This window comes from Quercus robur, chromosome 10 (genome assembly GCF_932294415.1).
Source record: "Quercus robur chromosome 10, dhQueRobu3.1, whole genome shotgun sequence".
In the NCBI taxonomy this organism is placed as follows: domain Eukaryota; kingdom Viridiplantae; phylum Streptophyta; class Magnoliopsida; order Fagales; family Fagaceae; genus Quercus; species Quercus robur.
The window spans coordinates 28,187,760-28,259,848 of record NC_065543.1 but is presented as its reverse complement, the minus strand read 5'-3'; the positions used below and the strand labels follow the sequence as shown (position 1 = coordinate 28,259,848).

The 72,089-nt window shown below is 37.1% G+C and overlaps 2 protein-coding genes across 3 annotated transcripts; both read right to left on the bottom strand.

The window, feature by feature from the left end:
* Positions 1-11,598: 11,598 nt before the first annotated feature.
* On the bottom strand, positions 11,599-24,276 carry LOC126701899 (mitogen-activated protein kinase kinase 9-like). Of its 2 annotated transcripts, XM_050400334.1 has the most exons (2): positions 24,144-24,276; positions 11,599-12,669 (listed from the first exon to the last, which is right to left on the bottom strand). In XM_050400334.1, the coding sequence occupies exons 1-2, from the start codon at positions 24,257-24,259 to the stop codon at positions 11,826-11,828; spliced, it is 960 nt and encodes a 319-aa protein (XP_050256291.1). In that variant the 5' UTR covers positions 24,260-24,276; the 3' UTR covers positions 11,599-11,825. The 2 variants fall into 2 exon arrangements, with proteins under 2 accessions (XP_050256291.1, XP_050256290.1); XM_050400333.1 differs by lacking the exon at positions 24,144-24,276 and having other exon boundaries at positions 11,599-12,877.
* Positions 24,277-60,061: 35,785 nt separating this feature from the next.
* LOC126704003 (uncharacterized) lies at positions 60,062-61,066 on the bottom strand. The gene has a single exon (XM_050403047.1). It carries the CDS (start codon positions 61,064-61,066, stop codon positions 60,062-60,064), a length of 1,005 nt encoding a protein of 334 aa, XP_050259004.1.
* Between the last annotated feature and the right edge of the window lie 11,023 nt (positions 61,067-72,089).

The window sequence follows — 72,089 nt, the reverse complement described above, 5'->3', positions numbered from 1 at the left end:
TTTTCAAATTTGATTCTATTTCACATTAGCCCTACCATTCATTAAGGACCAAATTCATGTATTTCGTTTATATATATTCAAGTATCAAGTAAACAGTACTTTTACTTAAAATAAATTTTTCTTACTTTTTTTATATGTAAAATTACTAATTAAAATTTTGTATTCAACTTTCTTATGATGTTATATTATTAACTGGTAAGTACTTCTTTGAAGTTGAATTTTTCACAAATTTTAAATTTATTAACCACTAGTATAGGGAGATGGCTTATAAAGCCCAAATAATAGATTTGAATAGTCCAAATAACATTGGGTCATGGGCTAAAATAGGCCCAATACGTACTCCTCTACAATAAAAGCCTCCCCAAAGGATCCATACCTCAGACCACGAACCAAAGGGTGCATCATCTTGGGTCTGGTGAAAGCCTCTTCAAAGGGTCTATACCTCGGACCACGGACCAAAGGGTGTGTCATCATGGGTCCAATGATAAGTTACTACGAACTCCATCCAAAGTAAAATATTTCTACCGAGCTAGCAATGTTAGCGTAAATCCCGAGCTTCTAAGGAAGACTTCCGAAACATACAAGGCTATTCGAGGATGCCTTCTAAAGCTTCTTGATAGATTTACAATAATTTGCCTAACACATTTGCATTTAATGTTGGATAATTGATCAAAATAAGACAAGAAATCCCAAAAGTCTTCATTTATCATAACATTGAGAAAATAAGAGTCCGATGGGGTAGAAAACTACCCAATTGAATAAAGATAGCTCATATTGGAGTTTATGCTAAAGAAGAAAATAGAGCAAATGTAAGAAGGGATAAGGATGAAGAAAGAAGAGGAGGGGAAATATAAAAGAAATGAAACTAATAGAAAAATGAGATTTTTTGAGAAATAAGAGAGATACTCGGTAAGAAACTGTTCCAACAGCTCTTATGAACAAATCTTTTACATTATTTTATTAAAAAAAATGCATGGTTCTTATTCAAATCTCCCATTGTAGATTATTGTAAACCCATAATACAAATTAATTGTGATCCCAAGCTCAAATTAACCAAATTTGTGTAGCCACAAAAAATATATATATATATATATATATATCTCGAAAAAATCAACAACAATATTACTGTCTATTAAAAATAGGTGAATTTAAAAGACAAATAAATAAATCAAAGAAAGAAGTGTGTGTATAGTACTTTTATGTGTGTGTGTGTGTGTGTGTGTGTGTGTGTGTGTGTGGGGGGGGGGGGGGGGGGGGGGGGGGGGTGGGTGGGGGCCGCCCATAATTCCTAAAGAGTACGGTTTGTTGCTAACTTGCTATGCATTTTAGGCGGTGTCTTTTGCCCATTGGTTTCGGCTATGACCTTAGGCAGCACATGCATTATCTTTTCATTTAATTGTGATTAGATGAGCTTTGATAAACACCTATACAATTATTTACGCTCTGTAATGTTTTTTGAAAAATTGGTCATTTTTAAGAGAATATTTTTAGAAAAATTATTTCATTTTTTAGTGTTTGGTAACGACATTAAAAATGAGCTTGAAAATGTATTTTAGCGTTTGGTACTGAATAATAATTATCCCACAATAAAGTTGTTTCTCCCAAAAAAAAAGAAAAGTAAAAACATAATAAAGTTTTTATACTCTTTTCTTAAAAAAAAAAAAAAATCGTTTGTCAATCTATTTGCCACCCTTCCGAATATAAACTTTGAATTTTTTTTTCATTTTTTTTTTTTATAGATTTGCTTTGTGTATTTGTTTCATTTATATGACAATCATTTGGGAAAGAAAATGAATTTTTTTTTCATTTTTTGTCCATGTCTTTTTTAAAAGTTCAAAACCCATAAAAAGAAGATAAAGGTTGAAAAAAATGAGTAAGAGTTTTAATTGAAACGAGAAAAAAATAAATAATAGAAAAACATTATTCTTACCTTTAAAATGATTTAAAAAAAATTATAGGGTAGTATTTATATATGTTACATTAGGTTCCTTAGTTAAATTCAAGTACATAGCTAAATTAGTTTTAATTATCATTGGAAAAGAAAATATTGTTTGTGCTTCATTGGTTAATGCAAGTATGCAACCATGTGTTCAAATTTAATTTAGAAATTTAATGTCCTGTACTTGAACTATACCTAAGTTTTGTCCAAAATTATAAAAGAAGCTCAGATTCTAAAATAGTTTTACAACCATGGTTGTACCCTCTAACTACATACCCCATGTGTTTCCCTAGTATGATGAACGAACGGGGAATACAAAGTACCACCTACGGCAATTTGTGGCTGCTCTAATCACTTATTTACACAGTTATAATGTGTCTAAAGGGGTTGTCAAAATCCTTAGAAGACGGGTCTTTAATTTATTAGTATGTCATCTTGCCAATATGATTGTTGATTAGCTAAATGACTTAGCTACACAATTTCTGAAGGTATTTTTTTTATTGTTAATGAAAATATCAATTTACCTGACCTAGGTAAAGAAAGACAAAAGTTGTATTGGATTAGAAAGATAGGACCACAACTTGTTTCGTGCTCATTTTCACAATTATTTGATATGATTGACTATAAATGATGAAAAAAAAAAAAAAAAAAAAAAAAAAAACCGGTAGGTTTATGTGAAAATAATAAGCGGACAGTCACAATCTACCATATAATATTGTTGTAGAAAATAAAGTGATAAGAGATTATGGTCTGAAAATAATTCACTAGATTTTATGTGAAAGTTTCAAGAGCTTTCACTCTTTGTGTGAAGTACCCAAATTGGTAGACATTTGCATAGGAGAGATGCTTGATGAGTACCGCCCTTACCTTGAAATCTTGTAAATTACAAGGTTTGCTCGACCAATAAAAGGTTGCTAGGAAAACAAGCAGCTTGGTAAAGAAACTGGCCAAGGGCGTATAAAGAGTATCACCAAGAATAGGTGTATTATGTGCTTAGGAATATGATTTGACACGTTTAAAGCTGGGACTAAATTTGGATAGGCTGCTTCAAATAAAATAAAAAATCGAATTAACAATATGAAAGATAGGTGGAACTGAATAAGTAATGATTGAATTCTAAGAATCGAGATTCTATAGGCAAGATACTTACACATTTTGAGAATTAAATTGTTGTGGGGGGGGGGGGGGGGTGTATAACACACTGAATAAGAATGAAATTAGAAAATGGTTACTATAATATAGTTGGGTTCAAAATTATAGGCTTAAATCTTTTGGATCAGGTGGTATCTCTATATGTTATATTAACTACTCGGTTAAAGGCTCTCTAAAGTGTTATCTCTCAAACAAGCGGTATCAGAGCCGGGAACACCCTGACCTGAAAAAAAAAAAAAAAAAAAAAAGTATATATAATAATTAATTTTTTTTTATTTGTTTACCCTTTAAAAAAAAATTAGGAACACCCTCAAATAAAAATAAAAATAAATTATTTGTTCCACTTTCAAGCAAAAAAAAAAAAAAAAAAAAAAAAAAAAGCCCAAAAAAAATTTTGAACTAAAATCTGAAGAAAAAAAAAATTGTAATAGAGCAAGCCCACCAAGGAAAAAAAGCCCAACATCAATCCTAAACAATAGATGGTAAAACAAACCCAATCTAAAGAAAAAAAAAAAAAAAACAAGGTAAAGCAAACCCAAACCCAACAGATTACAGATGGTAGCAAACCCACGGATTCTCAAAAAAAAAAAAAAACAAACAAACAAACAAACAAATAAACAAACCAAAACCCAATATACTAAAATCAGAAACCAATGGACGACGCAACCAAACACTAATAGATGTTGAAAGAAAGAAAGAAACCTAACCTAAACAAAAAAACCTAACCCAATATACTGCAATCAAAAACCAACGGATGACAACAACCAATAGACAGAGATCTGGCCTTAAACTTGAGCTCCAAAATGGTAGAACACATCGGATCGGAGATCGGTCTTCCTCGCCTCAACGTGCTGCCCGACGACGCCACCCCTCAGCCTCAAGCCTCCCTGCTCCCTCAACTTCAAAGTATTTCATCTTTACACTTAACTTCTCTATCTTTTTCTCTCTTACAAATACGAGTTATTGGATTTGGGTTAATGGATTTCTCTCTGTCTTAGTCTCTCTCTCTTTATCTGAAGAATGAAAGTGAAATGAAATGAGACTCTCTCTCTCTCTCTTTAAGACTTTATCTGATTCTCTATTTCTCTTTGAATTGTGATTGGCTGATTGCTTTTGCTTAGCTTTACTTTATAACTTTATTAATATTTGCCCATGTTTTTGGCTTTATCCATTTGTGTTGGTGTTGGTGTTAGTGAGATACAATTAATTGTCTTTTAGAGTATTGTGATTTGTGATTGTGAATTTATCTGATTGGCTCTTGTAATTGGGGGCCATGGGGCTTGTCTGTTGAGTGGGGGGTGGATGGGGGTATGGGGTCGGGGTGGGATATTTGAATTGGGGGAAGTAAATGCACATGGGGTGTGTGCTAGTGCAACTAATAAATAATAATTTAAATAACCAATAATTAATTGGGGGAAGCAACTAATAAAAAATAATTAATAATTTAATTCACCAATACATTATAAAAGACAAACAAATTAAATTATGTTAGGCTAAACAACAATTAATAATTTTATAATTAATGAAACAATAATAAAACAAATTATAGTTTATAAAAGACAAACAAATTAATGAAATAATTAAACAACAATAATTAATAATTTTATTAATATTTCAAATGAACTTATAGTTTATTATTTATTCTTTTGCTAGAATTATGGATAAATACTTGATAAGAAAACTACTAGATGAATTTCTCTTTTTATTAGATATAGTAATTTATACTTCTTAAGAATCACCCTGAGAAAAATTCCTAGAGCCGCCACTGCAGGTGATGGGTGGTGAAAGTGGTGAGGGTGTTCAGGGTCCCTTTGCTAGCGAGTACATAGCAATTATAAAGGGCCCACACAAACGATCCTAGAAATCGGCCCAACAAAGGATGGTGTGTGGCAAATGTGACAAGGTGTTTAGAACAAGGGCAACTTTTTGCATTTTAAGCCTAAGGTAAAGATTAAAAAAAAACAAAACAAAACAAAACAAAATTTTCCCTCAATATTTATTAACCAAAAAAAAAAAGTGATTTGAGATTTTTTTTTTAATTTTTTATAGATTTGTTGATTTGTTATGTATTGTTGAGATAGAAAGAGAGAGGGAGAGATTTTAGCTTCCAGGTCACAAAAAATTGTCTTTTCTACTTTTTATATTTTAGTATAATTCATTGGCCTCCTTTCCCCATTTGTTTTTCTCTAAGAAGTTTTTTCCCCTTATTTTTTGGCTATATTTTTGGCATCCTTTCCCTTTTTTTTCTTTTTTATTTGTTCTTTCTGTTAAACATTTGTTTTCCTTATTTTTTGGCTGTAATTTTGGCCTCCTTTCCCCTTTTTTTTGGCTCTTAGAAATTTGTTCTCCTTATTTGTTTGGCTATAATTTGTGGTTTAATTTATTCATTTTACAAAATTAACATTTTTTTTTTCTTCACAAATCAAAGAACTAACCTAATTGGATAAAATTTAGGGGCCATCCACAATTTGGGGGACAAAGCAAGCCTAAAGGGCCCACACAAACGATCTAGGAGAAAAAACAACAAAAGAGTGTTGCCAATGGTGCTAAATCATGGTAAAGTGTGTGATTCTAATGGACATAATTCTGCAAGCCGGTTCCCATGGATGAGCATGACAGGTTGAATGCATAGTTTAAAATGATAAAATGTTTTTTTTTTTTTTTTTTAAATAAAAATTAAGGAATTGAGAAGAGGAACAATTAGCTATTTTCACATGATACCATTCAAGATAACGGCAGAATTGATGGCAGTGTGGAAAATGTAACACGGGTTATAATTTAGGGTGTTAATCGTCAATTTTGAAAATTTTGGATACAAAATATAATTTAGAGTATTTTTTAGGGTGATAAAGTGTAATTTCTTTAATTTTTAACCATAGCTTAACAATTAGAATTAACAATATTAAGATTTTTCTATAAAAAAAAAAAATATATTATAATGCTATAAGAGATAATGATTTATTTATAAAATTGCCACAAACTTCAAGAAATAAGTGTCATTTCTAATAGTTTTGAGAGATGAAAAATTATTATAGAGTATGCCTTAAGTATACTAAGGGTCTATTTAGATACCGTTTATTTTGTTGAAAACTTAAAACGCTGTAGGAAAATAATTTTTAAATGTATGAATAGTGTCGTGAGACCTATTTTTAATGAAAGTTTTGTTGAAAAAATGTATTTATGGGTCTCGTGAACAGTGCACGGGACCCACTGGAATATCTCAAAAGTACTGGAATGTGCTTCAAAAAAAAAAAAAAAAAGATGAAACACAAACGCAATAAGTTTTCAGCTATCCAAACATATGCTAAGAGTCTGTTTGGGAACAATTTATTTAGTTTTTTTTTTTAATTTTTTCTGAAAGTGTGAAGTATACTTGTACCTTGAAAAAATTTGAAAAAGTGAGAAAATGCGGGAAAAAATAATGTTTTAAAAAGTTGTACATAAAGCTAAAAACTAAAAACTAATGTCAAACTCTCCCTAAATAGTTACCCTTAGAGAGGTGCTATTAAAAAATTGCTTTTAGAACATCTCCAACGGGAGAGCTAAACCCAAATTTCTCTCTATTATAGAAAGTAAACTCACAAAATAAGTTTCCAATGGACTCTCTATACCCGGAATTTTTTTTGGCTCATGAACAGTAGCGTATCAAGTTTGATGAGCTATTGTTCATTCTTCAAATGTTTTTTTATTATTATAATAATCAGGTATTGAATAAAAAAATATTGGAAGATGTGTAGTTGTTAAAAAAATGAATAAATAATAAATGAAGAAATAATATTTAAATGAGATAGAGAATTGGATAGAGAATCTGTTGGAAAGTGTATTTAAAAAAGTGGATAGTTAAAAGGTAAAAATCATTGCTTATTCTTCAAACAGTACAAAAATTTACCTAATCTACTGGAGATGCTCTTAGTGAGGGTATCGTTGTCTTAAATCTTAGAGGAGATTTAATGTAATTTATCTATTAAATTTTTAATAAATTACGTAACATTTTAGAAGAAAAAAAGTACTTTTGTGTTTTTATTTTTTCTTGTTTATAAAAACTAAAAAGAACGTCATAATTTTAGAATGTAGAAAAGTCACGCATGACATCATGGATGATTGATTGCACCCAACTTGGCGTTTCGCAGCAACGAGGAGCCTCTGGCCTCTCGCTCTGAGGTTCACGCATCCAGAAATGTGTGATTTAGACAGATTTGCCTTTTTCTTTTTTCTTTTTTCTTTTTTCTTTTTTCTTTTTAAAAAAAAAAAATATATATATATATATTTGCTGACTTATGTATTGTCCCGCTCCAGTATTTGTGGATCGAAGCTATCTCGAAATATCCACTCCCAAAAAAAAAAAAAAAAAAAAAGAAATATCCACTTTAACTGACTACTACAGCCAGTACCCTTTTTTTCAATGAAAATGAAACATCGACCGTTGTTGATCTTCTTGTAAACCACTTTTTTTTTTTTTTTTTTTTTTTTGAGAAAGTTCTTGTAAACCACTTGACTTGATCTATTTCCTTCAAAGAATATTATGTGCTTCAATCTTGTTAACAAATGTATTTGCCTGAAGGCCTTACAAATGGACCTTGCATTTATGTGTTGCAAGTTGGTACTTGCAACTTGCAAAAGTGGAGGCAGACATAGAGATAGAGTCAACTAATAATGAAGAGTAATTAAACCAAATGAAAACCATTTGATGGTTTTGAAGGAAACTGAATAGGGACAAGTCTCGTAGTGCAGTAGCCCCACTATAGTCTACCCATTGGGTTTTAGTCTCCTTTCTTGCACTGCTTATATTGAATTCCAGTTGGATTACCTGAAAACATGACCAGATTTCAAGCTTTTTGGCTTTATTTTGAAGCTAGTATTTTTTTTTTAATTGTCACAAAATGGAAGGGATTAGGAGTGTGTATAGTGCAGTGAGGTGTGGTTTGGTTGATTTTTATGTATATTGATTATTGAAAACATATATTAAATGTAAAATAAAATTTTTATATTAATAGGTGCAATGTGGGTGCTGTTTTTATAGTGTTTTTCGCAAAACGCAAGCAGTTGTTTGTGTGGTACCACATTTTAAGGTCGGTTTTAGTGGATTTGGGTGCAATTATATGATCAAACCAATTTTTTACACTGTAGCGATGATCATCTTAACTCTTAATAATGAGCAGGACTATATGGTTACGCTTGACAACTTGCAAGTAGGGGCTACCTAAAAGGCTAGAAACCAACCAGATAAAAAGATTTACGCAAATGGAAAACCTTCAAAAGGTTGTGCAAACAGAACTCAAAAGAAAAGGTAGCAGTGGAAACAGAACCACGAGTGTAGTACCAATACCTTTTACTTTTCTACTGAACACCACGTGTGTCGCGTTTTCGAGAATTTCGCACTTCCGTAATGTGAATCTAAATCAGAAAATTGAATAGAAGAAAGTTGGGTAATTTGAGATTATTGAGATATTTTTAGCTTTTATTTTATTAATTCCTTGAGCTGTAAATAGTTATTAAAACCGTACTAATGGTTGACCGGATTGAAGAATTGGTTATATTGGAGATTTATTAATTAATTAAATAATATACTCTATAATTACAAAAAACAACTAATAATATTACTACATTTAGGTAAATTAATAAATTATAACAATAAAAAAATTACATTATATGACCTAAAGTTAGAGGGAAAAAAAAAACACGTCATTTACATAAATCATCCAATAACCAATTTATTTAGTCCCAAAGTCTTGAAACAACATATCTCTTTGAAATTCAAAATAAATTTTTAGTTTAATCATTAAAACCTAGAGCATAGAAAAATTATTTAAATCTCTAAATACAATTGATAACTTCAAAGTTCAATGATTTAGTAGTTTAGTTCAGTCTTTTTGAGTTTTTTCACAAATACACATGATATTTTTTTTTCCCCTTTATATGTGGGTTAAAAAGATTAACACATGCAATTTGTCGATTTACACAATTTGATAATGGGTCAATTCATATTTGGTATTTTACACTAAACCACTTCAAATAATACTTTGATTCACAAGTTTCATGATTTAATTGGTGATTTGGTACGGATTTAATAACTATATATGAAGCACTTTGTGTACTCACGTATTTTCTCTTTTTGCGACATTTCTAATTTACTTCAATTACCCTTTTAGCAATTTTTTGGCGATATTTCTCATATTCATTCAATTAAAAAAAAAATTTGGCAAGTACCTTTTTTCTGTTAAATAATAGAAGGCATTGACTATTTTCTTAACTAAAGAACTAGTATATACATGATGCATTTGCTTTAACTCCATGTGTGTGGGGTCCGAGGATCGAAAAGGATTAAAACATGAAATGTTTCACACAAACTTGCTCGTAGAAATTTATCAGCCCCGAGGACTTCATTGACCTAAGCATAGGAAAGGATAAAGAGTATTACTTCATGGAAACTCGTGCAGAAGATAAAGGACCATGAGGGGGGGGGGGGGCAATGACTATGGGAGGAAGCTTCCTAGAGAAGTTTACTTTCCCCCTCCGTATTAAATGTCCTGGAACAACCTTATAAGTTGCATTTAATGAGAAAATGACCACTGAACAGTATATTCACAGCTAGCAACCCTTTCCACCACCTTTAGTAGAGTGTTGATGGGACAAGTGTCCTTAGAAACGCCTGGATGCATATAGATGGAGGGCAAGGATATGAAGAAGAGGGGTATAAAAGGAGAGGAGTCTCCCAGAAAGGAGGGATCTTTGGTGGAGAAACTAGAAAAAAGAGAAAGTGTATAATGCATTATTTGGTGTAAAACTCAAACCTTATATACAGGAGACTAATCTTTGGATCTGCCCGAGGAGAGCTATTTTTCTTATTGTATACTTGTATTAATCCTTTTTGTTATTCTAGACTCTTCGGTTTTTGACTTGAATTCAGATTAGAAATGCACTTGAATTATTTGTCAACTCTTTAAAGAAATTCTATTGTTGAGCTTGAATTTTAGGGACAAGGCAATACTGTTCTAAATGGGTTTGGACCTTTACTTTTGGAGCACTTACACCATGTACCAACTGCCTTAAAAAAAAAAAAAAAAAAAAAAAAAAAAAAAAAAAAAAAAAAAAAAAAAAAAAACTCTAAGTATCAACCTAGAATGCATATTCACACCACTTTTATGAGTCTTCCAACAGAACGTAACTACTTAATCAATGAGCTCAAATGGGGAACCCAAAAAGATGTCATAAGAATGTTCTATTCATACTCTACATATAATTGTATAAACCTCTATGACTTCAAGATTCATCCAGTTCTATTTATTAATTTAACAAAAAATGACAGCTTATATATAAATATATAATGGTATGAAATTCAAAACACTATTAAAAAAGAAAAAAGAAAATCTCTCATTAAATTCAATTGACAATTGCCTCTTTAGAGAGTTTCAATTCTTTAAGAGCATTAACATTGGTGGTACTAAGAAACTAGCACTACCGATACTAAAAAGCATGCTACAATGGTGGAGGCAAAGCTAAAAAATTTAGATTTAGAGCTACAGTAAATTGGTAATACCAGTTTACTATATCTCAAAGGCAAAAAAAAAAAAAAAAGTATTGGTGAGTTCATTTTTTTTATTATACATTTTCTCTCTCCCCCAAACTCTTTCTTCAAACTTCTCTCTTTTCTTTGGCCAACCTCTCATCTTCACCTTCACCCCAATCTCTCATCTCTTCTCTCTACGATGGTTTTTGCAGTGGGTTTTTTTTTTCCTCTTTTTTTTTTTTTGGATTTTGCTGGTTGTATCTGTGGGTTTTTATTGGTTTCTGTTCCAATCTGTGGGTTTTTTCTACTCATTTTTTTTTCTTGGTTTTTGCTTCTTCTTTTTTTGTTTTTTGTTTTTTGTTTTTTTTGTTTTTTGTTTTTTGTTTTGTTCTTCTTCACTAGTTCTTGATAGGTTTTAGTCACATTGGTGGGGTTGGATTGGATTACTGGTTGTTGCAGTAGTGGTGGGTTGTTTATCTGTATTGTTGAATGATATATTATTTTATTGTGTTGAATGTTAAAATAAAACTATTGATGTTAGGTGCTTTTTAAATGATAAAATAGGTAGAGTAACTTTTTGTATCAAATTTTTAAATTTTTAGCATAACTAATGTTGATGCTCTAAGCGATTATAAATTCACAATCTTGTTGATTGTTTCTCCCTTTTGCTAAAGGTTCTTGGCCTCACCAGTTTTCCCAACCCAAGGCCAATTCAAAATAATTTGAACCCGACAACGACAATTTTAAATGGAGTTTTTTTTTTTTTTTTTTTTTTTTTTTTTTTTTTTTTAATTTTTTAATTTTTTAATTTTTTAATTTTTTATTATATATAATTAATTAATTATTTTGTATCTCATAGCTGCAAACTTTCAATTAAGTTGATTTAAAAAAAAAAATGAGCTCAAGTGATTCCTGATCTGCTAAGATAAATCTGTGATTAATTCTAATTCTAATTTTCATAGAGGTTATCACCACTTATTGGCTTATTGCTAATCAAAAGTGTAAAATGTCCTTCATTCAATTTCAAAGCAGTCTTTTGCTGCTTGAACTTACAGGAGCTAAAATCAAAAGAGTGAAAAAGAATGTACAACTAGGTAACGGTTGAAAAAAACAAGGAAATTCTTCGGATCCGGATTATATATACAAATTACAGAACTCAAAAAAAAAATACTAGAGCCCAAAATGGTCAGATCTGAAAGCCCGACCCTGAACCATCATTGAACTCTATTATCTCGGATCTTTACACACAAACGGGTGGGCCAAAAGCTGAGCCACCGTCCACCTCTTATTAGACTCCTTCTGCAAACAACATTCAATAAAACTCCGAAACTCTTCGGAGGCTTGTTCCGGCAAGCTCGGCGGCTCTCCGAAACAAATCGCGCACATCAGGGTCGCCCAGTCGGGTCTTTGACCCGGAGGCAGAAATGGAAAATGACCCATATACAGCTCCAACAAAGTTAGCCCCAAACTCCATATATCGCCAGCGTACCCATTGTAGTTTCCGCCGTAGGTGTCCGGGTCGAACCGTTCGGGACTCATGTACGCGCACGTGCCAACGTAGGAGTTACACGCGTCCAACGTACGGCACATGATTTTGCTGACACCGAAGTCGGCGATTTTCACTTCCATTTTATCGTTGACCAGCAGGTTCGAAGGCTTAAGGTCACGGTGGATGATCTTGTGTCCGTGGAGGTAGTTAAGGCCGTTGAGAACCTGACGCGCCACGTCAGCGAGCTTGGGTTCAGAGAAGGTCCCGTGGGTTTTGAGCAGCGAGTCTAGCGTGCCTAAATCCATGTACTCCATCAAAATACATATGTCACCCGACGGCTTCTCGAAGATCCCGTGGCAGCGGACGACGTGGGGGGAGTCGGTGCGGCGGAGGATTTCCATTTCTCTGAAGACCTGGCGGCGGAGAGTGGGGTCGGAGTCGCTGTGGACGACTTTGAGAGCGTAAACAGTGCTGGTGCGTTTGTGACGGACTTTGTAGACCGTGCCACCATTGCCGTGGCCTAGAACTTGGAGTTTTTCCAAGTCGGAGGATGTGATTGAAGCGGCTGACGTGGCGGCGGAGGTGTTGGTTGTGGTAGTGGTAGTGGTGGGTGGGAGAGGTAAAGGGAAGCGAGGGCGGTGGTCGGAGCGTTCTGGGATTGGGAGGCGGAGGTTGAGTTGGCGGCGCTCTCTAACTAGTGCCATTGGAAATTCAGATGGATGGGTAGATGGATTGGGAGAGAGTGAGTGGCGTATGAGAATGGGGGATGGATGGAGTGGTTGTTGTTAGAGATATGATATATAAGAGCGAGAAAAAAGCACGTGGGATAGAGGGAGTGGACTTGTGATAGTATAGATTTTAGAAGGAAGGTGGAAGGATAGGGGGGAAATGGGGTCCACATTATTAGAAGATTCATTGTAAGATGGCATTGATTATGGTTATGGGTATGGTGTCACCTTTCTTTTTTTTTTTTTTTTTTTTTTTTTTTTGGGAGTAAACTATGTTTTTGTTTATTTGCATGTGACTAAATAGACTATGGCTTAAAGGCAGCCGCCACTCTTTTTTATATTTGTTATTACTTTTTTTTTTAATTGAAAAAGACAATTTAAAAAAAACAAAAATTAAAGGGATAAATCAGTTCAGATTTTGGAGAATAATTAATTCAGAATATAATAAAATATTTCCGCTTAGTTTTCAAGGTGAACGTAAGAGGAAATAGAGCCGACGTTGCAAGTTGGTCGTTATTTTGAAAGGTTTGGTACTTGTGGATGATGATGGACTTGTTGGAACATGTTCAACTAAATTACAACAGAGCATGTATGTGAAGTTGGTGCAGCTAATCTTACCTTTTTTTTTTTTCCCCGGAATAACACCAATTTTATAAACAAAAGCTATCACAATAATCATAGAAAGATAGGTATTCTGATCTTCGGGTTTTTTATTTTATTTTTTTTAAGTCATCTTATCTTCCTTAGATTATTCTATAAGTGCGTGTATAATAAAAAAAAGTATCATATTTTAACCTAATCAAAACCAAAATTTACTCATATAAATTTATGTAAAATTGTGTAAAAAAACATGATAATTACAATAACCGTGTGGATTTATATTGACATTATTCATTTTGTATTTTATTTATTATTTTCTAGCTTCTAAAAAAAAGAATCAAGAAAAGTAATTAAATTGATACCTTAAAAATAAAAAAAAAATAAAAAGAGAATAAAGTTTTAAAAAAACAAACAAACAAACAAACCCATCATTCATATCATGTAAGAAAAAGTTAGCTTCTCTGCATTATGAATTTATGATTTACCATCTGAAAAGTACTGTAGCTGAAAATAGTATGTTTAATCTTTTTTAGGTAATTATCCTAACTGATGGTTAATCTTTTGTTTATTGAAAAAGACAATTTAAAAAAAAAAATTAAAGGGATAAATCAGTTCAAATTTTGGAGAATAATTAATTCAGAATATAATAAAATATTTCCGCTTAGTTTTCAAGGTGAACGTAAGAGGAAATAGAGCCCACGTAGCAAGTTGGTCGTTATTTTTAAAGGTTTGGTACTTGTGGATGATGACGGACCTGTTGGAACATGTTCAACTAAATTACAACAGAGCATGTATGTGAAGTTGGTGCAGTTAATCTTATCCTTTTTTTTTTTCCGGAATAACACCAATTTTATAAACAAAAGCTATCACAATAATCATAGAAAGACAGGTTATCTAAAGATAGGTCATCTGATCTTCGGGTTTTTTTTATTTACTTTTTATAAATCATCTGATCTTTCTTAGACCACTTTATAAGTACGTGTATAATAAAAAAATATATCATATTTTAATCAAATCAAAATCAAAATTTACTCATCAATTTATGTAAAGTTGTATAAAAATACATAATAATTACAATAATAGAGTGAATTTATATTAACACTATTTATTTTATATTTAATTTTTTTATTCTTTTTTACGTAATCCAAGAAATGAAAGAAAAAAAAAAGAATTAAAAGAATCAAGAAAAGTAATAAAATTGACACTAAAAAAAAGAAAAAAAAAAGAAAAAGAAAGAAAGAGAATAAGGTTTAAAAAAAACAAACAATCAAACAGAAACCCATCATTCATATCATGTAAGAAAAAGTTATAGCTTCTCTGCATTACGAATTTATGATTTACCATCTGAAAAGTACTGTAGCTGAAAATAATATGTTTAATCTTTTTTAGGTAATTATCCTAACTGATGGTTAGATATGCCTGGCGGAGCCACTTGATGACCAAGTGGGGCTAGGGTCCCCCAAAATTTTTGATTTTTTTTTTTGAAATATCTTAAATAATTTGATAATTTTGAAATAATTTTATCATTTTGGCACTTATACCTAATAATATACATACATATTTAAGAAACTCTAAAAATAAATATAATTTTCATTTAAATAAAATACAATCTATAAATATATGTGTCAACAAATTACAATAATTAAATATTTATTATCTTTAAAATGAACAAGTAGGTATTTTAACAATTATCTCAACAAATAAAAAGGAAAAAAATTGAGTTATAAAATATTGTATATTACTATTTTACATTTCATACACAAAAATAAAAAAATTATATATGCCCTCCAAAAATAAATTCCTGACTTCGCCACTAGTTCATATAGCACCGTTATTATTTTCTTCTTTTTGTCAAAATTACTCTATAATGATGAATTAAAAAATAAGCAATCGATTTGCTGAAAGACAGTTGATTACAGAGTAGAGCCAAAATTGAATGCGAAATGCCAAGCACGCCTCTTCTTTCATGTTAAACGTTTCTATAAAGGCCAAGCACTGCTCAAAATTGATAGAAGTTGGCTATGTGCATGTGGGAGCCATATGACGAATAAAGATTAAAGATTCCAAGACGGCATGCGTGAGACAAAGTTAAAAATTAAGATTACGATCCTTGACAGTGATTTAGAGCAACAAAATAACACTAATTGGTACATTTAAAATCGCAATAATTGTGATAATTGTGACAAAAAAATTTGAAATGAGAAAGAAATGATTTTGCTAGCCGAACGATAATGAAAATTGCTAAGTTTGGAAATCCAAGTTGGGGCATCAATTTGGCTTGTTTTATTGGTGGGTACATTAAATATTGATGTGATTGTCGATTGGATACATTGAACTTACCGGAGAAGCCATTTAAATAGAATAAACATATGTATATCTATAGGGGGCCGAATATTGGTTGATGTCGTTGTCGCATAACGATTAATGAAAAGGATTTTCCATTGCTAGCCAGATGAATAAATAAATTACATTTGCTAGAATTAAATTAAGAGCATAACTGGATTAAAGTTTTTTTTTTTTTTTTTTTTTTTTTGGGTACTACTAAGAATATTTGTTGCTGAATTTAATACTTGCAGGAAACATTCTTCTTTTTCCTTTTGGTACAAACTACTCCAAAAACTTGTTCCACGTACTCATGTTTATATTCGTGGTACAAATTGGACAAAGTTTAGTTACAAAACTGGTTGTAGCCTAAGACTATAACTTTACTCAATAAAATAAATATTATTACATATTTTGAAAATTAACTACTGAATTGTATGTTCTATATGCTCTTAATACACATGCCAAATTTTGTGTCAATCGGATATTATTTACTATATAATCTATAAGTCTATATATTATGCATAATTTTAAACTACAAAAACTTGAATTTAAAACAATTTATTGATGATATAGTTATTGGTCTTTAATTTTTTTTTAGAAATTTTGCAAGTATGGAAGATATAAGAAAAAGATGTAATCCAATTGTGGATTTTTCAAAATTCACCATCAATAAAAAGATATTGAGTAAAGTTGCAATTTTAGACTATAACCAATTTTATAACTAAATTTTGTCCATCCAACTTTATGTAGCTTTTTTTTATTTTTTTTTATTATATATATAAAGTTTCAATCTATAACGTTCTCTTCTTATGAACGAGTTCTTTATTATCAAACCAAAACACCAACCAGTTTTTTGTGTAAATGAGAATTAAACCCTAGATTTCTTACTTAACCATCAAAGACTTTACCAGTTGAGCTAACTAAAACTCACAAATTAATATAGCTTAAATGAAAAGAAAGATAATATATTATTTTCCAAACAATAGCAAAACCAAAACCTCAGTCGTGATATGGAAGGGTTAATAATAAAAAAAAGGTATAAGACTTAAGAGAAAATTTTCAATAATATCACTAAAGTTCAATAAAATAAAAGAAAAATTAGCTTAAAATAGATGGCAAAAATATTATCATGTAAAACTGAATTTTTTTCAAAGCAAAAGATTATGAAACATAATATTATTTAAAATAAATAATAAAAATCTATCAAATTTCTTGAATATTCTAGTTAAATAATTTTAATTAAAGTATTATTTTAAATTTGACGAAAATTTGATCACAAATTCACCTAAAGTAAATTATGTAAATAATTTAAATATATTTTTTTATATAATAATTTTAATGTATTTATAAAGAGTTACATGGCAAAAACATGTTATATGTTTTTCCTATGCTAGTCAAAATATCAAGGTTATTAGAAATTGAGAACCCCCAAACACACACAGACGCTCCTATAAAATAAAAACCATGCATGGTTATAAAAACAACCGCAGTTACACACACATATATATTATCATCATACTCACTGTTAGGTTGGGCGGACTGTGTGTGGGGTTAGGTTAATATTGGTCCAATATTAATGTTTACTTATTTATTTGGGGCCAAAATGGCCCAATACCATGTTTTTTTGAAATTTTTAGCAACAGAGTACTGTTTCGGAAATAATTTGGGATCTACCACTTTTTGTGGTACTCGATCTTGGTGAGCTCGAGTACCACTTTTTTCCATTCCACCGTCGCCCCATATTCAAGGAGCCCTATAGTGGCGTTTTTAAGCCCTATAGTGACGTTTTCGGGCCCTATAGCGGCGTTTTCCTGCAAAAGTTTTTTACCGGGTTAAGGGGCCCTATAGCGGCGTTTTACTGCAAAATTTTTTTATAAGTCCCCATACCAGGTTCAAGGGGCCCTATAGTGGCGTTTTTAAGCCCTATAGTGACGTTTTCGGGCAACTTTTTTTTTTTTGAGAAGATGTTGACCAATGAAAAGATGGTACTCGAGCTCACCAAGCTCGAGTACCACAAAAAGTGGTAGATCCCAAATTATTTCCGAAACAGTGCTCTGTTGCGAAAAATTTCAAAAAAACATGGTATTGGGCCATTTTGGCCTTTATTTGGAATAGTGTCACTATTCATCTTGAATGGTTTGAATGGTTCCATCTAATCTGAACCTTGCGAGATTTCTTATAAAATCTTTTGTCCATCATGAATTTAGTCTCTCTCTTCTCTTTTTTTTTTTTTTTTTTTTTTTTGTGTGTTTTTTTGGGTGCATATGAGTAATTTAAAGAGAGAAAATACACAACTCTAGTTTGCTAGGCACATAGATTACAGTACTTCTTCTCTGTGTTGAAGAAGATCGTTGTTTCCTTGGAGGTAAACATCCAGGATTCCAGGGGCTTAAAGTACCACTGTAAGAGTATAGAAAAAAAATATCTTAAGGACATATTGTAAAATATTTGCCTTGATCATATGCAAAATTTTAATATGTTTTCTTCTAGTCTAACTTTGTTCTTTTTTGGATAAGTATTTCGTCCCATCCGTCATTGGATTATACATTGTTCTTGTACTTGCCATGCTCATCAAATATCAAGATAATTGGAAATTAGAATCTACATTGTCTATAAATTGTTCAAAATATAGTGGTGTAACTTTTATGTAGTTTACACCAAGGTTTTAAAAATTGGACCAGTTAAAAATGATTTGGTGAATTGTAGGTTTACCCGGTTATATAACATAACAAAAAATAGAAAATGATAAAAAGTTTATAAGAAAAAAAATTGAAGAAAATAGGTAATAGGCAATTCAACATATACTATGTGACAGGTTGTTATTTGCTATTACTGGTGGACAAAAAAATAATTTCAACTGTAAGTTTAAATTAAAACCAGTAATAACTTGCTACCTAAAATTTATTGTAAATTTGTTATAAATGTAGTAGTTGTCATTAATTAAATCAATTCCTATTAAGGGAAGAGAAAGTGCGTCATAGGGCTTTGTCATATGGATTGTTATTTTAAAACTTTAGAACATTAAAATATATTCTTGCTAAGAATACAAATTCTTATAACTTACTTTATCTTCGGAGTGCTTTGATAAACTTCTTTGGTTGATAAGAAGTTTCCAAATTTTGCATGATTGATGTAACTAGAAAGTTTTGCACTTCTTGCTCTTTTTGCAGGAACTCCTCTTTTGGTCGTCCCCTTGAGATAGTTTGCTCTTGATACTCCTCTCTTGTGTTGATCTCACTAACAAATTTGCTTGAGTGGAATCTTAACTGTGATTCCCCATTACCAAAAATTTTTACCCACTATATCTAATGATACAGACAATCATAGTTGTACTCTCGTTTATACGGATAGAAGATGACAAAGTTGTTTCATGAATCAGTCTAAAAAGAAAGACAATAAGTGGACAAAAGGAAAGAACATCGGTGTAGTGTTGGCCAAAAACTCTCCGATGATTAAGTTAGATTGTGGTGAAAGGATTCACTTACTTTAATAAATCAAAGAGTAAGAAATGGCTAATAGTTGTAAGTATATGATTGTGTACATTTTCTTTTCCTGTTATGTGGGTTTTATTGCCCATGTGTTCTTTGTATGAATGAATATTCACATTTATGAGTTGAGAGACGTTTGTCATAATTATTAGTCTTTTATCATATTCAATGGTTATTCATTCATTGGAGTCCAGGCGTTACTCCTTTGTTGTCACTTGTCACTTGCATTCAATGGCATTATGAGATCGTTCATCTGTCTGATGGACGACCATTAAAAATTAGTAACACTTATCAACATCTATCACAAAAATAAAATATAATAAAAATTGGAATATTCTACGAGCCTGTGCGTTTAAGCTATAATTAAACTAGTCACATTAGTTATTGTATAATTGTGTAAATTTACAAGTATGTCACATTAATCATATAAATTTATATTGACACTATTCATTTTACATTTAATTTTTCACCATTTCTTTATATGTCCTGATGATAAATGAAGAGAGTAAATAGTGATTGTTGTGTGTGGAAAAATAGAAATAATTAAAAAATAAAAAATAAAATTATTTTAATAAAATGTGATGTAAAATGGATTTTTTTTGAGAAGCAGTAAAATAGATAATTTAATGTGAGATATTTTAAAAAGTATATAATATAGAAAAAATAAGTTCTTATAGTAAAAGAGATTAAAAAATAATTCCACAAGTTGATACAAATGAATCTTAGTGTTTTAAGGCTATTTGATAAGATATTTCTAATAACGTTATTTGTATCTTTTAAAAATATATATAAATAAAAGAATATATAAAAATACGTATAATATTATTTAAATATTAAAAATTATAGGTTAAACAATAATAATAAACCGGCTTTAATGGACGGAAATCTACGAAAGCAACTAATAAATCATAGTCCATAGATAGCGTCGTCGGTCTGGCAATTAATCTAGGCAATGACGTCTGCACTTGGGTGAGTGAAAGCAACAATCAGACTAAAAGGACAGCTGCGTCAAGCTTCGTAGGAAAGTCTGAATATTATTATAATTAATTGTATGATATTTTATTTGTATTAAAGTTTTTTTTGTCTTGTTTTGTTTGTTTTTGTATCAAAGATTTGAAACCGTTGGTTCGCACTGCCTTCCTAATTTCATTTCAAATTGTGTTGTATAACTAGTTAACTATGAATTTCAAAATTAGTTTAGACTCATAGAGACGTAAGCTTTGGTCCACATGGTCACCTGTAGGCTGCAGTTGTCTTGTTAGTAAAGTTGAAAGTGTTTGCATATGCCAAACCCGAACTGCCACTAAAATTCGATAAAAGTATCTATCAACCTATTCTTTTTCTAAGCTATGCGTTATGTGTGTCGCTGTGAGATAACTTGTGTTGGAAAAATATACACGAAAACTTCAGTATTTGCAACTGTCATCTTTAGTTGACATAATTATCAATATCAGCATCACCAGCAAGTAGTAACAATCCATCACACAAACTCCATGCAGGTTATTTTCATAGAATGTGATGCTATTGTCTGCGTTGATGGTCTTAATAGAAAATGGGAGACTCAGTTAACTAGTTCATTAATTAGCACTATTATTTGTGATTCACTTCAACTTAGGAAAACTGAAAAACTCTCTTATTGTAATTTTAATTGGATTAGGAGATAGTTAAATTTTGCAGCTCATATTGCTGTCAAACTTGCTATTAGGGTTAAAAGCTAGTTTTGTTATTCAAGAAAAGTTAATGAATACCTTAAAGACATTAATTTAGAAATTATTTTTAAAAATTATTTATAAAAAAAATAATTAATATTTTATAATTTTTTTTTATCTTTCATAAAAGTGATGTCAAAACATTCTTAAAATAATTTATTAATAATTATCCTAACTACGCTTTATTACATGGCCTTTGTTATAATAATAAACATGAAACCCGGAAAGTTTATCTTGAATGCTAGCCAGGCTGATCGCATTATTGGAGATCCTCTGTTTGATTTAATAAATTTGCAGATTAAAAAAAAAAAAAAATCAATCATACACAATGCAGGAGCCAAGGAACTAATTATTAGAGGCTGCTCCTACTCACAGGAGATTCTAGCCTTTTGCCCTTAATTTTTAAAAAATTTAGCAATATACCCCTATTTCGAAACTATATAGGGATATGCCCCTATTTCGATACTCGATTACCTTAAAATCGAGTTTCAATGAAATACTCGATTCGTAGAAAATCGAGTTATGCCGAATAAAAAAAAAAAAAAAAAAAGCATGGAACTCGATTTTAGGGAAGTCGAGTTCCAAAACGCCGCTATAGGGCTTTAAAACGTCACTATAAGGATTAAAAACGCCACTATAGGGCCCCTTGAACTTGGTATGGGGATTTATAAAACAATTTTGCGGGAAAACGCCGCTATATTTTCAAAATTTTTGACCACTTTATGTAAATAGAAAGGTCACCAATCATATTATCTTTGTCATATCTAATGGTTGTTATTAAAAAAAAAAAAAATGGTCATATCTAATGGTAACTTAAGGGCCTATTTGGTTTCAAAAAATGGTGTATTCGCTTTTCATTTTCTTTATTCTAAATTCAAATCTTGGATTTAAATATATAAAAAAAAACATTTATTTTCATATTTGATAGTGTTTGGTAAATTATTTTGAATACATAATTTAGATATAAAATACATCATACCTAAGTTTGGTCATTATTATTATTATTATTATTTTTAAAGTAACTTTTCTCGCTCACACACATCTTATCACTAAAAAAAATTAACTTTTTGTTTTCACAATTTTTACAAATATACAAATGTATTCGTATTCATAGAAAATGAAAACCCTGAAAAGCTGTTGTGGTGGGTTGGTCCAATTGCAACTCACCTTGATCTGGCTTATGCACAAACTATGCCCCTTTTTTGCTGAAACTTTGGTCACATGCCCGTGGTAGGTGAAACTGCTACAAAAGAGTCATGGCAGACAAATACAATGGGACAATAATAAATACCACACATTTGCTATTAGATGAAATGAAACTATTGCAAAAGAGTTATGGAAAATAAATATAATAAAACAATAATAAAAGAGATGTGCTTACTACCAGGCAAAACAAATAAGGTGTCCTAAATTAAAATAAGGAAAAGAACGATATAGCAACAAGGAACACATTGTAAGTGAAATTGCAAAGAGAGGAAAGGAATTAATAACGATAAGTAACGAAATCAAAGAAGGAAAAGGTTAGTTTGCTGTGTTCAGTTGCGTTACAGAACTAATACTAAGGAGGGAACCACTTCCTCAACGTGGGTAACCTCGTAGGAGGATCCTGCTATAGAAATTATCCATTTTGAGGGAACGGGCCTGAATGGCTTATGCCCCAAGCGAATCCTTTATCCCCAATAGAGGGTAGGCTTTTAGAGGGAGAGAAGAGATTAGCCGATTGGTGCATACCTGCCATTCCACACTCTCTATTTCTCTTCCTGATTCTCTTTTTCTTTTTTCTCCGTTTTGTTACTTTAATTCTTTCCCACTATTTTCTTTCTTTCTTAGTGCTTACTTGTGTAGTGTTATGGTGATGGTAGTGCTGTAATTCTCTCTTAGTGGTTACTACTGTTGCAGTGATAAGATTGTTCATGACAAGGGCCCTTTATATATTGCCTGATGTGACTAGTTTTTACCATTTTACTCTCTAACTACTTTTGTCTAGATTTAAGTGTTCTTCTCGACCATCCACTGGTTTGTTAGCTGCTCAGCCACCACCACTTACCTATGCTAACTGTGCCACTCCCCATTACCAGACAAAGAAAACTGTTTTGTTTGCTTGTTCACCATGACATTCTTATCCACCACAGTGTGGTTAGTCTCTCTTGCTATCCTTTATGGCATGCATCTAGTGATTCCACCTCATATTTCCCTCTTTTGGGTAGTTTGTCATCCCAACATGACATTTCCCCTAAAAGAGTTTGAGTGGGAACCCCAGAATAGGCTTTCACTTCTCTTCACCGTCAGACCATACCCTTTCTTACCTTCGACCCATGACCCACGACTCTTGTTTTGGCTGGGTACAGGTTGGTGGTGCTTGGGCCTTGTGCGTGCTCCACTTCCATGTATGTCCAAAGCTTAACTGCTGCTCATGCATTTGCCATGGACTGGAGGTTCGCCTGCATGTTCTGCCGCTCATTCTTGACATCTTATGGCGTGAACTGTTTTTTGATCCTCCATTCTTTATGGCTTGCATCCTCCAAGGGCTAGACCTTTCTCAATTGTGGGCTTTTCTACCTTTTAGCCCACTATTTGCTCCTTCCGTTGGCTTGCTAGTATTCCTTCCATAGCATTCTGTTATTCCTGCTATAGCGCTATTTGATCCATGCTTGTTGGGCCTCTTTCGAGCCTACTGTATACTTTTCTCTCAATTGGTTACAATGACCCAGTATGGTCATTGGGTTTATACTTATGCTACTTTGGGCTTTCTTGTCCCATTACATTACTTGTGAGTTCCTTTGGCCCATTTCTTTCTCCTTGGGCATCCTCGGCCCATTTTAGGCAATAAACAAGCGCTGCCCATCAAGAATCAGATACTCCATAATAAAAAGATCTACCCTTTTTTTTTAGAAACAATAAAAAGATCTACCTAAGCAAGGGTATTGTTTCCTAAGTAGATTCCAACCACAAAGAGTTCAAATAATCTAGTTTTTTTTTTTTTTTTTTAGATAACAACAATCTAGTTAATATATGATATATCGTAAATGCTTTCCATGATTGTGGCCATGAAAGCTAGGTCTGAGTCACAAAAAAATAGAGTTCTAAGTCAATTCAATTGATATCTACAGTCAAGGGTTAACAACATAAGTGAAAAGATTTGAGAATCTTAGGACTTGATTTGAGCTTTTTCCAAGTCGGAGGATGTGATTGAAGTGGCAGTGGAGGTGTTGGTTGTGGTTGTGGTGGGTGGGAGAGGTAAAGGGAAGCGAGGGCGGTGGTCGGAGCGTTCTGGGATTGGGAGGCGGAGGTTGAGTTGGCGGCGCTCTCTAACTAGTGCCATGGAAATTCAAAGCAAGGTTGTCGATTCCGTACCGCACCGTCCGGTACGACCGGAATATACTGTACCGGCCAGCAATCCGGTACACTCGACCCCTCTGTTTTGTACCGGAAAAAATACCGGCCATACCGGCCAATTTCGGGCAATACCGATCGGTACAGAAAAAAGTTTTTTTTTTTTTTTTTTTTTTTTTAAAGTTTTGTAATTTTTGAATTTTTGTTAGGACAGAATGGTAACTTATTTGCATTAACTTATTAGTATTATTTGTTTTCTTAGCATGTAATGGTAACTTTTAAGCTTTCTATTTTATTTTTTTCCCTTTTAATTGATACTAAAGTCTAAAACCATGAATAATTAGTTCTGAATTGAGAAAATGTTTTATGGTAAACTTTTATGTTTATTATAATATATATATACACAGACATATACATACATACATATATATATATATACACATACATATATATATATATATATATTTATAAATATAAAAAATAGCGGTAAACCCGAAACGGTATACTGGTATTAACTGGTATTCGAAATATATCGTACCCGTGGCCAAACCGGTATGGCCTCTGGTACGGTATTGATATCCTTGATTCAAAGCAGGGAGATTGATGGATTGGGGGATATATGGATGGCTAGATGGATTGGGAGAGAGTGAGTGGCGTATAAGAATGGGGGATGGATGGAATGGTTGTTGTTAGAGATATATAGGAGCGAGAAAAAAGCACGTGGGATAGTGGGAGTGGACTAGTGAAAGTACAGATTTTAGAAGGATGGTGGAAGGATAGGGGGGAAATGGGGTCCACATTATTAGAAGATTCATTGAAAGATGGCATTGATTATGGTTATGGGTATGGTGTCACCCCTTTTTTTTTTTTTTTTTAGGGGAGTAAACTATGTTTTTGTTTATTTGCATGTGACTAAATAGACTATGGCTTAAAGGCTGCTGCCACTCTTTTTTATATTTGTTATTACTTTTTTTTTATTTAAAAAGACAATTTTTTTAAAAAACAATTAAAGGGATAAATCAGATCAGATTTTGGAGAATAAGTAATTCAGAATATAATAAAATATTTCCGCTTAGTTTTCAAGGTGAACGTAAGAGGAAATAGAGCCCACGTAGCAAGTTGATCGTTATTTTTAAAGGTTTGGTACTTGTGGATGATGATGGACTTGTTGGAACATGTTCAACTAAATTAGAACAGAGCATGTATGTGAATTCGGTGCAGCTAATCTTACCTTTTTTTTTCCCGGAATTACACCAACTTTATAAACAAAAGCTATCACAATAATCATAGAAAGATAGGTCATCTGATCTTCGGGTTTTTTATTTTTTATATTTTTTTTAAGTCATCTTATTTTCATTTGACTACTCTATAAGTGTGTGTATAATAGAAAAAGTATCATATTCTAACCTACTCAAAACCAAAATTTACTCATATCAATTTATGTAAAATTGTGTAAAAATACATGATAATTACAATAACCGTGTGGATTTATATTGACATTATTCATTTTGCATTTTATTTATTGTTTTCTAGCTTCTAAAACAAAAAGAATCAAGAAAAGTAATTAAATTTATACCTTAAAAATAAAAAATAAAAAGAGAATAAGGTTTAAAAAAAACAAACAATCAAACAAACCCATCATTCATATCATGTAGGAAAAAGTTAGCTTCTCTGCATTATGAATTTATGATTTACCATCTGAAAAGTACTGTAGCTGAAAATAATATGTTTAATCTTTTTTAGGTAATTATCCTAACTGATGGTTAATCTTTTGTTTATTGAAAAAGACAATTTAAATAAAAAAAAATTAAAGGGATAAATCAGTTCAGATTTTGGAGAATAATTAATTCAGAATATAATAAAATATTTCCGCTTAGTTTTCAAGGTGAACGTAAGAGGAAACAGAGCCCACGTAGCAAGTTGGTCGTTATTTTTAAAGGTTTGGTACTTGTGGATGATGATGGAATGGCTGGAACATGTTCAACTAAATTAGAACAGAGCATGTATGTGAAGTTGGTGCGGTTAATCTTACCCTTTTTTTTCCCGGAATAACACCAATTTTATAAACAAAAGCTATCACAATAATTATAGAAAGATAGGTTATCTGATCTTCGGGTTTTTTCATTTACTTTTTATAAATCATCTGATCTTCCTTAAACTACTTTATAAGTACGTGTATAATAAAAAAATATATCATATTTTAATCAAATCAAAATCAAAATTTACTCAATAATTTATGTAAAGTTGTGTAAAAATACATAATAATTACTGTGGGGCTAGAGAATTTGTGATCCCGGCCTACTTACCATTAGGGCCCAAGGCCCGCGCCGAGGACATGCAGCGAAAGTCCAGATGGCCTAGAGATGCATTTGAGGATGACCCTATCCTCGGCATCCCAAGGCCTAGAAGGGAAGAACGACATGTCATCAAAGGCTGCCCCCAAAGCGCTCACAGAAGAAAAGGCGAGTAGAATAGGACTCGCATGGGGGTACAGTGTTGGAGCGGTTTAAGGAAAAGATGTCACCTTCGCATTGAATGCGCCAACAAACGTCCTACCCACATTGATGGGAAAAGACCCCTGAACAGTGTGACTTCGATTATTGCAACTAACAGAAAGTGGGGGAAGACAACTGATGGGGCAGGCACTTGAGTAGTTACCTACCTGATCAACAGATGGAAGGTCAGGATCAACTGAGATGGGCTATATAATGTAAGAATTCATGCGCCAAAGGGAGGCATGAGGTATCGACTCTTGAACCATGGTAACCGAAAGTAAATGGAATAATAAGAACATTAAGCTCCTCCGACGAGGTCCAATGACTGGAGCCGCTCAGGCCGTGCCAGAGAGAAAGTCTTCTTCGACAAACTCAGTTCACTTCTGTGCGACCGCCATGAATATCATGACTAACCACTGTCCGGTGACCAAGGCCTAGCTTTTTAGCTCACTCTCTACAAATTTATTATTTGGGCCTTTAACGTTCACACCTAATACACCAATTTGAGATCGTTACAAATTGAGTCCTTACAATTGGCGCCGTCTATGAGAAGGCTTGTGCGTTGGCACAGGCGGCAGTTAGTCATGGTGGGATCAAGCCCCTGTCGACAAGGGTCCCTCGAAAGAAATAGTTTCGGCGGTGGGGCAAGCTATGCAAAAGCCTCTTCATCATTTCCAGCAGCATGCGGTTGTAGCCCTAACTCAGCTCCCACTCAGGGCTACCCTTTGAAGTGCCAGTGGCACGGGCAATTCTAGGGCCTTCCAACATCAAGTCAATGCCCCGCACCTTTGTCAAGGGGCTAACCCTCGAGTCATCAAGAAAATCTAAGTTTTGGACAGAACTAAGGTTTTGCATGGTCCTCAGACTCAAATTTATGGGGAAACCAACTACTTTAAGAAAATATAAGTTTTGGACAGAACTAAGGTCTTGCATGATCCTCAAACTCAAACCTATGGGGAAACCAACTACTTTAAGAAAATCTAAGTTTTGGACAGAACTAAGGTCTTACATGGTCCTCGAACTCAAACTTTTGGGGAAACCAACTACTTCAAGAAAATCTAAGTTTTGGACAGAACCAAGGTCTTGCATGGTCCTCAAACTTAAACCTATGGGGAAACTAGATACTCCAAGAAAATCTAAGTACCAGACACGGCCTAACAATACGCTCAGCACCTCGTATGATGCCTTTAGTTCCCAGAAGTATGTTTAGATACAAATTCAATGCCCCATGGGCGTGGGTAAGTTAGAATTCTAGGATGTGATCCCAAATATATCATATACACAACCATTCATACAGGACCAAGGTCTTGCATGGTCCTCGGACTCAAACCTATGGGGAAACTAGATACTCCAAGAAAATCTAAGTACTAGACACGGCCTAACAACACGTTCAGCACCTCGTATGATGCCTTTAGTTCCCTAGAAGTATGTTTAGATACAAATTCAATGCCCTATGGGCGCGGGTAAGTTAGAATTCTGGGATGTGATCCCAAATATATCATATACACAACCATTCATACAGGTTAAGATAACTAGTTCAAAAATCATGAGATTTGCAACAATAGTAAATATCGACAAGGGCAACGAACATGCAATTTAAAGGAAAAAGGAAGAAAAAAATTTCATTCATGTGGTCAAAGAGTTTAATTACAAGCAAACTCTAAGGTCCTCAAAACAAAAGGGAAACTAATTAACAGTTAAACTAGAAACAAATACAAAAGTTGGCCAGGGCTTCTACTTCTTCAATTTTGTTTTGGCCACTTCCTAGGAAGGCTAAGCAGGATTAGCCTCGGGACCCTGAGAGACATCCCCTTCTTGGGAAGGCCGAGTAGGATTAGCCTCGATGCCTTCAGAGACATCAGCAGGGGGAATAGCCTGAAGGGGCTGAACCAAGAGGGTCGGCTCCTCGGCATCAGAGATTCGAGCACTGACTGTGGACTTGGCAGCCTCCTGGGACACATCAAGATTCAGACCTCCAGGTGTTTCTGGCGCTCCATGAAACTCTCCTCCCTTAGTCGGCTCGTCAGAAGTGAGAACTAGCTAAGCAGCTTCCGACTGAGTAGCTTCAGTCTCTTGTGGAGCGCTCACAGTCTCTGAGCTGGCGGAGGCAGTCTTGTAGATGGCCGGAGGATAAAACACGCTCTCTGCCTTCTACAAGTCGGGTGAAGCCTTTACCCTAGCTCGTTTGAGGGTCTCATTCCAAACCTGAGAGCAGTATAGCTTGCATACACCAAGGATTTGAGCTTTAAGGATGGCTTGGGTTTCAGCCACCCCCTCATCGTAAACCTCCTCCTTGGTCTTGTCCTTGGAAGTTTCGGCCTCAGTCTTGGCAAACTCAGCCTTTGTTTTGGCCTTCACGACTTCGTCCCTGGTCCATTCCGCCACACCCTTAGCATTCTCTGCCTCGATCAGTTTCTTCTTTAAACCACTGATCTGCTCCTTGGCGATCTCCAATTGCTCCTCGGCAGCAAGTAGACGCCTCGTCTGTTCCTCGGCCTATTTTTGGGCACCGGTCAAACCTACCTCAACACTGTCCCTAGCCCTAGTCGCCTCCTTTATGTCCTTCTTGGCCTTCGCGTGGTCAGCCTCGAAATTTTTGAGAGTTCGCGCAGCCTCTATATGTTTATTACGCTCAAGTTCTGCGTACTTACTCTGCCCCTTAGCCTCTTCCTCCAGCCTATAGGTGGCCTGGACAGCCTGCCAATTGAGACAAACACATTATGAACGAGAATCTAGGAGCAAAAGTCGACGGAGTCATAGGTTTAGGAGCCTTACCATACCCAGGTACCTCTTCACGCTGAGGAAAACCTCTTGCATCCTCATATTCTTCAACTCTTTCGTATTAGTGGGAAGCAGCAGGGTCCTCTCTAACGCGTCAGTCACATAAGCGCCTTCGCTGTCTCCAAGATTCCTCATGGATGCATCTTCCATCAATGGCTCCCTATGGAGCATTGGGGCAGGTAGCCAAGCACTCGGCGCGGATTGGGCATCGATCCCTTTCCCCTAGCCTTGATGCCCGATCTTTAACTGTTTTTGAGCTAGCGGGGTTTCGTCTTCTTCTCGAGAGGATTGGGATTTCCCCCCATCCATTGGTTCCTTACCCTTGAGACTCCTCTTTCTCTTTGGGTTGGTGGGCTCAGGCCAAGGAGGCAGAGTTGATTGGGAAGGAGCAGGAAGTTTGGGACGGGGAGATTGTGGCTGCGACCGAGAAGGAGAAGACCTATTCTGGACAGATTGGGGCTGTGGTGGGGGAGTTGGAACACTGGATTGCGACTTTCCCTGTGCACTCTTCCCCGGCTGACCCTCAATGAGGTCGAACAAGCTGGTCGGGGGCTTTCTCTTAGGACCCATCTCCGCCCGAGAGGATATTCCCACTGATAACAGTTCCGTTTCGGACAAGTCAGGGTCACCCAGGTCACCAGAAGGATCCTCGGATGGGTCAACTTGGTCAAATACCCCGAACCCCTCTTCGAACAGACCCAAATCACCGTCGTTCTCCACTGCTTGGTGAGACGGGAGAGAGCCCGCCAATGGGATGCCCTCCGGGACAGGAGATCCTTCAGAGATCAAAAACCCGTACTCGACTACAATGATTTTCTGAAGTCGAGGATCGTTAGCTCTAATCATGTACTTTGAGGCGGCAAATGACTTATGGATGGTATCGTATCCTAAGATTTTGTGAGCGGCTCTGATTTGACCATCCTTGTCGTTTACAAAAACCGCCGCCTTGAGAACGGTCTCCAAATCCACCCGGTTGATCAGATGAAAGTGTCGGTAAAAGGCGTGTGGATCTGCAAAAAAAGGCATGTTCATAGTTAGTAACCGAACCACACAAAATTAAGACGGCGCAAAAGATTGGCCCCCTCCTACTCTTTATACCCCACCTGGTTCTCCCTCTACAATTGGGCAAGGAAGGCCATCGTGCCACTCCCCGGATACAATAAGGAAGTCCTTATTCAATCCTTTGTTGGACTCGGGGAGGTACTGGATTAGCCGAACCCTATTGTCTCTCGTCTTCATGTAGTAGGATTTGCCCCTCAAATGTTGGAGGTTGTAGCATTAGTTTACGTCATGATGGGTTAGTCGTAGCCCCATTTTTTTGTTTAAGGCGTCCATACAACCTAGAATCCTAAACATATTAGCAGCACACTAGGTGGGAGCTAATCGGAAATGCCTAAGGTAATCCCTCATTACTGGCCCCATGTGGATTCTTATACCCCCCCTCTATAAAGGCGAGAAGGGGAATCTCCACCTCGCCCGTCCTTCTCTTAAGATGCCACTCCCCCTCCTTGCAGTACCTCAAACTTACATTGGGGGGTATCCTATAGTCGGCGATGAACTTTTCCATCGCCTCTTTGGTCTCAACTAACTTTTTTAATTTAACCATCTCTAGGACCTACTAAGCAGACTTAGGGGATGACGGGAGAAGGAGAGGAATAAGAGAAAAATAAACCCAGAAGAGAAAAAACACGAGTTAGTGAGAGCAGAAAACTTACAGAAATGAGGAAAAGTTCCTCGGACAGGCTTTTTATGTTGGAGAGAGACTTGAATTTGGATGAAAGTTTGACTGAACCCAAGATATGTGCGCTAGAACTCTTAAGTGCGAAAGTGAAGAGACAAATCAGTTCTAAAAATTATTTATACCTCCCATCAAAAGTAACTGCGCGAATTTTCCCGCCTATAAAAGTAAGGAAACCTCTACCGTTAGATTACCATCGCACCATTGAACGTGGGAAGTACAGAGCCGCTCGCATTTAAGGAAGACACATTTCACCTACCAAGGCTCCAAGAACGTGTCTTGGGCAGACGAAGAGTCTCTGGAACTGATAGATGACAAGGATTGACAAGCTATGATAGAGGCTTGATGTCATCAAGACCCTCCTCTCCGTCCGAGGAGCCAAACAGCAGGATTTTGAGGGGCTATTGTGGGGTCAAAGAATTTGTGATCCCGACCCACTTACCATTAGGGCCCAAGGCCTGCACCGAGGATAGTCGTTGCCGAGGACATGCAGCAAAAGTCCAGATGGCCTAGAGATGCAGCCGAGGATAACCATGTCCTCGGCATCCCAAGGCCTAGAAGGGAAGAACAACACGTCATCAAAGGTAGCCCCCAAAGCGCTCCTAGAAGAAAAGACGAGTAGAATAGGACTCGCACGGGGGTACAGTGTGGGAGGGGTTCAAGGAAAAGATGTCACCTCTGCATTGAATGCGCCAACAAACGTCCTAGTCACATTGATGGGAAAAGACACCTGAACAGTGTGGCTTCGGTTATTACAACTAACAGAAAGTGGGGAAGGCGGCTGATGGGACAGACACTTGAGTAGTTACCTACCTGATCAACAGATGGAAAGTCAGGATCAACTGCGAGGGGCTATATAATGTAAGAATTCATGCACCAAAGGGAGGCATGAGGTATCAACTCTTGAACCATGGTAACTGAAAGTAAAAGGAATAATAAGAATATTAAGCTCCTCGGACGAGGTCCAATGACCGGAGCCGCTTAGGCCGTGCTAGAGAGAAAGTCTTCTTAGACAAACTCAGTTCACTTTTGTGCGACCACCATGAATATCATGACTAATCACTATCTAGTGACCAAAACCTAGCCTTTTAGCCCACTCTCTACAAATTTATTTTTTGGGCCTTTAACGTTCGAACCCAATACACCAATTTGGGATCGTTACAAATTGAGTCCTTACAATTACAATAATCGAATGAATTTATATTAATACTATTTATTTTACATTTAATTTTTTTTATTCTTTTTTATGTAATCCAAGAAATGACAGAAAAAAAACAATTAAAAGAATCAAGAAAAGTAATAAAATTGACACTAAAAAAAAGAGAGAATAAGGTTTAAAAAAAACAAACGATCAAACAGAAACCCATCATTCATATCATGTAAGAAAAAGTTAGCTTCTCTGCATTATGAATTTATGATTTAGTATCTGAAAAGTACTGTAGCTGAAAATAATATGTTAATATTTTTTAGGTAATTATCCTAACTGATGGCTAGATATAGCACCGTTATTATTTTCTTCTTTTTGTCGAAATTACTCTATGATGATGAATTAAAAAATAAGCAATCGATTTGCTGAAAGACAGTTGATTACAGAGTAGAGCCAAAATTGAATGCGAAATGCCGAGCACGCCTCTTCTTTCATGTTAAACGTTTCTATAAAGGCCAAGCACTGCTCAAAATTGATGGAAGTTGGCTATGTGCATGTGGGAGCCATCTGACGAATAAAGATTAAAGATTCCAAGACGCCAAGCGTGAGACAAAGTTAAAAATTAAGATTACGGTCCTTGACAATGATTTAGAGCAACAAAATAACACTATTTGGTTCATTTAAAATCGCAATACTTGTGATAATTGTGACAAAAAAAAATTTTGAAATGAAAAAGAAATGATTTTGCTGGCCGAACGATAATGAAAATTGCTAAGTTTGGAAATCCAAGTTGGGGCATCAATTTGGCTTGTTTTATTGGTGGGTACATTAAATATTGATGTGAGTGTAGATTGGATACATTGAACTTACCGGAGAAGCCATTTAAATAGAATAACCATATGTATATCTATAGGGGGCCGAATAGTGGTTGATGTCGTTGTCGCATAACGATTAATGAAAAGGATTTTCCATTGCTAGCCAGTAGAATAAATAAATTACATTTGCTAATTGCTAAAATTAAATTAAGAGCATAACTGGATTAAAGTTTTTTTTTTTTTTTTTGGGTACTACTAAGAATATTTGTTGCTGAATTTAATACTTGCAGGATCCATTCTTCTTTTTCCTTTATTTACAAACTACTCCAAAAACTTGTACTACTCATGTTTATATTTGTGGTACAGATTGGACAAAATTTAGTTACAAAATTGATTGTAACCTAAAACTATAAGTTTACTCAATAAAATAAATATTACTACATATTTTAAAAATATAACCGTTGAATTGCATGTTCTACATGCTCTTAATATATAGGCCAAATTTTGTGTCAATCGGATATTATTTATATATGATCTATAAGTCTATATATTATGAATAATTTTAAACTACAAAAACTTGAATTTTAAACAATTTATTGATGATATAGTTATTGATCTTTAATTTTTTTTTAAATTTTGCAAGCATAGAGGATCTAAGAATAAGATGTAATCTAATGGTGGAATTTTCAAAATTCACCATCAATAAAAAGATATTGAGTAAGGTTGTAATTTTAGATTACAACTAATTTTGTAACTAAACTTTGTCCATCAAAAAAAAAAAAAAAAAAAAAAACCCTATAAGACTTAAGAGAAAATTTTCAATAATATCACTAAAGTTCAATAAAAGGAAAGAAAAATGAGCTTAAAATAGATGACAAAAATATTATCATGTAAAACTGAATTTTTGTCAAAGCAAAAAGTTATGATACATAATATTATTGAAAATAAATAATAGACATCTATCAAATTTCTTGAATATTCTAGTTATATAATTTTAATTAAAGTATTATTTTAAATTTGATGAAAATTTGATCACAAATTCACCTAAAGTAAATTATGTTAATTGTAGGGGCACGATTTGTTTAACAGCCCAAGATTGACGTTGGGCTCATATGCAAAGGGCCCCAACAATATGATTTGTAGAGAATGGGCTTGAAAGGCATGACCTCGGGCACAGGTGGACGGTTTGATCATGGCGACTATGGAAATTCTTGTACGGGTGGGTCTGGCTTGACTAGCTAGACCCTCCATTGGTGCGGGTTCCAGGATCCCAGTCCTCGGATGCTGTCCCAACCCCCCCTATCCTTCCCTTTCTCTCCCCTTTTATACTCATGTTTGTTTTTCTCTTTAGAATCCACGTGTAAGTTTCACTTTTCTGGGGTGCAGACCTGTCCTGTCAACCCATACCCAGTATGGTTTGGGGTCGTTGGGAAAGTTAAAGGATATGATTTAAAGTATGGACTTGTCAGATACAGGGCTTGGTATTATGATGTTGGCAGCTTTTTCCCTTACCCTGGCCCTGAACTCAGTTTCCCCTTTTCTTCAGGCATTTCGTGAGGTGCCGAGTAAGGGGTCGTCCTCGGCAATGGCTCTCCTCGGCTTGGGCCCTAGGCCCTGGGCCCCCATGTAGAGTGGGACTGGGCCGCGAATTCACTAGCCCCACAATAGCCCCTCAAAATCCTGCTGCCCGACTTTTAGTTGGGGATGAGGATTTTGATAATGCTGGGCCCACATCACGACTCACTCAGATTATGTACCTTTTGATGTTTGGGCTTTTCTATTTGTATAGGAGATGCACTGGATTAAGAGGCATTCCTTTAGTCTTTAGTCACGCGGTGCCCTTTGACGTTCCAGTGTTCGAGATGCGCCTTCACGAGAATCCTTTAATCTTATGGTTGCAGGTGGCGTTGGGAATTGAGCCGAAACCATTTTGTCTGTAGCGTTCCTTGGAACTCTGCCTGAATTAAATGCCACATCCTTGTCTTTTAAATAAATAGGATAGGAGGTTGCTCCACTTACACATAAATCCTTCAGTTTCCTCCCAAACCATAATCCTTCAGCCATAATCACAGCTTCCATATCCGGTGTTATCCACTCTTAGTATAATATGTTTGAGGCGCGGGTTGGGGTGAAGGAACTCCATCCGCCACAGAGGCGCCGGGTCCTTCCGAGACTCAAGGTAACGTGGTCTGGGCAAGGGAGGCACAGATTCAAGAAAATATTCCGTCTTGAAAAGGGGGAAATGGTGTTTCTCCTTCTTTTAGTCAAAATCCGAAGCAGGTACTGGTCGCGCCAGATTCTTGGTGCATCAGAAGTAAAGTTTTCCGCCATCAGCGTCGTCTGCTTTATCGCAGACGTAGTTACGTGAAGGCCCATCAACTTCCGGCTCCCTGCACCTTTTCTTCAACGGTGCTGACCTCAAGTTGGGTTCTCTGCACCTCTTCTTCAGCTCCGCTAGCCCAAAGTCGGGCTCTCTACGCCTTTTCTTCAACGGTGCAGGCCCCACGTTGGGTTCTTTGGCTGCCTGAGTTATGGGCACGTAAAAGTGCTGAGGAATGGTTTTCCTTGAACAACGTCTTGGAACAGTAGCCAACCTCTCCTCTGTATTACTTCCTCGGCTTTCTCTTTACTCTCTTGTACCTTTCTTTTCGCGTATGTAGTTAGCTTTAATATAAGCTTATTCCAGCTTTTCATTGTACGTTGTTCTATTTCTTTGTCTTAATAAAAGTGGAATTTATTTATTTGTTTTGAATATTTTTCTCTTTTTTTTTTTGCAACAACTACTTTGTGAATGGGTGTGCTCTATGTGTGTTTTTCTTCAATGATACTTGGAGCAGGAAACCTTGAAACATAATCCAACTAATTCTAATTTACCGACATTACCAGGCATAATAACGATAATTCACAGTAAATTAAACTCAGGAAACTAACCGAGATAACAGCTGAATGTTCCGTAATACGTGCGAGGAGACCGTCCGAGAACGGTAAACTCTAAATAATTCATCCGAGAGGATGGCCGAGCAGTGAGGGACTTCGATTGTGTTTTTGGTAACATGTTGCTCTATATTGCATCAATCCCTTTGGTACTGAGGATCCGAGAGCAGACTTGGGAATCCATGCAGTTTAGGGATTAACCCAATTGTTAATGGGGAGCTATCCTCGGACAGATTTTAAGGTCCATGTACCGTAGTTTTTCTTTTAAGTAGTTGGTTTCCCTAGAGGCTTGAGTCCGAGGACCATTCAAGGCCTTGGTTTTGTCCAAAACTTGTATTTTTTCTTTCTTTTAAGTAGTTGGTTTCCCCAGAGGCTTGAGTCCGAGGACCATGCAAGGCCTTGGTTCTGTCTAAAACTTGTGGTTCTTCTTTTAAGTAGTTGGTTTCCCCAGAGGCTTGAGTCTGAGGACCATGCAAGGTCTTGGTTCTGTCTAAAACTTGTATTTTTTCTTTTAAGTAGTTGGTTTCCCCAGAGGCTTGAGTCCGAGGACCATGCAAGGCCTTGGTTCTGTCCAAAACTTGTATTTTTTCTTTTAAGTAGTTGGTTTCCCCAGAGGCTTGAGTCCGAGGACCATGCAAGGCCTTGGTTCTGTCCAAAACTTGTATTTTTTCTTTTAAGTAGTTGGTTTCCCCAGAGTCTTGAGTCCGAGGACCATGCAAGGCCTTGCTTCTGTCCAAAACTTGTATTTTTTTTTTTAAGTAGTTGGTTTCCCCAGAGGCTTGAGTCCGAGGACCATGCAAGGCCTTGGTTCTGTCCGAAACTTGTATTTTTTCTTTTAAGTAGTTGGTTTCCCCAGAGGCTTGAGTCTGAGGACCATGCAAGGCCTTGGTTCTGTTCAAAACTTGTATTTTTTCTTTTAAGTAGTTGGTTTCCCCAGAGGCTTGAGTCCGAGGACCATGCAAGACCTTGGTTCTGTCCAAAACTTGTGGTTCTTCTTTTAAGTAGTTGGTTTCCCCAGAGGCTTGAGTCCGAGGACCATGCAAGACCTTGGTTCTGTCCAAAACTTGTGGTTTTCCTTTACTTATCTATTGATTTAATTTCCAAAGGCTAGCCCCTTGACCCCGGTGGGTAGGGGTTAACTTAATGTTGGAAGCCCCTAGAATTGCCTATGCCCTTGGCACTGCCAGGCATAGCTCCTAGTGGGAACTTATGTTGAAACAACAACAACCTGTCGCTGGTAATGAAGGCACCCTCATAGACCCTTGCTCGACAAAGGCTTAACTCCGCCTTCCCACAGACGGCGTCAATTGTAGGGGCACGATTTGTTTAACGGCCCAAGATTGACGTTGGGCCCATATGCAAAGGGCCCCAACAATATGATTTGTAGAGAGTGGGCTTGAAAGGCATGACCTCGGGCATAGGTGGACGGTTTGATCATGGCGACTATGGAAATTCTTGTACGGGTGGGTCTGGCTTGACTAGCTAGACCCTCCATTGGTGCGGGTTCCAGGATCCCAGTCCTCGGACGCTGTCCCAACCCCCCTATCCTTCCCTTTCTCTCCCCTTTTATACTCATGTTTGTTTTTCTCTTTAGAGTCCACGTGTAAGTTTTACTTTTCTGGGGTGCAGACCTGTCCTGTCAACCCATACCCAGTATGGTTTGAGGTCGTTGGGAAAGTTAAAGGGTATGGTTTAAAGTATGGACTTGTTAGATACAGGGCTTGGTATTATGATGTTGGCAGCTTTTTCCCTTACCCTACCCCCGAACTCAGTTTCCCCTTTTCTTCAGGCATTTCGTGAGGTGCCGAGCAAGGGGTCGTCCTCAGCAATGGCTTTCCTCGGCTTGGGCCCTAGGCCCTGGGCCCCCATGTAGAGTGGGACTGGGCCGCGAATTCACTAGCCCCACATTAATAATTTAAATATATTTTTTATATAATAATTTTAATGTATTTATAAAGAGTTACATGGCAAAAACATGTTATATGTTTTTCTTATGCTAGTTAAATATCAAGGTTATTAGAAATTGAGAACGCCCAAACACACACAGAGACACTCCTATAAAATATAAACTATGCACGGTTATAAAAATAACCACAGTTTTTTTTTTTTTTTTTTTGGTTTAAAAAAAAAAAAAAAAACCACAGTTACACACACACGTGTGTGTGTTGTGGGGGGGGGGGGGGGGGTTTAATATTGGTCCAATGTTAATGTTTACTTATTTATTTGGAATAGTGTCACTATTCATCTTGAATGGTTTGCATGGTTCCATCTAATCTGAACCTTGCGAGATTTCTTATAAAATCTTTTGTCCGTCATGAATTTAGTCTTCTTTTTTTTTTTTTTGGGTGCATATGAGTAATTTAAAGAGAGAAAATATCTTTACCCACCACCCCCCCCCCCCCCCCCCCCCCACAAAAAAAAAAAAAAAGGAGAGAGAAAATATACAACTCTAGTTTGCTAGGCACATAGATTACAGTACTTCTTCTCTGTGTCGAAGAAGATCATTGTCTCCTTGGAGATAAACATCCAGGATTCCAGGGGCCTTGATCATATACAAAATTTTAATATGTTTTCTTCTAGTCTAACTTTGTTCTTTTTTAGATAAGTATTTCGTCCAATCCATAGTTGGATTATACATTTTTCTTGTACATGCTCGTCAAATATCAAAGATAATTGGAAATTAGAATCTATATTGTCTATAAATTGTTCAAAATTTAGTGATGTAAATTTTATGCAGTTTACACTAAGGTTTTAAAATTTTGACCAGTTAAAAAATGATTTGGTGAATGGTAGGTTTACCCAGTTATATAACATAACAAAAACTAGAAAATGATAAAAAGTTTATAAGAAAAAAAAATTGAAGAGAATAGGTAATAGGAAATTTAACATATACTAGGTAATAGGTTGTTATTCGTTATTACTGGTGGATAAAAAAATAATTTTAATAGTAAGTTCAAATTAAAATTAGTAATAACTTACTACCTAAAATTTATTGTGAATTTGTTATAAATGTAGTAATTGTCATTAATTAGGTCAATTCCTATTAAGGGAAGAGAAAGTGATTCATAGGACTTAAATGGTGTCGTACGGATTGTTGTTTTAAAACTTTAGAACATTAAAATGTATTCTTGCTAAGAATGCAAGTTCTTATAACTTACTTTACCTTTGGAGTGCTTTGATAAACTTCTTTGGTTGATAAGAAGTTTCCAAATCTTGCATGATTGATGTAACTAGAAAGTTTTGCACTTCTTGCTCTTTTTGCAGGAACTCCTCTTTTGGTCGTCTCCTTGAGATAGTTTGCTCTCGATACTCCTCTCTTATGTTGATCTCACTAACAAATTTGCTTGAGTAGAATCTTTACTGTGATTCCTCGTTCCCAAAAATTTTTATCCACCATATCTAATGATGCAAACAATCGTTAGTTGTACTTTTGTTTATATGGATAGACGATGACAAAGTTGTTCCATGAATTAATCCAAAAAGAAAGACAATAAGTGGATAAAAGGAAAGAACATCGATGTAGTGTTGGCCAAAAACCCTCCAATGATCAAGTTAGATTGTGGTGAAAGGATTCACTTGCTTTAATCAATCAAAGAGTAAGATATGGCTAATAGTTGTGAGTATATTCTGTACATTTTCTTTTCCTTTTTTTTTTTTTTTTTTGCTAAACATGTACATTTTCTTTTCCTGTTCTGTGAGTTTTGTTGCCCTTGTATTCTTTGTATAAATGAATATTCATATTTATGGGTTGAGAGATGTTTGTCATAATTATTAGTCTTTTTATCATATTCAATGGTTATTCATTCGTTGGAGTCCAGGCATTTCTCCTTAGTTGTCACTTGTCACTGGCATTCAATGGCATTATGAGATCGTTCACCTGTCTGATGGACGACCATTAAAAATTAACACTCATCAACATCTATCACAAAAATCAAATATAATAAAAATTGGAATATTCTACGAGCCTGTGTGTTTAAGCTATAATTTAGCTAGATTAGAGCGTTACATTAGTGTGTATAATAAAAATGACTTATATTAGTTAGTGTATAATTGTATAAATTTACAAGTGTTTTATATTGACCATATAAATTATACTGACACTATTCATTTTGGATTTAGTTTTTCATCATTTCTTTATGTGTCCTGTTGATAAAGGAAAGGAGTAGATAGTAATTGTTGTGTGTGAAAAATAAAAATAATAAAAAAATAAAAAATTTTAATAAAATGTGATGTAAAATAGATTTTTTTTTTTTGAGAAGTAATAAAATAGAGAATTTAATGTGAGATATTTTGAAAAAGATGTAATATAAAAAAAAAAAAAAAGTTTTTATGCAAAAAAAGAATTTTTTTTTTAATTTCACTAAGTTGATACAAATGAGAGTCGGAGATTCTAGCCTTTTGCTCTCAATTTTTTTAAAATTTAGCAATATGCCCCTATTTCGAAACTATATAATAATATGCCCCTGTTTCGATACTCGATTACCTTAAAATCGAGTTTCAATGAAATACTCGATTCGTAGAAAATCGAGTTATGCCGAATAAAACTAAAAAAAAAAAGAAAAAAAAAAAGCAAGGAACTCGATTTTAGGGAAGTTGAGTTCAAAAACGCCGCTATAGTGCTTTAAAACGTCACTATAGGGCTTAAAAATGCCATTATAGAGCCCCTTGAATCTGGTATGGGGACATAAAAAAAATTTGCAGGAAAACGCCGCTATAGGGCTCTAAAACGTCACTATAGGGTTTAAAAACGTCATTATAGGGCCTAAAAATGCCATATAGGCACCCAGAACAGGGCGATTACACTTATAAAATTTTTTTGCAGGAAAACGCCGCTATAAGGCTTTAAAACGTCACTATAGGGCTTAAAAACGCCACTATAGGGCTCCCTGAATATGGGGCAATTTGTTTTTTTGCATGAAACTCGATTTCCTGAAACTCGAGTTCCATGGAAATTTTTTTTTTTTTTTAAATATTTTTTTAAATTTGATCGGGCATAACTCGAATTTCTACAAATTGAGTATTTAATTGAACTCGATTTTAGGATAATCGAATATCGAAACAGGACACGCTCCTATATAATTTGCAAACAGGAACATATTGCCAATTTTTTTATTAAATTAAGGATAAAATGTCAGAATCTTCCAAATGAGTATGTGTTTTATGCTTAAATGGTCGGAAAGCTACTTCAGCTAAAAAAAAAAGGTCGGAAGCTACGAAAGCAGCTAATAAATCATTGATTGCGTCATTCAGAAAAAAAAAAAAAAAAAAAAAAATCATAGATGGCGTCGGTCTGGCAATTAATCTAGGCAATGACGTCTGCACTTGTGTGAGTGAAAGCAACAATCAGACTAGAGGACAGCTGCGTCAAGCTTCGTAGGAAAGTCTGAATATTATTATAATTAATTGTATGATATTTTATTTTTATTAAAGTTTTTTTTTTTTTTTTTTTTTTTTTTTGTTTTGTTTTGTTTGTTTTTGTATTAAAGATTTGATACCGTTGGTTCGCACCGCCTTCCTAATTTCATTTCAAATTGTGTTGTATTACTAGTTAACTATGAATTTCAAAATTTGTTTAGACTCATAGAGAAGTAAGCTCTGGTCCACATGGTCACCTTAGTAAAGTTGAAAGTGTTTGCATATGCCAAACCCAAACTGCCACTAAAATTCGATAAAAGTATCTATCAACCTATTCTTTTTCTAAGCTATGCGTTACGTGTGTCGCTGTGAGATATCATGTGTTGGAAAAATATACACGAAAATTTCAGTATTTGCAACTATCATCTTTAGTTGACATAATTATCAATATCAGTATCACCAGCAAGTAGTAACAATCCATCACACAAACTCCATGCAGGTTATTTTCATAGAATGTGATGCTATTGTCTGCGTTGATGGTCTTAATAGAAAATGGGAGAATCTGTTAACTAGTTCATTAATTAGCACTATTATTTGTAATTCACTTCAACTTAGGAAAACTGAAAAAACTTTCTCTTATAATAATTTTAATTGGATTAGGAGAGAGTTAAATTTTGCAGCTCATATTGCTGTCAAACTTGCTATTAGGCTTAAAAGCTAGTTTTGTTATTCGAAATAAGTTAACGAATATTTTAAAGGTATTAATTTAAAAAATATTTTTAAAAATTATTTATAAAAAAAATAATTATTTTATTTATTTATTTTTTTTGTAAAAATGATATCAAAATATTTTAAAAATAATTTATTAATAATTGTTATAAGTACGCTTTATTACATGGCGTTTGTTATAATAATAAGCATAAAACCCGTAAAGTTTATCTTGGATGCTTGCCAGGCTGGTTGCATTATTGGAGATCGATCCTCTGTTTGATTTAATAAATTTGCAGATTAAAAAAAAAAAAAAATCAATTATACACAATGCAGGAGCCAAGGAACTAATTATTAGAGCCCGCTCCTACTCACAACTCAAAAACTGACAATTGTGGGCTCACAAGATAGCCTTTTTTTTTTTTTTTTTTTTCACCAAACAAATCATATCCAGGTGAGCCTTGTAAAGCATACTATCGCCATGTCTGCCAATCCCTGAACTTCTTGGAGCACCAGTTGAGGAGCAACTTGGACGTGAATATGTTTAAACATCTTTTGTAATGTTGCAATATCTTCCATGATCGGGACATTCTCCAAGCTAGTCAAGCAATGTGTTCGGATTAGCTTTACTCCGTGATTTGATTGTAGAAAAAGGATTACCTCCTTGAAACCTTGTTTCCACGCCTCATACAAAGCTTCTCTAATTGTGGATAGTAAGTTGGTTTCATCATTGCCGGAATGCCAGGAATAACAACCTTTACGAACGGACTGGCCTAAACGAATTTTGATCACAAAGGCACCTCCATTCCAAATAGCTTCGCGCGAACGCTTTTTTATATCTACTATAATTATTGCTTGCCAATTCTGAGTTCTGCATGTAGACTGGTTTCCAGCAGTTTCAGTAGTTGTTGAACCAATTTGGAGGTATTCATCTAATTCTATTTTCCATTCTGTCATGAAGTAACTGGTGCTTGAAATGGCTTGTTGGATGTCAACAGCTTTATTCTCAAATAGAACCTTATTTCGATAAGTCCAAATCACCCAAATAGTGGCACTAATATCTGTAAGAACATTATCTTCCTGTCCATTACCTGCCTTATATTTTTCAAGAATGCTTATCAACCATTGCCGGATAGAGGGGATAGCATCAGAACGAATGTTCCGTGGCAAGCCAAACCATAAAGCTCTAGCGAAAGGACATTTGAGGAAAAGATGGTCCAATGTTTCTTCTTCTTGTTCACACATTACACAATTGGTGCTAACAATAATTTGTCTTCTGTTTAGCTCCAATCTAGTGGGTAGCCCATTATGTAATAATTTCCATAAGAACAGACATATTTTATATATTATTTTTAGTTTCCAAAGGTGTTTCCAGCCATGTCTATTCATACCATAATTAATTATCCCATCTTGCCCCATAGTAATCAGTTTGTATCCTTCTTTTACTTTGTAGGTCCCTTTCTGTGATTGCAACCATAAAATTTTATCCGGAGCTCCAAACTTTGAGTGTGGAGTGTTTAAAATCTCTCGTGCAACTCTCGTTTCATATATATTTGCAATGATTTCAGCCCTCCAAGTTCCTGTTTCAGTATCCATAAGATCTCTAACTGTGCCTTGGTCTAGTCCATATTCCACCAATGATGTTTCATTCCGAGGTCTATACCATAGTGGATCCCTTAATTTGATGCCATCCCCCATACCTACTTGCCATTTTGCTCCTATCAGTAGTGTTTCTTTTGTCCTCCATATTCCTTTCCATATTTGGGATGCAGTGGTTGGACATCGTTCCATATCCCAAAGGTTTTGAGCTGTTGGAAAGTACTTCCCTTTAAGAGTAGTAGCTACTAGTGATTGTGGATTCTGGGTTATTCTCCAGTATTGCTTGGCTAAGAGTGCTTGATTAAATTGTTCTGTCTTCCTAATACTGACACCTCCTAATTCCTTAGGTTGGCAGATTGTATCCCAAGCTATGGTATGTAACTTCCTCACTTCTGCATTGTTTCCCCACCAAAAATCTCTAATGATTCTGTCAATTCTATTGCAGGTATCTTTTGATAATCTATGGATCGACATAGAATAGATTGGCATGGCTTGCATAACTGATTTAATAAGAGCTAGCTTCCCTGCAGGTGATAAGAGCTTACCTTTCCAAGTTTGGAGTCTACTTTGTAGCCGATCAATAATTTGGTTGCCAACTTCTCTTTTAGTTGTTCCCGGGTCTACTGGGATCCCTAGATATTTTCCAATCTTCTCTGCAATATTTACTTTGAACTTTCTAACAAAGTCTTCTTTTATAACATCATCACAGTTAGGACTGACCACCATGACTGATTTGGTGCCATTTATCTTTTGGCCTGACATTTCACAAAAGCTTTGTATGGTTTGGCTGAGCTTGTCTGTATTTTGTATGGCAACTTTGAAAAAGATGATAATGTCATCCGCAAACATGAGATGTGAGATAGGAAGCCCTCCTTTGTTTATTGCCACTCCCTTTAGCATACCTGTATCTTCTAATTTCTGCAACATACATGACAGAATATTTGTGCAAATAATGAATAGGTATGGTGATAGTGGGTCACCTTGCCTTATATCACAGTTGGGTTTGAATTTTTCTGTGGGAGATCCATTGACTAGAACGTTGTATGTTACTATGGTGACACATTGCATTACCAATTGAATCCATTGCTGGCTAAAACCCAACTTCTGGAGTGTGGCTTCAAGAAAATTCCAATCTAGTCTATCATAGGCTTTGCTCAAATCCAACTTTAGTGCAGCAAAACGAACCCTTCCCTTTTTTTTCCTCTTAATTGTGTGGAGTAATTCATGAATCAAGATGATATTATCAGTGATCAATCTACCCTTAATAAATGCATTTTGGTGAGGAGTGATAAGCTCGTCAATAACTAGTTTCAGTCTATTTGCTAAAACTTTGGCAGCAATTTTGTAGGCCACATTACATAAGCTGATAGGTCTGTACTCACTAATTTTCTCTGGGTTGAGACTTTTAGGAACCAAAGTTATAAACGTGTTGTTTAGTTCCTTGAGTATGTAGCCTGTTTTGAGAAAACTTAATGTAGCTTGTATCACTGTTTGTCCCATTGTGTCCCAACATTTCTGGAAAAGCATTGCTGGAATACCATCAGGGCCTGGGGCTTTCCATGAACCCAAATGGAAAGCAGCCTTTTTAATCTCTTCTATGTTAAATTCTTTATCCAAGATTTGTCGATGTAGGTGCGAGAGTCCTGGTAGCGTGTACTCATTCAAAGCCTCCATAATAGTTGCAGTATTTACCCTTGATTCTGAATGGAAGGTACTTTGAAAATGTTGTTGTCTATGATCCCTTAAATTTTGATCCTCATCTATCCATTGATCTGAGTGGTTCTTAAGTCTTGTGATGCGATTAGCTGCTCTTCTTTTGCGAACAATAGCATGGAAGTATCTAGTATTTCTATCACCCTTTTTTGTCCAATCCTTCCTTGCTTTTTGTGCCCAAAACACTTCCTCCATATTTAGAAGTTGTTGGAGTTCTTTTTGTTTTTGTTGTTCTAGTTGGGCAATTTCTGGAATATCACTGTTATTTTGGATATACGTAAGCTCCTCCTTTATTTTGGAAAGTGTCTGGTGCAAATTTCCAAATTCATTTCTATTCCAACTGATGCAAGCCTGCTTGACATTGTAAAGTTTGGATTTAAGGATATAAGCAGGGGAACCCGAGATCTTTTTCTGCCATTCCTGCTGGATTACTTATTTACAGCATGGGTGTAGTAGCCACATAGCTTCAAATCTAAACGGCCTTCTTCTGTATATGGGGATGTTGTTGATGTCTAGGACTAGTGGTGCATGATCAGATACCGTGATAGGCCAGGCTTCAAGAGTGCAATGTTCAAAAGTATGCAGCCATACATTGTTAATAAATGCTCTGTCTAATTTTTCAAGGACTAGCGCATCCCCACCTCTTTTATTTTTCCATGTGTATTTGACTCCCGTAGATTGTAATGGTATCATTTCTGTGTCTCGTAGACAATTATGTAAATATGAAGCTCCTGGACAATTTTGAGAGGTTGAGGATTGTTTTTCTGCATTGGATAAAACTTGGTTAAAATCACCAATCCATATCCAAGGGCCATTTATCTGTTCTTGGAAAGATGCAAGTTGGTCCCACACTTCCTTTCTTTTGCTGGTTTTTGGATGGCCATATACAAAAGTAAAATAACACAAACCAAAAGTAGGATGTTTCATTCTAGTGTGGATGAAATTTTTTGTAGCTTCTAGTACATTCAAACTGATATTTTTCCAACACAACAAAAGCCCCCCAGATAATCCTACTCTTTCTACTTCACAAAAGTTTTCAAAATTCCACCTATGGGTCCAATACTTTCCCCTTCCTTTCTTCTGCTTTGTCTCCATTAGAAATAGGATGAAAGGGTTAGTAGTTTCAGCAATTTTTGAGATGAGCTGAACTGCAGAGGTATTGCCGAGACCCCTGCAGTTCCATACCAGTGTCTTCATGGCTGCTGCGGAGGCCTTTGTTGGGCTGCCTCCGAAAGCCTTATGTGTGCCAAAAGTTGGATTAGATTAGCAACTATATTCTGCTGATGTTCAGTTTCTGCATTCTGTCTGCTCCATATAACTTCAGTCTCTTGAAACTAATCAGATTGACCTGTGATCCTAAGTCTAAGAATGAACTCATTATTCTCAAACTCAATGTTATGCAGTGAAGTAATTATTAGATCAGCTTCTTCAGTGAAGTTATGATTCCTATTGGATAAGTTCCCCTGCTCTTGATTCAATCTTCTCCTATTAACTCTGCTTGTTTCTCCATCATCCTCATCACGCTGTCTCTTAGGTGAGGCAGGTCTGGATTCAACATCAGCTAGTGTAGCTAAAGGAACCAATCCGTCCATTAATGTAGATAGCGTCTTGTTGAGAGAGCAATTGCCTCTCACTTGTCAAAATCTCTCTATTTTATACTTTAATACCTTTTTTCTTTTTCATTGAAGATAAATAGAAAGAAATATTTTCTATTTTATTAATATTTTTCCTTAAGACTTAAATATTATAAAAGAAAAATAAGATAGAAAAAAGAAGAAGATAATTCTACACATTTCTTCTTTTTAAATCCGCCTGGATAGTAACAAAAATACACAGTAACAATAACTGCATAACTTGAACACAACTCCATTTTAATCACTTTCGATGGTAACATTGTGACATATAACAACAATTTTACATATATTGACTAATAAGCATTCTCATCAGCTCTCTAAAAAAAAAAAATGTCATTTTAACACACCAAAAACCCACTTTATCATTTTAGAACATCATTATACAACATACTATTTATCAAATGTTCTATACTTTAATTCTATACATTAAAATAATATTTTATACACATTAAAATAATATGTTTACCCAAAACACAGCAAAAATACAAATGCACAGCCTAGTCACCACCGGGTCCAACAGCCACCGCTACAACCACCGCCACAACAACAACCACCGCCACAACAACCACAATCACCGGATCCTCCAACAAATTCCAAATCCAAAAACCTCAACCAAAAAAAAAAAAAAAACTCAAAATCTTCAACAAAACCCCAACCCAACAGATTAATCAATGACCAAACTCAACCAACCATTGGCGACGAGATCGACGGCAAGAGCTGTGGAGGACGATGAGCAAAGAACGGCGACTGTGGAGGACGACGAGCAAAGATTGGCGACTGTGGAGGACGACGAGCAAAGATCGATGACCACCCCTGGGCAAGCAGAGGTTTAGATCGGTGTGCAGAGGTTCAGATTGGCGAGCTTCAATTGGCGAGCAGAGGTTCAGATCGGAATCGCCTTCTCAGGAAAAAAAAAAAAAAAAAAAAAGAGAGAGAGAGAAAGAGGCGCAGAGACGGAGAGATAAAAAAAAAATGAAACTGAGATCGGAATCGCCTTCTCAGGAAAAAAAAAAAAAAGGAGAGAGAGAAAAAGGCGCAGAGATAGAGAGATGGAGAGGAGAGATGGAGACCAGAGAGTAGAGAAAGAGAGAGAACTGTGTTGCGGAGAGAGATGTGTTGCGCGGAGAGAGAAAAGAGAATAAAATAAAGAAAAAAATTATAGCATTTGTGTCCGTACCGTCTCATATTTGAGACGGTACTATAGCGGTGTGCCAAATTTTTTGGCATTTGGCACACCTCATGATGGTCTATTTTTGTTGTTTGGTGTGCCAAATGCCAAATATTTGACATTTGGCACACCTGATGATAGTGCTCTAAAATCCCTTTGCATTGAGCAATAATAACATCGTGCTATATCTTTTTTTAAAATTTTAATTTTTTAAGATTTTGAAAGGGTCCAAATAGGACAACTATGCCTAATTCGAAGGTAGGCTGCGCCATGGTGATTGGTGAAAGTTGACCCTTTTTTTTATTTTTATTTTTTTAATTTTCTATTTTTGTTCACTTTTGACAAACAGGTATCTCACATCAGTAACATTTCATCCAATGACAACTTATGCTACAATGAGTAATGTTACTGATATGAGTTATTACCCTGCTTGTCAAAAGTGAACAAAAATAGAAAATTAAAAACTTCAAGCTTTTGATCGCAACTATAGCTTCATCTCTTTTCATGGTAGAATACTAGAATATGATAGGATCACAAAAGATTGCATACCTCAAATACAATGATCGGCTATGGTCATGCTATGTGATAACTCTTTTTTTGGTCAATTTCAAATTTCCTAGTCACTGTGGGCAAATAGCAACAGAGTCAAATGGTAATAACTTTGTCAAATCCTGGAAAAGAAAAACAATGCATTTCTCCAGAATCTTGTATGCGACTATTCTATGTTGTAATATATGCTATCATAACCCACATAGTTGGGAAAAAATGTCATGACACTCTTGAACTTTGAAGTAGTGGCCATGACACCCTCTAAACTTTTATTTTAGCCAATTTAATACCTAAACTTCACACATTTGCCAAATTGACACCTCATGTTAGTCTTCCATTAAAAACTTAACATAATACACACGTGAACATAAAATTACTCAAATTTAAGTGTTTCCAACAAATGAAAAGAGAGAACCCAAGGCAGTTTTGACTTAGAGATGGGAGAAATTATACAATTTTCATGGTGGATCACGTCACTTGTCCACTATTCCACTAAAAGACTTTTATTTGTTTAAAATTGTTGAGTCAGTAATCAGTTTTTGTTTAAAAAAATTTTGTCTCAACAATTTTAAACAGGTAAGAGTCTTTTAGTGGAATGGTGGACCACATCACTTGTCCACCATGAGGACCTTATAATTTCTCAAGAGATAGAGAGAGAAACCTAAGATAGAGAAGATCAAAGCAGACCATTGTTTGTGGTCCTGCTGCAGATCACGTAGGTCTTGAGTCTCTCGACCACTCCATTGTAGGCTCACAATACAAACTTATTCCATCGACGAACTCAGGCTAAGTGAAGCCAAGTTTGTAGCGGTTAAAACTCTCATAACTCCTCTAAAATATTACTAACAAACTAATTCTTAATCTATTGATTGTTCATTTGCAAAGCTATGCCAAACACCTTAACCTTCACCAACTGAAAGTACAGGTCAACACCTCGTTTATAAGAAAAATACCTGACAACCTCTTAAATCAAAACCTGGAGAAATTATACAGTCTTTATGGTGGACCACGTCATTTGTCCACCATTAGAGTAAAAGACTCTCACCTATTTAAAATTGCTGAGTCATTATTTAGTTTTCATTTAAAACTCCACAATTTTAAACAAGTGGGAGTCTTTTACTGGAACGGTGGATCATATCACTTGTCCACCATGAGGACCTTATAATTTCTCCAAAACTTGGGTATTTCAAAACATACAAGTTTCTTGCAATTGGAATGGGAATAAAGTTAAAAGGCAATATTTATTTTCTAACCACTTTTATGTAACAAAGACCCAAACTAGGTGGCAAACAACAACCAAGAACGCCGACCATCAAAACCATTTTGTGAAACATTTTACGAAATGTTTGCAATATAAACTTATCTACCCATGAATAGCACCATCGAGACTAGGACTAGTGCCTTTAGTTGCGAGACCACGATCTCCGACTCCGATGAGATGAATAGTGGGTTTTGTTTGATTTTCTCTCTCCTAAAAATCTCTCTCTTAGTGTCCATTTGGTAAAGATTATTTTTGCCAACTTATTTTACTATTCAGCTTATTTTTGCTACTATTTATGGATTCCACTGCACTTTTTGGTATTATTCAAGGGTCCCACTATACTATTTCAACTAACTTTTACTTTTATCTACAGTACTTTCAGCAAAATGTTTTTAGTTTTAGCAAAATAAGTGGATCCCAAAAAGATCCTTAAAATTGCCTTGGTTTCTTTCCCTTCATCGGTTTGTAATTAATTTTATGTTTGTGTGCGTGCCTTTCACATGCGTATAGGATGTTGGCTTATAAACGGCAGACTAACAGGAGGGGTCAATTTGGCACATGTGTAAAGTTCAAGTAGTAAATTGGCTAAAATAAAAGTTTAAGGGGTGTTATGGCAACTACCTCAAAGTTCAGGGGGTGTCATGGCATTTTTCCCCACATAGTTGTTGCTCATGGTGATGCTTGCTACTAAAGTAAGGCACACAAAATCCACAACCATATAAGAGAATCTAAGAGCCTGAGAATGGTGGAGAGAATAAGAGTTTCTTTATATATATATATATATATATATAGGGCAAGCTTGGTTGGTTGGGTCATACCCACTAATAGGCGACTCAATTGGCAAGCTTGGCTAAATCATACACATCCAATTAGGCATGTTCACGAGTCGAGCCAAGTTGGTTTTGGAACCAACCTAAACTTAACCTGTCAATGTCGAGTGGAGGGCGGAGGGACCCAAAACCGACTGCTAATGTCAATTGGTCGAGTCGGTTTCGGGTTCGGGTGGTGCTCTACTCAATTTCAGTTGGTGCTAAAGTTTGCCGAAAACTACAAATCATTGTTGGAAATTGCAAAACTTTGTTGAAATCTACAAATAGTTCGCCAGAATCTGCAATTTTTCGTTGAAATTTGCTGTGATTTGGCCGGATCTACCTGAATCCCACTAGATCTAGTCGAGATCCCACCAGATTTGGCATGATCTTGCCAGATTTGGCCAAATTTCGTATATAGCTCCGGTTGGGTTCAGGTGGCTCGGGTTTTGGAGAAGAAAATCCACCACTAAACCCATCGATGTCGATTTTTGAAAACGGAGACCCATCACCGACCGACTCGAGCTACGGTTCGGGCTGGAATTGGGTTAACATCGGATGGTTTGGCCGGGTTTTCAGGCTCTGGTTGGGTCTGGATAGCCCTTCATCCAATAGTAACTTTACTTAAACCAAAAGCTTTATTATTTAATTGAATTTTTTATTTTTTATTTTTACTATAACATTGTCCCAATAGAACAACAAAGTTAAAGCCGACTACAGGTTTTGCCATGTCGCATGTGTAGAGAGGGAAAATTCCTGACCTATAACCTAATTTTAATTTTCGACACTAACATGAAAATAACTGTCATATTTAATGGTAATTCATGTCGTATTATGCAATAACTTCACGACTTTATGGCTTAGTCCCAAAATTTGTTGCAGTTCTAATTGCTATGTTTTATTTTAAGGTGGTACATTTATATATATAAATAAATAAATAAATAAATAAATATATATATATATATTTTTTTTCAAAATTTTCGACCACTTTATGTAAATAGAAAGGTCACCAATCATATTATCTTTGTCATATCTAATGGTTGTTATTAAAAAAAAAATATGGCCATATCTAATGGTAACTTAAGGGCCTATTTGGTTTCAAAAAATGGTGTATTCGCTTTTCATTTTCTTTATTCTATATTCAAATCTTGAATTTAAATAAAAAAAAAAACATTTGTTTTCATATTTGATAGTGTTTGGTAAATTATTTTGAATACATAATTTAGATATAGAATACATCATACCTGATGATGCTCAGATCGTCAGCCAAGGATGATCGTCCAGATTGATGTCGTCCTCAACCAACCCAATCCTCAAGAACGAGTGAAGAGAAGAATGGATGTATTTCGCCGGCGTGGTGCCTGCCAAAAAGTCTCCGATGCCAAAGTCAAAAAGATTGACAAAAGAGAGCTGTGAAAATAATATGCTAGAGTTTTTGCCTTCCCTCCTCCCCTTTTGGGGTTATGTATTTATATGCATGCACTCACAGGTGGTTTCTTCTTGCCATTGGTGGAGCCTTGATGGAGACTTTATTCTTGCCTGGTAATGCCCCTGCGGGGTGTTAATGGTGAGCTGCCCCCTCCCAACGGTCTAGAAGCTGATTAATGGTTTTTAACGGTTCCTCGAGGAGTGGAGGCGGATTTACTCGTCCTTGAACGACGGCCATTTCTTCTAGGACGAGCTTGGTTACGCCGTCCATCACTAGTCGTGAACGAATGGACGATGATGATTTGATCGAGCCTATCAACTGCCCCCCTATTCCTTGGTCATCCATATCTTGGATGGTCGTAGGAATATGAAAGGGTTTTACAGGTTCATTTGAGTAAATATATATATATATATATATCTATATTTATTTTGTTATTAAATATTTATATATATATATTCTCCCTATATATATATTTTTTATTTTTTTATTTTTTTATTTTCGGTTATGGCATTTGGGGTTCTGCTCCGCATTGATTGCTTAATGGCGGCTGTGACTCACTTCGCGGCCACGTGGTTGATTTTCTTTGGCTGGGGGATCTCGTTTCCGGTGAAAACCTTTTCAGTTTTCCAGCACTTTCCAAGGCAAAACCTTTTGATTTCTTTGGCCTTTCCTTTTTTCATTTCCCCATCTTCTATGCGATTGGTTTCTCCGACTCCCTCACTTGCGTGTTTTGCTCTTAGTCTTCTCAGTTTTCTCCCTAATTTCCAGGTACGCCCCCCATTTATGCTTTCTTTCCTTTCTAAATTTTGCTTGTATCTGTGTCTTTTAAGTTCTTTCTTCTTTCTGCACTATCCCTTCTTCTTATCGAGTGGTATTGTTCTTCTTTAATGGTGGATAACTTCAAAGTTAGGCGTAACTCTCCCTCTGTAGCATTTGTCTTTGCCTGTTTAGGAGCCTTAGTGGAACTTTCCGGCAACCCATTGGGTGCGCTTTCACCTAGCGGTTCATACCCACAAGTTGAGAAGTTTGTCTGTAGGGGTAGTGGGTTAGGTTTGGCATTGGGTGTCTTATACCCTTTACTGTTCAAATCTCAGGTCTGGTTTCGTTCCGTTCGAGGGATCCTAAGAGGGGAAAATATGGGTTTTGAGGAAGGGTCAGGTGACTTAGAGAGGGGCTCGTCCTCTAACGTAGGTGAGGAAGGGGCCGGGGTAGATACAGCGACCACCGTGCCCTCTCGTGTTCCCTCGTCCTCCCATTCTCCCGCTCCGGCTATCGTCCGTCCTTTCCATGCCCTTAAGGAAAATTGTTCCTTGAAAATAGAGGCTTTTAACAAATTTAAAGATAGGTTCCAGTTTCTTGAGGGGACCAGAGCTCGTCTTCCCAGAAGGGGTGAAAAGGCTTACGCCTTTGCCCACGGGGAAGTCTGCTTTTATGAGGCTGCTTTTTCGTGCGGCCTCAGGTTTCCCGTCCATCCATTCATCATGGAGCTTCTTCATCATTTAAACCTTGCACCAGGGCAACTTATGCCCAATTCTTGGAGAATAGTTGTTAGCTGTATGGTGATTTGGACAACCATCGCCGACGGAGACATGATCATGATCAATGAGTTCGTCCATCTGTACCGTCTGAAAGAGTCCAAGGAATTTGGATATTATGAGTTTGCGCCCTGGAATAGTAGGTCGTGTCTGGTAGTTGATCTTCTGTTGTCCTTTCGCTACTGGAAGTCTAGATACTTCTTTGTATCGGGTGACGGTTGGGAAATGTTGTCTGATGACTTATGGGGGAATGTTCCTAGGCTGCTGCGCCGGTGGGAGACCCCTTTGATTGGTGCGTTTGCTCCTTATGAGATGCCCCCTCACCCTTTTTCTCTATTTTTTTATTTTATTTTAAATTTCCCCTTTACTATTGTCTTTGCAGTGAAAGATCGTCCAGAGCTTGAAAGCAAATTCGAAGAGCGGGTTCAGGCGGCAATCAGGTACGCAAGGACGATCAAAGATTTTGGTGACTTGATCGATCCGCGCACTTTAGCTCGTCACTGCTTGGGGCCGGAGCCTTCCATCTACGTCCTTAGTACCCTTGATTGAGAAGAGAAAAAGCGTAAGCTGTCTTTGAAAACATATTTGTCTTGTTCTTTTTTTCTTCGTCCTTAACTTCTTGCTTCCTTTTTCTTCGTCCTTAACCTCTTGCTCTCTTTTTCTTAACTTCTTGCTCTCTTTTTCTTCGTCCTTAACTTCTTGCTCTCTTTTGTGTAGAGATGTCGTCCAAGTTTAACAAAGAGATGTACAAGAAAATTAAGGACAAGAAGAATGAGCCTCTTTCCAACTTAGGTCAGGGGAGGCTGAGAATTACAGATAAGGAGAGGGAGAAGGAGAAAGAGGTGGTGGAGAGGGGTTCGTCCACACCTGCCTTTGACCTGGACGAGGGATTGGCTGCCTCTCCTGGCATTTCGATTGAGGAGGTGGCCCGTCCTTCCAAGAGGCAGAAGGTGGCAAGCAAGGGGAAGGAGAAAGTTGGTGCCAGCGTTTGGTCGGACACCGAGACGGCCATGGACCGTGCTAATGAGCTCCTTACCCCCAGGGAGATGAAAGAAATTACGAGCGTTCCTTCCCACAAGATGGTGAGCCGTCACGTTCACAAGCTCGTGTAGGTAATCCACCACATTTTTGTCCTTTTCTTCGTCCTTAACTGCTCATCCATTTTTGTTGATTTTGATGGGACTTTTTTTCATCAGGTGTTGGGGGAGACCATGCATATTACCACGCAGTATCTGGCAAATGAGGAGAAGGCCGTTGTGGCCAGCTCGAAGGTGGAAGCACTAGAGGCTGAGGTTGAGGCTTGCGGAAAGACTTGATAGCAGCCATGGACTCCCTCAACACTTCCATGGGGCAGATTCAAGTCCTGACGGAGAAGCTGGACGCCGAAAAGCAGTCAATGAAGCAGAAGGACGAACTCCTTGCAACAGTTGCCTAGAGGATGAAAGTTGCTGTGGCCAAGGCCGTCACCGCTTTCCAGATCACGGACGAATATAACACCATCTTGTTCCAGTGGTACTTTAAGGGGTTTGAGCTGCTTCGGAGATATTTGATCAAGCATGGACCTGGCACGGACCTCGAAGGCTTAGATTTTGAGGCCGTTGACAAGGAGATTGAAGAGGACGAAGCAGCTCAAACAGCAGCGTCTACTGGTGCAGAGCCTTCCCAGGAAAATAAGGACGATGATGTTGCCCCTCCAGCTTGATCCTGTCTTTCCTTATTGAAAAATTTTTTATTTTTGTTTTGTTTTGTTTATATGTATTAAGTTTCACAGACAGCTGATGTTTAGATGCCCCATTTGTTTTTTTGGGGCCCCCTTTTTGCCTTTGAACAATTTAGCTTTATATAGTATGTTTATTTAACAGTTTGGCTTTATATAGACGTCTGTGTATTTACCTTTGCCCTTCATGATTGTATGTGTTGCGTCAAGATTTTCTTTTGGATGTTCATCTCTCCCTGTTGGGGACTTAGAAAAAGTTTGCTGGCATACTGAATTTATCCTCGTCATCTTGTGCATCTGGAGGACTTTTGTCCCGTGCACTTTTTTTGGGGATTTTGCTTCTTCGTTTTAGACGATGCCAATCTCTTCGTCTCTAGACGACGTTCATTCATATTATCGTCTTTTTAACTCTGGATGATGTACATCTATTCAAGGAATCTAATCGTCTTTCTTTGTTGGACGATGTACATCCATTTAAGGAATCTTTTCGTCTTTCTTCTTTTAGGATGATGTACATCTATTTAAGGAATCTTATCGTCTTTCTCTGTTTAGGACGATGTACATCCATTTAAGGAATCTTATCATCTTTCTTTGTTTAGGACGATGTACATCCATTTAAGGAATCTTATCGTCTTTCTTTGTTTAGGACGATTGTTTGCATTTTTGGGAAAAGTTGTAGCGCATGGCTTGCTGAATAACACTTATGAAATGCTGGATAATACTTATGAATTGAATAATACGTAATGGATTCTAAATAATCGCTTACATAAGACAGGAAGTATTAAATTGGGTTTTACAATCAGGCTATGGTTCCTTTTCGTAATACCTCTTTAGGTGTTCGACATTCCATGGACGAGGTAGTCTCTTTCCTTCTGAGTCTTCCAGATGGTAACTTCCCTGACGTGAATAGTGGATGACTCTGTAGGGCCCTTCCCAGGTCGGGCCCAGTTTACCTTGTGCTGGATCTTTTGTTGCGGGAGTGACTTTTCTAAGGACAAGATCTCCAACGTTGAATCTTCTTTAGCTTCACTCTCCGATTATAATACTCGACTATCTTCTGCTGGTATTTGGTCATTCTTTAGGATGCCTAGTCTCTAACTTCATCCAGACAGTCCAAGTTCTGCTTCAATTGGTCGTCATTAGTTTGCTCGTCAAAGAATTCTCTTCTAAGGCTAGTGAGCCCTACTTCGACTGGGATGACTGCTTCTGTGTCGTATGTCAGACTGAATGGTGTTTCTCCTGTTGGTGTCCGTGCTGTCGTCCTGTATGCCTACAAGACACTTGGTAACTCTTCAAGCCACGTTCCCTTTGCCCCCACTAACCGGGACTTGATAATCTTGAGCAGGGCCCGGTTGGTTACCTCCGTCTGTCCGTTGGCCTAAGGGTGACCTAGCGATGAGTACCTGTTTTTGATGCCCAAGCCTGAGCAAAATGATCTGAATTTCTGGCTATCAAACTGACGACCATTATCTGATATGATCGTCCTAGGTATCCCGAACCTGCAAATAATATTTTTCCATACAAAATTTTGTTCCTTTGCTTCGGTGATTGTCGCCAGGGCTTCAGCTTCCACCCATTTTGTGAAGTAGTCGATTGCGACGAGCAGGAACTTTACTTGTCTCTTTCCTTGGGGTAAGGGACCCATGGTGTCGATCCCCCACTGTGTGAATGGCCAAGGCGAGGAGATTGTGGTCATCTTTTCTCCAGGGATTCTTTGAACATTCCCATACCTTTGGCAACTATCACACTTCTTCACGAAATCAGCTGCGTCTTGCTGCATTGTTGGCCAAAAGTAGCCCGTTCTTATGATCTTCCTGACAAGGGACTTTGCCCCCATGTGGTCTCCGTAGATTCCTCCGTGCACTTTCTCCAGGACGTATTTGGCTTCTTCCTCTTCTACACATCTCAAGTATGGTTGGGAGTAACCCCTTTTGTAGAGTTTGTCATTAAGTATCGTAAATTTGGCTGCGCATTTCTGGACCTTTTTAGCTTCTTCTGGATCTGACGGTAGTTGTCCTTCTCGAAGGAACGACAAAATCGGGCTCGTCCATCCAGGGTCGGTGTGCACCGAGAGAGTTTGAAGTCCCTGGATGCTAGGAGGGTTTTGTTTTTCCATCCTCCAATCAACCATTTTATTTTGGTTGTCCATTGAGGCACTTTGTGTTACCTCGTCATCTTTAGCGTTCTGATCCCTGGGGATCTGAATGAACTCTACGTGATTAAAGGCACTTATCAGCTGGTTCGTCAGTTTGAGATACTTCTGCATCCTTACTTCTTTTGCTTTGTATTCCCTCCTCACTTGCCTTATGACGAGCTGTGAGTCGCTCTTGAGCACGATATTTTCACCTCCGAATGCCCGAGCTAATCTCAATCTCGTCAGTAAGGCCTCATATTGAGCCTCGTTATTGGTTACAGGGAATTTGAGCTGGACCCCATACTTGAGAACATCTTTTTCAGGGGAAGTGATAACGATGCCTGCTCCGCCTCCTTTCTGAGTGGACGACCCATCAGTGTTTACCGTCCAGAAACTTTCTATGCTCTTGGGGGTGGTGAATTCTGCTATGAAATCGGCCAACGCTTGAGCTTTTATTGCTGTCCGTGGACGGTATTTTATGTCAAACTGGCTGAGCTTGATTGCTCACTGTACCATTCGTCCTGCCGCTTCAGGTTTGTTCATTGCTTTTTTTGATGGGTTGGTAATTCATTACAATGATGGGATTGGCCTGAAAATATGGACGAAGTTTTCTCAAAGCCACAATCAGGGCGAAGGTGATCTTCTCTATGCGAGGATACCGTGCCTCGGCACCCTGGAAAGCCTGGCTGACGTAATACACAGGAAGTTGCAACCTGTCTTCTTCTCTGATCAACGCCATGCTGACGGCCGTAATAGACACAACTAAGTACAAGAATAAGTCTTCGCCTTCTTTCGACGGGCTTAAGAGCGGAGAGTTGCTAAGATAGCGCTTCAACTCTTGGAACGCCGTTTCGCATTCCTCCGTCCAGGAAAACACTTTCTTCAAAGTCTTGAAGAATGGAAGGCATTTATCTGTAGCATTCGAGACAAACCTGTTGAGGGCTGTTATTCTTCCTGTGAGGGATTGCACTTCTTTGACCGTCCTGGGTGAGGACATTTCAAGGATGGCCTTGACCTTCTCGGGGTTTGCTTCTATCCCTCTCTGTGAAACCATAAACCCGAGGAATTTTCCTGAGGAAACTCCAAAAGCACACTTGGACGGGTTCAGCTTCATGCTGTATTGCCTGAGCGTATTGAACGTCTCCCTGAGGTTGTCTAGATGATCCTCTTCCTCTTTGCTCTTGACGAGCATATCATCAACGTATACCTCCACGTTTCTCTCGATTTGTTTCTCGAATATCTGGTTCACCAACCTTTGATAGGTGGCACCTGCGTTCTTGAGTCCAAAAGGCATGACCCGGTAACAGTATAGCCCCTGGCTGGTGATAAAAGCAGTCTTTTCTTGGTCTTCTTTAGCCATTTGTATCTGGTTGTATCCGGAGAACGCGTCCATAAACGTGAGAAGGTTGTGTCCTGCAGTGGAGTCCATTAGCTGGTTGATTCTAGGTAGTGGGAAACTATCTTTTGGGCAGGCTTGATTTAGGTCTGTAAAGTCAACACACATTCTCTACTTCCCGTTTGCTTTTTTTACCATGACTACGTTGGCCAACCACTCGGGGTAGTGGACTTCCCGAATAAATTTGGCTGCAAGTAACTTATTTACTTCGTCCATCACTGCCTTATTTCGCTCGGGGGCAAAGACTCTCCTTTTTTGCTGGACGGGCTTCTTTCCTGGGTCAACATTCAGGTGATGTTGGATGATGCTTGCTGGGATTTCTGGCATATCTTCGTGGCTCCACGTGAATATATCGAGGTTATTTTTCAAGAAGCTGACGATCCCTTCCTTCGTCCTGGGACTCAGGTTCGTCCCTATTTGGGTCGTCTTTGGTGGACTCCCTTCAGCCAGCTTTACCGTTTCAAGCTTCTCCACGATCTCTGGCGATTTCTCTTTGATCGTCCACGTATGGTTCTCTTTTGAGGCCAGGACGGCTTGATAGCACTCTCTTGCTAACACCTGGTCTCCATTGTCCATTGTCGACCAGGACTCTTCGAGTATTGAACCCCTCGATCATGATCATAATGACGAGTGGGTCATCATGAGGTTGCTTTACACATCTGGCATCTTCTTCAGAGAAATACATGTCTCCGTTGGTTCGTCTTTGCTTCAAGGGGGGTATACTGTGGACACTGTTTACCTGCCTTTGGTATGACTTCCTGAGGGATTTGAATGATCCCCCCGTTGTTGGTCCCCCGACGATGGTTTTTATCTCCCCCAGTGCGCTTTGTGGACGAGGTTGGGGGCGGTCTTCGTCTCTCCTTGCACTAACTTGCTACCTTTTCTGTCTATACCTGCCGGAATCTCCCCTTTTTACATACCGTTGTAGTTTCCCATTACGGATGAGCTCTTCAATCTTCTCTTTCAGGTCCCTGCAATCCTCCGTGTAATGCCCATGGTCTTTGTGAAAACAGCAGTACTTTCTCTTGTCGCGCAAACTAGGCGCTGAATGGAGTGGTCTTGGCCACTTGAGAGACAATTCGTCCCTTATCTCTGTTAGAATCTGGTCAACGGGCATCATCAACGGTGTGCATTTCGTTGGACGAAGGTTCTTGTCCTCCCTCCGCCTATATCCTTCGTCATTCTGTCCATCAGCCCGATCCTTTTTTTGTCCTCGTCGATCGACCTCCTTTTCCTTCTTCTTTTCCTTGTTCTTTTCTACTCCGTCAATGGCTGCTAGAGCTTCTTCCGCGTTCATATACTTATGTGCTTTCAACAATGCTTCAGCCATTGTCTTAGGGGGGTTCTTTGCCAAAGACGCCACAAAATCTCTGGACTTCAACCCTGCTTTGAAGGTCGTGAGATGTACTTTGTCATCTGCCTCGTCTACTTCCAACATTCCTCGGGTGAAACACGTCACATAAGACCTCAATGGTTCCTTCTCTCCTTGTTTCATGGTGAGCAGATGGTTGGCAGTCCTTTTTAGACGCTGCCCGCCTACGAAATGACGAACAAAGGAACTGCTTAACTGTTCGAAGTTATCAATGGACGATGTTGGCAATTTGTTGAACCACTCCCTAGCTACCCCTTTGAGAGTAGTAGGGAAGGAGCGACACAAAATCTCATCAGGTGGCTGTTGAAGGCCTAGGGTCGTCCTGAAGGTATTTAGGTGATCCAAGGGATCTTTCAGCCCATCGAAGGGTTCTAGCTGTGGGTGATGGAACTTGGAGGGTACTGGACACTCCTGGACGGCCATGGTAAAAGGTGAGTCCGTCTTCCGGACGATCCTCTCCAAGCTTTTGTCCGTCTTTCCTTTGATGGTGTTCCTCAATTCATCCATCTCTTTCCTCATCTCCCTTAAGAGATCTGAGCTTGCCTCTTCCGGAGTGCTGTTTCATCTTCTGTTGCTATCTTCGTCGTCACCTCTGTCTGCACGATTACTTTCCTGTAGCAACCGTTGCTTCATCTCTTGGTTCTACCTGGTGAGTTCTTCCACAGTGGCTGACAGTGACTGGATTTGTAGGGCCAATGCAGCAGGATTTGGGTTTGTACTGGTTTCCATCTGGACTTGCGAGTTAACTGGGACAGATCACGTGTTGAATCGTCCCCACAGACGGCGCCAAACTGATGATGCTCAGATCGTCAGCCAAGGATGATCGTCCAGATTGATGTCGTCCTCAACCAACCCAATCCTCAAGAAAGAGTGAAGAGAAGAATGGATGCATTTCGTCGGCGTGGTGCCTGCCAAAAAGTCTCCGATGCCAAAGTCAGAAAGATTGACAAAAGAGAGCTGTGAAAATAATATGCTAGAGTTTTTGCCTTTCCTCCTCCCCTTTTGGGGTTATGTATTTATATGCATGCACTCACAGGTGGTTTCTTCTAGCCGTTGGTGGAGCCTTGATGGAGACTTTATTCTTGCCTGGTAACGCCCCTGCGGGGTGTTAATGGTGAGCTGCCCCCTCCCAACGATCTAGAAGCTGATTAATGTTTTATAACGGTTCCTCAAGGAGTGGAGGTGGATTTACTCGTCCTTGAACGACGGCCATTTCTTCCAGGACGAGCTTGGTTAGGCCGTCCATCACTAGTCGTGAACAGATGGACGATGATGATTTGATCGAGCCTATCAATACCCAAGTTTGGTCATTATTTTTATTTTTATTTTTTAAAAGTAACTTTTCTCGCTCACACACATCTTATCACTAAAAAAAAATTAACTTTTTGTTTTCACAATTTTTACAAATATACCAATGTATTCGTATTCATAGAAAATGAAAACCCTGAAAAGCTATTGTGGAGGGCCTTTTTGCGCCTTTGGACTGTGCTACCTTTTGCTACACTATAGCCTAAGTGTTCTAGGTAGGAGAGTTAGGATTGGTCCAATTGCAACTCACCTTGATCTGGCTTATGCACAAACTATGCCCCTTTTTTGCTGAAACTTTGGTCACATGCCCGTGGCAGGTGAAACTGCTACAAAAGAGTTATGGTAGACAAATACCATGGGACAATAATAAATGCCACACATTTGCTGTTAGACGAAACGAAACTATTGCAAAAGAGTTATGGAAAATAAATATAATAAAACAATAATAAAAGAGATGTGCTTACTTCCAGGCAAAACAAATAAGGGATCCTAAATTAAAATAAGGAAAAGAACGATATAGCAACAAGGAACACATTATAAGTGAAATTACAAAGACAAGAAAGGAAGTAATAACGATAAGTAACGAAATCAAAGAAGGAAAAGGTTAGTCTGCTGTGTTCAGTTGTGTTACAGAACTAATACCAAGTAGCGAACCACTTCCTCAACGTGGGTAACCTTGTAGGAGGATCCTGCTATAGAAATTATCCACTTTGAGGGAACGGGCTTGAATGGCTTATGCCCCAAGTGAATCCTTTATCCCTAATAGAGGGTAGGCTTTTAGAGGGAGAGAAGAGATTAGCCTATTGGTGCATGCCTGCCATTCCACACTCTCTATTTCTCTTCCTGATTCTCTTTTTCTTTTTTCTCCGTTTTGTTACTTTAATTCTTTCCCACTATTTTCTTTCTTTCTTAGTGCTTACTTGTGTAGTGTTATGGTGATGGTAGTGCTGTAATTCTCTCCTAGTGGTTACTACTATTGCAGGGATAAGATTGTTCATGACAAGGGCCCTTTATATATTGCCTGACGTGACTGATTTTTACCATTTTACCCTCTAACTACTTTTGTCTGGATTTAAGTGTCCTTCTCGACCATCCACTGGTTTGTCAGCTGCCCAGCCACCACCACTTACCTGTGCTAGCTGTGCCACTCCCCATTACCAGACAAAGAAAACTGTTTTGTTTGCTTGCTCACCATGACATTCTTATCCACCACAGTGTGGTTATTCTCTCTTGCTATCCCTTATGGCATGCATCTAGTGGTTCCAACTCATCTTTCCCTCTTTTGGGTAGTATGTCATCCCGACATGACATTTCCCCTAAAAGAGTTTGAGTGGGAACCCCAGAATAGGCTTTCACTTTTTTTCACCGCCAGACCATACCATCTCTTACCTCTGACCCATGACCCACTACTCTTGTATTGGTTGGGTACAGGTTGGTGGTGCTTGGGCCTTGTGCGTGCTCCACTTCCGTGTATGTCTAAAGCTTAACTGCTGCTCATGCATTTGCCATGGACTGGAGGTTCGCCTGCATGTTCTGCCACTCATTCTTGACATCTTGTGGCGTGAATTGTTTTTTGATCCTCCATTCTTTATGGCTTGCATCCTCCAAGGGCTGGACCTTCTCAATTGTAGGCTTTTCTCCCTTTTAGCCCACTGTTTGCTCCTTCCGTTGGCTTGCTAGTATTCTTGCCATAGCATTCTGTGATTCCTGCTGTAGCGCTATTTGATCCATGCTTGTTGGGCCTCTCAGGCCTACTGTATACTTTTCTCTCAATTGGTTACAATGACCCAATATGGTCATTGGGTTTATACTTATGCTACTTCGGGCTTTATTGTCCCATTACATTACTTGTGAGTTCCTTTGGCCCATTTCTTTCTCCTTGGACATCCTCGGCTTATTTTAGGCAATAAACAAGCACTGCCCATCAAGAATCAGATACTCCATAATAAAAAGATCTACTTTTTTTTTTTTTTTTTTTTGAGAAACAATAAAAAGATCTACCTAAGCAAGGGTATTGTTTCCTAAGTAGATTCCAACCACAAAGAGTACAAATAATCTAGTTTTTTTTTTTTTTTTTGGATAACAACAATCTAGTTAATATATGATATATCGTAAATGTTTTCCATGATTGTGGCCATGAAAGCTGGGTCTGAGTCACAAAAAAATAAAGAGAGTTCTGAGTCAATTCAATTGATATCTACAGTTAAGGGTTAACAACATAAGCGAAAAGATTTGAGAATCTTAGGACTTGATTTGAGCTTTTTCCAAGTCGGAGGATGTGATTGAAGCGGCTGACATGGCGGTGGAGGTGTTGGCTGTGGTTGTGGTGGGTGGGAGAGGTAAAGGGAAGCGAGGGCGGTGGTCGGAGCGTTCTGGGATTGGGAGGCGGAGGTTGAGTTGGCGGCGCTAGAGCATTAGCATTGAAGAATGCTAATGTCATATCTAAGGCATTTTTGGCATTTCATAACTAAAAAAATACTTGCATCAAAAAATGGTATGCCTCACTATTGCAAAATTTTTTGCAATAGTGCTACAGTACAATTCTAAGTTTAGAATTGTATTGTAGCACTATACTAAAAATATATATATATATATATTTCATTCCACCTCTTAGCTAAAAAAAAGTGATGATGTGAAAGAAATAATAAAGAAAGATTAAAAAATAATATTTTAATGAAAAAGTAAAATAATAGAGTTTTTGGATGTAGAGTGTATTGTAAAATGATATGGTATAATTGATAAAGTAACTTTTTGGGATGGTAAAATAGGATAGAGTAGCATTCTTCAATGCTGATGCTCTAACTAGTGCCATGGAAATTCAAAGTTGGGAGATTGATCGGGGGATAGATGGATGGGTAGATGGATTGGGAGAGAGTGAGTGGCGTATGATATTGGGGGATGGATGGAGTGGTTGTTGTCAGAGATATATAATAGCGAGAAAAAAGCACGTGGGATAGTGGGAGTGGACTTGTGATAGTATAGATTTTAGAAGGAAGGTGGAAGGATAGGGGGTAAGTGGGGTCCACATTATTAGAAGATTCATTGTAAGATGGCATTGATTATGGTTATGGATATGGTGTCACCTTTTTTTTTTTTTTGAGTAAACTATGTTTTTGTTTATCTGCCTGTGGCTAAATAGACTATGGCTTAAAGGCCGCCGCCTCTCTTTTTTATATTTGTTATTACTTTTTTTTTATTATTGAAAAAGACAATTTATAAAAAAAAAAAAATTTAAGGGATAAATCAGATCAGATTTTGGAGAATAATTAATTCAGAATATAATAAAATATTTCGGCTTAGTTTTCAAGGTGAACGTAAGAGGAAATAGAGCCGACGTAGCAAGTTGGTCGTTATTTTTAAAGGTTTGGTACTTGTGGACAGGGACGGACCCAGGTAGAGGGCTAAGGGGGCCCGGGCCCCCCCTGGGTCCAAAAGAAAATTTTTTTAGCAAGTAAAATTTTCAAAAAAAAGGGCTTAGGCCCCTGAGTTTTTAGCCCGGCACCCCCTGAGTTTTTAGCCCAGCCCCCCTCACAAAAATCATGAACCCTAGCCCATCATCCGGCCAGCCCAGGAGCCCATGACCCATGTAAATCTTAAAAAAAAAAAAAAAAAAAAAAAAAAACACTCAGCTCTCACTCTCAACAGTCCAAAACTAAACGGAGAAAGCAAAACACAAAACGAAGGAAACAAAAGAAAAAAAGAAACGGAAGTGAGAGGCGAGACAGAGAGATTGAGAGGCAAGACAAAGTAGAGATAGAGAGTACTCAGAGAGACGGAGACCCACTCACCCACGCCGTGACGCCGCCGCCCACGCCCACATCGTGTCGCCGTGACACCGTGACGTTTGCGAGTTGCGAGACCCATCTCATACTTCAACGGCTTTCCGTTCTCGTACTTCAACGGCTCCACCAAATTACATCTCTGAAATTGAAAATTTTTCAAAGAAATGGGGTTGTGTTAGTTGAAAAGTCTGTTACCTCTAACAACCGTTGTAGTGCCTCTAATGGCGTAGGCATCCAAGTCCTTTTTCCAAGGTCTAGGTTTGGCCATGAGTAAAGACAAAGATTAAGGATGTCTGAAAATAAAAAATGTAGGAGTTTTTAACAAAATGAGAGAGGTTTTTGTCTTTTTGGGTTTTGGAAGTATCAAATTTTGAGAGAAGAAGAGAAAGGAAACCCAAAAGTCCTCTCCTTCATGGAGGTGGAAGGAGGAGACAGAGAGAAAGAGAGAGAGAGAGAGTGACTGTGACACTTGACTAAGTTATAGTGACTTTATTGGTACAAGAGCGAATCATCGTCGTTTCAACTCCCCATGTTACTCTATAGATTTCAATTTTTATCAAATGGAGCAATTTTTTGTAATTGCTATAAAATAAAAAAGTGATAAAATTTCAGAGTCCCCTTGATAAAAAATTTTCAACCATAATATAGCAATTTTTTTTTATAGGTTGTTAGATGAAATTCGATGGGCTTACATTAAAAAAGGTCCACAACAACCTCCCGAATTTTTTTTTTTTTTCTGCTTCTTTCTGGCCCCCCCTAGCTTGAATTCCTGCGTCCGTCCCTGCTTGTGGATGATGGAATAGTTGGAACATGTTCAACTAAATTAGAACATAGCATGTATGTGAAGTTGGTGCGGCTAATCTTACCTTCTTATTTTTTTTTCCGGAATAACACCAACTTTATAAACAAAAGCTATCACAATAATCATAGAAAGATAGGTCATCTGATCTTTGGGTTTTTTATTTTTATTTTTTATTTTTTTAAGTCATCTGATCTTCCTTAGACTACTCTATAAGTGTATGCATAATAAAAAAAGTATCATATTTTAACCCAATCAAAACCAAAATTTACTCATATCAATTTAAGTAAAGTTGTGTAAAAATACATGATAATTACAATAACCGAGTGAATTTATATTGGCATTATTCAATTTGCATTTTATTCATTGTTTTCTAGCTTCTAAAAAAAAAAAAAGAATAATGAAAAGTAATAAAATTGATACCTTAAAAAAAAAAAAGAAAATAAAAAATAGAGAGTTTAAGTTTTAAAAAAAAACAAACAATCAAACAGAAACCCATCATCCATATCATGTAAGAAAAAGTTAGCTTCTCTGCATTATGAATTTATGATTTACCATCTGAAAAGTACTGTAGCTGAAAATAATATGTTAAATCTTTTTTAGGTAATTATCCTAACTGATGGTTAGATATAGCACCGTTATTATTTTCTTCTTTTTGTCGAAATTACTCTATGATGATGAATTAAAAAATAAGCAATCGATTTGCTGAAAGACAATTAATTACAGAGTAGAGCCAAAATTGAAGGCGAAATGCCAAGCACGCCTCTTCTTTCATGTTAAACGTTTCTATAAAGGCCAAGCACTGCTCAAAATTGATAGAAGTTGGCTATGTGCATGTGGGAGCCATCTGACGAATAAAGATTAAAGATTCCAAGACGGCATGCGTGAGACAAAGTTAAAAATTAAGATTACGATCCTTGACAGTGATTTAGAGCAACATAATAACGCTAACTAGTTCATTTAAAATCGCAATAATTGTGATAATTGTGACAAAAAAAAAAAATTTGAAATGAGAAAGAAATGATTTTGCTAGCCGAACGATAATGAAAATTGCCAAGTTTGGAAATCCAAGTTGGGGCATCAATTTGGCTTGTTTTATTGGTGGGTACATTAAATATTGATGTGAGTGTAGATTGGATACATTGAACTTACCGGAGAAGCCATTTAAATAGAATAAACATATGTATATCTATAGGGGGCCGAATATTGGTTGATGTCGTTGTCGAATAACGATTAATGAAAAGGATTTTCCATTGCTAGCCAGAAGAATAAATAAATTACATTTGCTAAAATTAAATTAAGAGCATAACTGGATTAAAGTTTTTTTTTTTTTTTTTTTTGGGTACTGCTAAGAATATTTGTTGCTGAATTTAATACTTGCAGGATCCATTCTTCTTTTTCCTTTTGGTACAAACTACTCCAAAAACTTGAACTACTCATGTTTATATTTGTAGTACAAATTGGATAAAGTTTAGTTACAAAAGTGGTTGTAGCCTAAGACTATAACTTTACTCAATAAAATAAATGTTACTACATATTTTGAAAATCTAACCGTTAAATTGCATGTTCTATATGCTCTTAATACACATGCCAAATTTTGTGTCAATCGGATATTATTTACTATATGATCTATAAGTCTATATATTATGCATAATTTTAAACTACAAAAACTTGAATTTTAAACAATTTATTGATGACATAGTTTTTTATCTTTAATTTTTTAGAAATTTTGCAAGTATGGAGGATATAAGAAGAAGATGTAATCCAATAGTGGATTTTTCAAAATTCACCCTCAATAAAAAGATATTGAGTAAGGTTGTAACTTTAGATTACAACCAATTTTGTAGCTAAACTTTATTCATCCAAATTTATATAGCTTTTTTTTTTAATATAATGTTTCAATCTATAACATTCTCTTCTTATGAATGCATTCTTTATTATCAAACCAAAACATCAATCAATTTTTTGTGTAGGCGGAAATTGAACCCTAGATATCTTACTTAACTATAAAAAACTTTACCAGTTGAGCCAATTAGAACCTACAAATTAATATAGCTTAAATGAAAAGAAAGATAATATATTATTTTCCAAACAATAGCAAAACCAAAAACTCAATTGTGATACAGAAGGATTAATATATGTAAGGACTCGATTCGTAACGACCCCAAAATAATACTGGGCTCGTACGTAAAGAGGGCCCAAACAATATCATTTGTAGAGCGTGGGTTGAAAGGTTAGGTCTTGGTCACCGGACGGTAGTTCGGGTTGGCGCCGTTCAGTGAATCTCGTCCGAGGAGTCTGGGGAGCTCTATGCTCTTCTTATTCTCCTTGTTTCTAGGACATCATGGCTGGGGGGACGGATTTCCCCCCCCCCCCCCCCTTTCTCACACTGCCTCTCTTATCCTTTTATACGGGCATTTATCCTCTTACCAGCGTCCACGTGTAAGCTCAATTTCCTAGGACTTAAGACTTGTCCTGTCAGCCCATACCTAGAGTGGTTGGGAGTGGTTGTAAAAGCTGAAAAGTATGGCTCTGTCAGGTGCAGAGTATTGAATGGCAGTAATGGCAGTTTTCCCTTTGTCCTTGGTCGTTATACTATCCAACGTCTCCTTCTCTATTGACATAGATATTTTAGATTTTTTCCCAAACTGTTTCTATATCATTTTTGCCCTTTCTTCCAGGGGGACCTCGGATATGCCGAGGACAGAATTATCCTCGACTGTGTTTCAAGACTATTTGGATTTTATTACACATCCTCGGCTATACCCTTCCTCGGCTCGGGCCTTGGGCCCCAATGTAAAAATGGGTCAGGGCCACAAATTATTGGGCCCCACAATAGCCCCTCAAAATCCTGCTGTCCGATCTCTTGGTCGGAGAGGAGGGTTTTGATGATGCCAAGCCTTTATTACGGTTCGTTTAACTCTGTTCTTCATTAATATTGGCATCTCTTCATTTGCTTAGGAAATGCGCCGGGTTACGAGACATTTTTCTAGATTTACACACGATGCGCTCCTGTTGTTTCAGTGTACGAGGCGCGTCTTTAATAAATTTCCTTTACGAGGCCAATCAAATCTGACAGTTACAGATGACATTGGGGAGTTGAACAGACGCTACCTTACTTGCAGATCTTCTTGGAGATATGTACGGATTAAATGCCACTGAATTCACCTTCCATATAAGAAGCCAAACGAGAGGGTATTCCCTTCGCGTAAAGACTCTTTAACCTTCCTAAAGCCTCAACCCTCAAGTTGTGCTCAAAGTCTTCCTTATCAGCATAACCACAGCTTATAATGTGACACATTTGAAGTAAAAGTGGGGATGAAAAGATCACATCCTTCTCAGAAGCGGTCTGTCCCTCCGAAGCTTAAAATGGATCGGTCAGGACAGGGATGGCAGAGACTCAAGATACCTCTCATCCTCCCTACAGCCAAAATCCGAAGCAAGGGCTCGTCGCGTCAAACCTTTGGTGCGACTGAGCTGGGGTCACCCATTATCAGTACCAGCCACTCTCTTATGAGCATAGCTAACATGGCACCAGCGTGTTAGGAGTCAGGACTGACGTAGGGACAAAGTATCCCTGCTTCTTCCTCTCTTCCTTCACTGGTGCCTCCTTTTGCCTCCCCTTCTTCTTCTTTCCCATCACCAAATCTATCCTGGTGCTTTTCCTTCTTCCTCTTCTTCTCCTCTTCCACCAAGGGAGGTCCTCCTCTCAATATGGGTGCTACTGGGGCAGAATCTGGAAAGACCTCGGAGCAGAGCTTAAAAAGACTTCTGGCTAGTTGTTTGTTTTGTTGTTTTCTTTTTTTTTTTTATTGTTTTTGTGATTCGCTTTCTATATAGGCTTATTTAAGTCCTTCATTGTACGCTGTAATACCTCTTTATATTAATAAAAGTCATCATTGCTTTATTTCGTATATTCTACCTCTTCTTTCTGAAATGGTTATGCCATGAATAGACGTACTACCATATGACTTTTTTTTTTTTTTTTAAAATTATGAACGATGCTTAGGGCCGAAATCCCAGTTAATAAAAAGACCATGCTCAGTGCTTATTGAAACTATTCGACATAATAATGCTGATTTGTACAAATGATACTTAGGGCAGAAACCCTTACTAAGAAAAAAGAAAAAGATATTATGATGAGCTTATTAGAGCTGTCTGGCATAATAACGCCGACATGAGAAAACAATACTTAAGGCCGAAATCCCTTACCAAGAAAAAAGATGTTATTATGAACTTATTGAAGCTATCGTGTACAATAAGACCGACCTGAAAATGGGTTGTATACCCCAAACTTGAACGAGATGATGTCCGAATGCTCGGTGCCGTGTAGGAAGTAATCATCCGAGGATATATAACCCAAAATGAACAGCCCCTGCAGGTCGCTGAGAAATAAGGCGTTTCGCCATCTTCCTAATGACCTTCATAGCCTTGACCTTTTCTGATATTTGGTCCGAGGACTGAGCGACTTAGAATTCTTCTTAAGTAGCTGACTTTTCCATAGGTTTGAGTCCGAGGACCAAGCAATACCTTGGTTCTGTCCAAAACTTGATTTTTTAAGTAGTTGGTTTCCCCATAGGTTTGAGTCTGATGACCATGCAATACCTTGGTTCTGTCCAAAACTTGATTTTTTAAGTAGTTGGTTTCCCCATAGGTTTGAGTCCGAGGACCATGCAATACCTTGGTTCTGTCCAAAACTTGATTTTTTAAGTAGTTGGTTTCCCCATAGGTTTGAGTCCGAGGACCATGCAATACCTTGGTTCTGTCAAAAACTTGATTTTTAAGTAGTTGGTTTCCCCATAGGTTTAAGTCCGAGGACCATGCAATACCTTGGTTCTGTCCAAAACTTGATTTTTAAGTAGTTGGGGGAATTAGCCCCTCGGCTATGGCGTGGGACCTTGGTTTAGGGGGATTAGCTCCTCGGTCAAGCCCCTAGAACCATCCGTGCTGCTGACGCTACGAAGCGCAGCCCCTAGTGAAGAAACGTAGTCCCTAGTGGAACTTTACGCTAGAACACTACATCCGGTTGTTGGAAATGATGTGAGGGATTGTCTCAACCCACCACCTGTGCCAAGACACAAGCCTTCCCCACAGATGGCGCCAATTGTAAGGACTCGATTCATAACGACCCCAAAATAATACTGGGCTCGTACGTAAAGAGGACCCAAACAATATCATTTGTAGAGCGTGGGTTGAAAGGCTAGGTCTTGGTCACCGGACGGTAGTTCGGGTTGGCGCCGTTCAGTGAATCTCGTCCGAGGAGTCTGGGAAGCTCTATGCTCTTCTTGTTCTCCTTGTTTCTAGGACATCATGGCTGGGAGGACGGATTGTCCCCCCCCCCCCTCCCCTTTTTCACACTGCCTCTCTTATCCTTTTATACGGGCATTTATCCTCTTACCAGCGTCCACGTGTAAGCTCAATTTCCTAGGACTTTAGACTTGTCCTGTCAGCCCATACCTAGAGTGGTTGGGGGTGGTTGTAAAAGCTGAAGAGCATGGCTCTGTCAGGTGTAGAGTATTGAATGGCAGTAATGACAGCTTTCCCTTTGTCCTTGGTCGTTATACTATCCAGCGTCTCCTTCTCTATTGACATAGATATTTTAGATTTTTTCCTAAACTGTTCCTATACCATTTTTGCCATT

Excerpts from the sequence above, each read along its gene's own strand:
- LOC126704003 (XM_050403047.1), bottom strand. The coding sequence starts at position 61,066 with ATGGATGAATTGAGGAACACCATCAAAGGAAAGACGGACAAAAGCTTG.
- LOC126701899 (XM_050400333.1), bottom strand. The coding sequence starts at position 12,791 with ATGGCACTAGTTAGAGAGCGCCGCCAACTCAACCTCCGCCTCCCAATC.